Source organism: Pteropus medius, unplaced genomic scaffold (assembly GCF_902729225.1).
Source record: "Pteropus medius unplaced genomic scaffold, Ma_sr-lr_union100, whole genome shotgun sequence".
Classification (NCBI taxonomy): Eukaryota; Metazoa; Chordata; class Mammalia; order Chiroptera; family Pteropodidae; genus Pteropus; species Pteropus medius.
Genome location: NW_024356397.1, coordinates 1638434 through 1706501, shown reverse-complemented (window position 1 = coordinate 1706501; position 68068 = coordinate 1638434). Strand labels below are relative to the sequence as shown.

Sequence of the window (68068 nt, the reverse complement as noted above, 5' to 3'; positions counted from 1 at the left end):
AATATCATTGAAATTGTGGCTCTTGTGTGCTAGTTCTAATTTTTCTAACTCACATTCAGATAAAACCTAATTATTAAAATGTAAAATATTCATCCATTTTCCAATGGCTTACACAGCATCCTCTAAGAAACACAGGTCAGCCCGGCACTGTTCATTGCACCAAAGCTGGAAAGCTTGAAGCTGCCCCAAAACTAGTGAGGGCAAGAATAGAGCAGCACCCTTTACATGTAGCCAATTTCTATCAGCCTCATAACTGTACCTCTCTTGGGCTGTAGGGGCAGGACTGAGAAGGGAAGAAATTAAAGAGACAGCCCCCAACTCTGCCCCAGACCGGGAGAGCACACTCCCTCCAGCCCTGGCACCCTCGTGCCTGCGGGGCTGAGGGGCAGGTAGCCCCTACCCTCCTGACTGCACTGGCAATGAGTGTGGTGGTATAATCCAGATAACGGGCTAGTTGCAACAGGAAAGGGAGCTGAGCTGCCTCCACAGCCCCTCCATGCCCAGGTAATGAGACTACTGGACTCATAGGGAGCACATTTCCAAGACGGAGGCCTTGGAAAAAACGAGTTTGCAAAGCTTGCCTAGGAGTTCAGAATTTAAATGTATGTCTTCATGTTCTAGGTCGAGGGACAATGTCAAACTCTAACTCTGGAATTCAGTCATGTGTCACTTATCGGTGGGGATACATTCTGAGAAATACATGGTTAGGCGCTTTTGTCATTATGAGAACATCATGGAGTGCACTTACACAAACCTAGATGGTTTAGCCTACTACGCACCTAGGCTGTACAGTACAGCCCATTGCTCCTAGGCTACAAATCTGTACAGCGTGTTACTGTACTGAACACTGTAGGCAACTGTAACACAATGGTGTTCGTGTATCTAAACATATCTCAACATGGTAAAGATACAGTAAAAATACCGTATAAAGGATTTTTAAAATGGCACACCTATATAAGGCATTTACCGTGAATGGAGCTTGCAGGATTGGAAGTTGATCTGGTGAATCAGTGAGTGAGTGAATGTGAGGGCCTGGGACATTACTGTATACTACTGTACTTTATAAACACTGTACACTTAGGCTACATTAAATTTACTTTATAAACACTGTACACTTAGGCTACATTAAATTTACTTTTTTAATGGCATAGCATTTCACTACTACATTACAATAGCGACAACATCACTAAGCTATAAGAATTTTTCGGTTCCATTATCTCATGGGACCAATTCATATATGCGGTCTGTTTTTTGACTGAAACATCGTTATGTGACACATGACTGTAATAACCCACATACATAATCGTATTTTACAAAGCTCTTTTAAAATTTCGAAATACCGAGGACCCTCTGAGTGCCATCACTGAGCCAGAACTTTGCAGATCTTTCATCTCCTGTAACCCTCACCGCAATCTGAGAAGTTCATTCTAAAGGCACTGAAATAAAAGCAGATGCCCAAGATCTCGAAGACAGAGAGAGGCCAAGTCATGTAGTCTTGTGGGAACACCACAGCATCCTCCAAGACTCCATCATGCAATATGTATGTGTACGTGTTTCCTTATTCAACAGAGAACCGGAAGCTTCCCCCTTGCTGGAAGAGAACCCAGCTGGGTGGGGACTCACTGGGCTTCTGGGCTGAGCAAGGTCTGCTGTTGTGTAATAACTGACTCTCTGCTGGATTGGGAGAGCACATCTCAATTTTGTAGTGTTTGCCATTTTCTGGGGTGTAAACACACCTACCCTGGCTGATTTCGAGCTACCAGCGTGATGCCACTGACTGTGGTGGCTATCATTGACTACAATGATGTCACCAACTGCAGTTGGGAAGAAGTGAACACAGTCCGCTCTCCTGAGTTTGCATGAGCTGGCTCCAGCACACTATTGGTTCGTGGGGGAGGAGGGACAGGGAAGGAGGTGGAGGCCCTCCTGTGGAAGGAAGACTGTCCCAGATTGGGGGAGACAGAAACACACATTTGGGAGCAAAATGATGAGGCCTGGAAGAGGGAAGGCGGCTGAGCTGAGAGAGAAGAAGGAAGTGTTCAGACCAGAAAACTCGAATTGAGAGTCCAGACTTGCCCATCCAGGGCTCAGCACAGAGCCATTGCCACGCTCGCCCAATCAGGTTCAGCCAGTTCGGTGCCTTGCTCCTGGTTTGGCAAATATTTATGAGGCGTGTTACTAAGGACAGCCTCCCAACACCCCAGAGGGTGAAAGGCCCATGAGGCAAGTTCTAGGGCGAAGTTCCCAAGATTCCTACAACCTGAAAAAGTAAAGTCAAGGCCCCAGCAGGAACTTCGGGACTGGGCAATGAGGTAGGGGATCACCTGCTCCCTGCCCCTCAGCTCCTCTCACCATCATCCCTCCCATGGCCATCTGAAGAGCTGCAGCCTGGGCATGGGGCATGAAGGGTGAGGGTTAATCTTCTGCTCCCATCCCCAAGGAAGTTCAGTCTGAGAGAACGGTATTTTTAAAACTGCAAGTTACAGCTCCATAGTGGGTTATGAAGTCAATTTAATGTGTCTTGAATAACAAATCAGAGTGTATGAGAGGTAGTATGGGCAATATTGCACCATGAAATTGTATTCCATACGTATGTGCATGTCTGTGTAAACGTGTACAGAACTACGACATACAGTGAATTTCTTACTAGGAATCATTGCCCAAAAAAGTTTTGGAAGTTCTCTGATCGAGGCAGTGGTCCCACACCCAAACGTGCGTAAGCCCAAGACAATAAGACTGGAAGCAGAAGCATTATGTCAGGACTGGGAGATGGGAAGCTTTTCCAAAAGGGAGAAACACCGAAAGCAGGATTGGGACAGGGGAAAGCAGAGAGCAAGGACTTCTCCCAACCCATCCCAGGAGTTAGGAAATTCTCCTAATAGCAAATCTAATCCCTAAACCCACTGGTGTGTGCTCTGCCCTGCAGCCCACCCACTCCCCAAAAGAAAGAACCACGATTCCCTCCCTTCTGTAACTACTAAGGCACGAACAGTGACAAGGACAAGAACTATTGGTTGAGTCCAGGGAGGGTAAGGTCAGCTGGGTAGGGGAGAGCGGACAGCAGCAAACTGAGTTCAAACAAGGCAGGAGGTCCTGACTGTGAGCCTACTAAGGACCAGCCTATGTGTGCTGTGGCTACAAGGACCACGTCAGACCAGGCGTGCCCTTGGTGAAACAAGTTAAAACAATCACAATGATGCACAACTACAGAGCGATCCAACAGTAAAAATAGCCCACACATGCATAACACCTGCCAGTTGTTGTAGAATGTCAGAGTAGAGAGACATAACAGGTTATCTTGTCCAACACCTATGTTTCACAGCACAAGAAACCGAGGCCAAGAGAAGGAAAGCAACCTGCTCAGGGCACACAGCAAGGATGGGACTCTAACCCACAAGGTCAGGACTTATTTCACCCTGCACTATAGAGATCAATGAGACTAGGATAGAGACCCACAGACAAAGACCCCAGACCCCCTCCCACCCACCCTTGCCATCCTAGAAAGTGCATGAATGCTATTATCCGCCCGTCACATTTACTAGACACTTCTTAGCACCAAGCGCTATGCTGGGTGCTTCAGATACAACGAATGATCCCCTCCAGGTAAGAATGGAGTACATCTGCACCTGCTGCCCTCTAGGAAAGAAGAGTGGCTCTATGACCTCCCTGACCTTCTCCAGACACTTATTGCTAACAGGAAGTTTTTGGGTCTAACCTCACTCCTTCCTGCTACAACATCAGCCCAGTTCCTCTTGGCCCCAGAGGCGCCTTCTTGTCACTCTGGCCTGGTGGGTGGCGAAGGTGCTCGAGCTGCCCAGGGCCCTCTCCTGGCCCCTGAGTCAGCCCATCCATTGTTCCAATTCATTGTTCCAACACCTTTGCCTCTGGTGGTATGTAAGCCTGGGGAGCTGTGCCAACAGAGGATTGTAGGTGCGGAGGGGGCAGAGAGAGAAGACTGGCAGGAAGATGTTGAGTGGGGAGGAGAGGGAGAGGAAAACCACCCACTTCAAAACCACCCAAAGCTTCATCTGTATTTGCAGTCCAGCTTCTTAAAGTCTAGGCTATTGTTTTCAAGATGCGGAGGAAGAAGAACACCATAAGGTCCGTGGCGCTTCCTTTTCTTTATGCAAATAATACAAATTTATTGTTGAAAATTTTTAAACAACAGATAAGAAAATAAAATTAGAAAAACAAAACTCTTCCAAAATACTACCACCTAAAAGTAGTCACTAGTAACACTTTGGTGCATAATCTTTCAGATTTTTCCATATGTAAATATTTCATTATTCATTCAACCCATATTTATTGGACACTTTCCATGTGCCAGGTATTATGCTAGCCCTAGGAGTAAAGCCGTAAATGAAACAGATAAAAATCCATGCCCTTATGGAGTCTGCATTTCATGATTATGTATACGTGTATATGTAGTCAGTCCTCCATATTCACGGGTTCCACATGCACAGATTCAACCGACCTCAGATTGAAAATATTTAGGAAAAAAGGTTACATTGTTGCTGATATGTACTATGTAGTTAGGCCTATGATGGTTGCATCTATACTGAACATGTAGACTTTTTTCTCATCATGCCCTAAACAACACAGTATGACAACTATTTACATAGCATTTACATTGTATTAGATATTATAAGTAATCTAGAGATGATTTAAAATATACAGAAGGATGATTTAAAATACTTGCCATTTATATAAGGGACTTCTTGAGCATCCACAAATTTTGCTAACCAATCCCGCACAGATACTGAGAGACAACTGTATATTCATATGTCTAGTATAGCGCTATGCTGTACAGTAGTGTAAACACCATTTGTTCATATAAAATGTATTTTCCAGAGCAGGATATTACACATATGAATTTATAGCCAGTCCTCCCACCCCGTGTCAATAAATATACCTTAGATTATTGTGACTGGTTCAGAGTATTCCCTTGCGTGGATTCTCAGGACACTATCTGAGTTCTTTCCCAGAGGAGACATGATGAACCTTGCTCCAGAAGCTCTATCTGAATGTGCATGTACACATACACACACACACACACACACACACACACATGCATGAGCATGCATGCACACACTCCAGCCTGTGGGAGCCAGCTGCTGGCTCGCTGGACAAAGCAGTGAAATCCAGTCCTAATCCCAGACATCTTTACGGGATTTTCCAAGGCACCGGCACATTCCCTGCAATCTCTTCCAGGCTTCTCCCACTCTTGACTCCCCCTGCAGGTGGTCCAGGCTCTTGCAACTGGAGCGGGGCCTGGCAGCTGTCTGGCAGGAGCCAGCCCTGCAGCAAAAGCAGATGCAGATCATGGTCTCCCTGAAGTCCGCTCCTTGCCATTGCCTCCCTAGCTGCCTAGCTGATGGGGGTATAAGGCCTCCAAATGGGGACCTAAAGCGCCAGTGATTCCTAGGCTTTTTTCTGAATTTTAAGAAGTCCCAGCTGGCCCTGGGCCAAACTGGGAAATCCACAGTACACAAACTCTCTGGAAGCTAGGTCCTGGGGTTTTTGAGATGCCTTGGGCAGAGCACAAGAGTGAGGCTGAAGATCCGGCTGGTAGTTAAGAGCATGGGTCAGACTGCCTGGGTTCAGATGCCATCTCCACTACTGACTAGTTGTGTGGCCTCTGGCAAGTGACTTAACCTCTCTGTACCTCCACATTCCTGACTGTAATAAGAGGATAACAATTCTTATTTCATAGCATTGCTAAGAATGTCAAACATGATGATACACATAGTGCTCAGAACAGTGCTTATTGCACAGGGTGGTGTCCACCAACGATTAGCTTCTATCATTATTATTATCTTCTGAATCCCCACTCACCAACCAAGCCTGGCTTACTAAAGGCTGACTTTCCTGGGACTACTCTTGCTCTCACGGTCATCTGAGGACAATTGGACCTTCTCACGTTCTGGGACAAAATAGAGAAGAAGTAGGGACATGTCGTGTGTGAATACGTATGTGAATACTTGTGGAGAGTGTATTGTGAGGAGCTTATAAATAAATGTGGGAGAATGAGTGTGAATGTGCAATGTAGGATGATCGAGGGCTCACGTAAGACCTTATATGTGCACATACAAGTAAAAGTGTAGGAGCTGTGAAAGTATGGTTTGTATGTGAATGTGTAAGCTAGTTGTATAGTATAGGGTTGGAATGTGAATGTACAGTTTCTATGAATGTGTATCGGAGAAGACACTTGATACATCAATGCGTAAGAATGTATGTGTGGGTGAGAGGGTATAAAGTGTAAGGGTGTGTGTGTTATGAATATGTATGTATGAAGGTTGTGTGTGAATGCTCACATCCCTCACCCCCAGCCCCAGCACACATCTCTTGGAAAGGGGGCTCCGTTAGAGACAAAAATTCCCCACACTGAGAGAGACAGTGCCCCTGACATAATGTAGAACAGCCTTGATGTTTTTCTCTCTTCAAAGCTTTCCAGTTTCCTAGAGAAAAGCTGCTAGCTCAACAGAGCCCAACCTCAAACCCGCCCCAATGATCTGATCGAAACTCGAAACTCTCTCGGGAGAAGGAAACAACTCCAGCCATCCCAGCCTGCACCCCACCACCCCGCTCAGGAAGACACCCACACCTCACTCCCCACCTCTCACTTGATGCTCTGCCTGTTCTCCCCACTCTCTCCCTGCTCTCCCCAGCCCCCCGGGATGCCTGGGGCAGCTCCCAGCCACCGACAGAAAGCTTAAGCCCCTCTCCAGGCTTTGAGCCACTTTGCCTACCTGCCCAGGCAGGCCCATCCCAGGGGCAATGGCAACTGCCAGCCAGAGGGGAACCAAGGCTGTGAAAGTACAGTTTGTGTGTGGATGGGGTAGGGGGACCAGCTTCAGGGCCCACAATCAACGCCCCTCCCAGGAGACAGGCATGCCACCTCACCCTGCATCTCCTAAAAAGGCAAAATCACGATAGAGGACTGGGTTGGGAGGGTGCCTCAGAAATAAGGATCATTTGGAGGCAGGGGCTGGACATCAAGAAGGGTCCTTCTTTTCATTTAGGGGTTCTCTTTTCCAGGAAGTTGTCTCAATTGTTAATACTATTATATGTAGTAAGAATAATTATCACTAATGCACAACTACTACATGCCAGACGCTTTACATACTGTACCTCTAATTAACCCATTTGTAGATGGGGAAACCAAGGCTCAAGGTTAAATAACTTGCCTTAGATCATTCAATCAGTGGTGGCAAAGTCAGAATTTGAACCCAGGTCTGTCTGTAAAACCTAGACCCTTTCTCAGGTGTGTGCCCGCATTTGCTTGTCCATTCTCAGTTGGAATCAACACCTCGGTTCTTCCCCCTCCGTCACGGGGGCGGGGAACCCAAAGAAAGACAGACCTGTTCAAACCAGAGGGAACAACTAGGGGGATCACAGATTTCCAGGGGAGGGGAGCCTGGAGGGGTCTCAGTAAGCAAGGGGGAGTGATTGTTGAGTGGAAGGGATTGAAATTGATGAGAAAAGGGACCCAGGCCTCTGTGACACCTGGCCAGGGAGAGCAGGTGTATGGTTGCATGCAATAAGGCAGAGTGGGGAACAGAGATTGAAGGGGTATAAATTGAGGCCTGGTGGCTGAGCCCCCAAAATACCTATCCCTTGAGTCATCACTACCCCCAAAGAGGCCTGGACTGTCTTCCTCATAGCCCCTCTTGGGTTCCAGAGGTCTCAGACCCCAAGGAGCCCAGGTGCTGGGCAGCTGAGCACCTCCAAACTCTAGAATGTGCCAGGACCTCATTCCTCAAGTTGACTCATTCCCAGAACCAGGGAAGAGCATTCAAGCCCCTGGGCTTGCGGAAGGGAAAAGAAACTCAATGGAACTCCAGAATGACCAGCCAAGGTGTCGGGAGGGACAGGCCCCTGGCTGAAGATTCAGGAGAGGGGAGATGGGCTGGGGCTAGGGAGAATGAATGGGGAGGAAATGGGGTTAAAGATGCCGTGGGGCCCGTGGAGGGGGGTTCCTGGCTGAGGCTGGGGCAGAGCGCTGAGGGGAAGAGGAAGAGCAAACTTCACCTGGTCCCACCCCCAGCCCCCTCCCAGCTTCCCCAGTCCCAGCCAGGTCAGGGAGTACCAGTGTCAGAAACCCAAAGGAAGCTGAGCAAACTTCCTCTCAGGCCTCTCTCTCTGTAACTCTACGCTAGGAAAGTGACAAGTGTCACCCGCAGCCCCCAGGCCTCGTGAAGGCCTTTGGCAAGAGGGAGGTGCAGAAACTACATCAAAATCCCCTTTTAAAGTTCTTTGGAGAACCTAGCCCAGCACCAAAGTAATGGGCTAGTGCTGCTCAAGGAGGACTGAAGCCAAAGCGCTGAGCATTGAGGAAAAGACAAAGTAAATTAGCAGAGGGACCGGATCAAGGAAACCCAGGCCAGGCAGGAGAGCCCGACCCACAGGTGCAGGGGAAGCCTCGCCATGACTTCTCGTAATCCTCCCCGACGCTTGACCCCCAGGAGTCCTTTTGTGCCAAACCACAGACGAGGACCCCCATCTCAGGGACCTCTCGGGAGGGTCCTGCCCCCCCGGGGGTGGGGGGGTCCTTTCACATTCTGTTCAAACCCATCTGATACCCGGTGATCTATGAGGGAAAAGGGGAGAGAATGAGAAATATTAATGTAACCCCATGGGAGCCATATGTAAATGAGGATGATGGTCCCTGCCAATGGATTCCTGGAACAATTAAGTTCGTTATATAAAGCAGGGTCCCCAACGCCCAGGCCGTGAACCAGTACAGGTCCATGGCCTGTTAGGAACGGGACTGCACAGCAGGAGGCGAGCGGCGGGCGTGCAAGCAAAGCTTCATCTGTATTTGCCGCCGCTCCCCAACGCTAGCATTGCCACCTCAGCTTCATCTCAGATCATCAGGCATTAGATTCTCATAGGAGCACCAGCCCCTGGTGCCAAAAGGTTGGGGACCACTGACCTAAAGCATTTAATACATGCCTGGCAATTAGTTACTCAGAGGGAGCAGCAAAGATGGGACCCTAACACCCATAAATGGGGAGAAAACAGAAAGACAAGGTCTCTCAGTACCCCAGGGCCACAGAAGAGGGGCCTGGACCCAAACACCCTCTGGCTCTGGCCAGGGCTCTTCTGCATGTCATTCACATGTGCTCTGTCTGGCCACTGACAATTTTCACTCCTGTTGCTTCAGAGCCTCTGGGCCCTGCATCATCTTTGTCCCTTCCTAGTGGCCCTTCCTAGATTCTTGAGGGCTGGAGGACCCCAGAGGCAGAAGAGAGCCGGGGTTGGGGCAGAGGATCTGAAATAGGACCTGGGGTCTGCAGAGGGCCTGTATTGCATCTGCGGGCAGGAAACCTGGCTTAGGGCGACCCCTGCAGGTAGGGACAGGCAAGCACCGGCCCCTCCCAGTTCCACAGAAGGCACAGCTGCCCAGCCCCTTAGCCTCCGTTGCCCTTTGCTGCCCCTAGCACGGAGTCTGGGAGCAGCCCTCCAACCAGATCCTGACAGGATCTAGAAACTCACTACCCTTCCCCAATTAGCCAAGACCTAGGGGGTCAATGTATGTTGTAGCAAACACCAATGCAGCAATATTTGGGAGCTCTGCTCTGTCAGCAACACCCCTCCAGATACCTCCAGATCTTCATCAGTGCCCACCTCCACCACCACCCCACCATTCTGCAGCCTGGCAACGGATGGTTGCGGGGAGGGGGTCGAGGTTTTACTTTTGGAAGAATTTAGGCAACAGAAAGAATCACGAAGAAGTGGGGAGAACCTCACACAGCCTGTAGTGAGAGTGGACCCACCAAGATCTCTCCAGCTGGGGCCTCACCCCACAAGGCTACAGCTGGCTGGATTGAGGTCAAACCAGGGATGGATTTCCCCACAGGAGTGGGGCTACTTGGGGGCCCCTGGGAGATACCTAGCTCCCTTCCCATCTAATAGTTCTGCCCATCCAGTTCAGCTGGGAGGGGAACAATAGAGATGGCAACACTTGACGAGGGGGGAAAAAATGTCAAAAATGCTCTGAGCCTGCAGTTTGCTTGTTGACATCTACAGATGCTCACAAGCTATGCTTTCCCTTTGGGCTCCCTCCACCCGCCACCCCTGCCTTGGCTGGGCGTGTGAATGGGGGCAGAGGAGAGGGCAGGGCAGAAGGGTGTGTGTGTGAACAAGTGAAGTCATCCTCTCTGGGTGGCTCCTTTTAATTAACACTCTGAAAAACTCCCAGCCAGCAAAATTAGCTCTTGCCAACTGGGAGCCCAACCCTTCTGGCTCATCCAGGCCCTGGGGGCAGAAGGGAGCAGGAAATCTGAGAGCAGGAAAAAGAGTCTGTCAAAGCTTGGACGTTTGAGAAGCTTCCCCAGTCTTCTGAGGACCCAGTGGCAGAGCCAGATGGCCTCTGGGAAGCTTGGATTCTCTTTTTCCGGAGCAAAAGAGTAGAGGTTGGCGAGGCATTGGTGGAACCATCCCCTTGCCCCTGGCTTCTCCGGGAGACTAGCCGCTGAAAGTGTCCAGTGTCCCAGTCCTGGAGGTTACCTCCAAGTCCAGGCTGGAGTAAGACATTCAGGCCTTCCTCCGGCCATTCTAGTTGTACCCAACATTCAAAGCAAAGCGTCACCTGGCCCTTCATGGCTAGTATCTGGTCCCCAGGGTGAGAAGCAGCAAGTTTACTCCATGAAGGGAACAGAGTAAGCCTCATCCATCTTCCCTCAAGACCCCCAGCCCCATGGTCCAGAGGCCACCCCTTAGACTTATCCACGTCCCTCTTCTCCCTCAAACCCCTCTTCCAGGCAGCTGCCTAGTAAACCTCCCAGAGTCTGTGAGAACCTTCCCATCTGGTGTGTTCAGGTCTCATCTACAGCATGTGACTCTCTGTTCCCTGGACCTGACCCACTCGTCCCCCATCAGGGTGGAGCTCCAGAGGACAAGACCTGAGTCCCCCTCTTGCTCTAGTCTTCATCCCCAGCTCCTAGGACCAGAGGGCCATGGGAGGGACACAGACCTGCTCACTGTGAAAATAGACATGGGGGAAGGGGTAAAGGGGAGAACCGAGACTGGGCTTTTCTGGATGAGGAGGCAAGAGTCACAGGTTCCATCCCATTATTGCTTCTACAGAATCACTGTGGAACCTCAGACTTAGGGCCTCTCTCTCAGGTCTTGACTCAGTAACCTTGAGGGTCCCTTCCAGCTCTGACAACCTCTGGTACTAGGATTATCCAGTACCCTAATGTGCCCGGGACTCCAGGGCAGTGGGAGAATGCTAGAATGAAAGAGCGTGGAAGACCAGGCTGGTGTGACCATGGCTTCCTAGGAAAGGACGCTCACTCCCAGAGCTTTCCCTGAGACTAGAGAACCATTTTCAAATGTCTCCAGCTCTGGGTAGGGGTGGGAGCGTCAGCAAAGGTAGAGCTTGGCTCAGTTATGCCAGGTCCGTTCCAGAGAGCTGCTTCACAACACTATGCCTAGTTAACGATATTATACTGTACGTGCGAAATGTGTTAAGAGGGTAGATCTCATATCAGGTGTTCTTACTACAATGAAAATAAAATAAAAAGTAGAGAGCAGCTATCTGAAACCTCTTCAGAGCCCAGTGGGATCTGAGCCCAGAGGGGGTAGCCCCAGTTTCAGCTGTGCCCTCTCTGGCTGCTTCCGGGTCCCAGTGGCCAAATCCTCACAACCACTGCCCTCCAGAACCCACCAGTCCAGAGGAGTGGTGAGGAAAAGACCATCCCTACTGCCCCCAAGCCCCACGCAGAGAGCCAGGCCACCACGTCCCCCCACCAACCACAAGGGCCCCAAATCTTCTGGGGCTCTGGTTGTTGGGAGAGGGTGGGGCCTGATTGCAGGTGACAGTAGAGAAAAGATGGGGTGACTGCTCTCGGGGAACAGAGTGGGGCGTGTTGGAAGAATGAAAGCGTCCTCTCCCCGAGGCTGAGTGGGAGCCAGGGCAGAGCGGGCACCGCCCGACGCGGAGGCCTCCGCCCCCCTACCCAGCTGGGGCACTGTTCCCATCACACCCTGGGCAGTAAAACTTGCTTTTATGGTAGTTGCGAGGGTTGCTGTTTTCCTTGGGGGTGCTGTTTGTGTCTGTGTATCTATATGCAAACACACCTGGTCCTTACATGTGTATTGATATCTGAGATTTGGCATGTGCTTGTGTGTATCGGTGTGTGTCCGTGAGTGTTTGTGTGGATATATCCATGCGGGTCTGGGAGATTGCCATGGCTACCTGTTTATTGAGTTATTACGGTGTACCAGGCACTTTCCAGCTGTTATTTCCTTTAATCCTCACAACAACAGCTCAAGGAAGGTACTCTAGCTATCCCCATTTTAGACAGAGAAACAGAGAGATTCGATAATCCACCCAAAGTCAGATAACTAGTAAGAGACAGAGCTGGGACTCTTGCTTCTCATGCCGAAAATGTCTGTGCGTGTCTTCTCATAGACATGAGATTCTGGGCATCACATCTGCAAGCCTGTCTGTGAGTATCTGTGTGTCTACACGGTCTCTACCTGCTCAGTGAGTCTATGCACATCTGCATGTGTGTCTGTGCCAAGGCCCAGGCCCTGGCCAGGCCAGACTTAGTAGCTGGGGTCACGAAAGCCTTAGAAACAATGACCCTTTCAAGAATAGGAACTGTATTTTCTGAAGCAGAAAGCAGACTCGCAGCGTGTCTCACTCAACAGAGAACTTTTGCCATCCAGACAGTGGCAGGAAATGCCAGTGCGAAGCCAGCACAGTCCCTGAGCCTGGGAAGCAAGGGCAGTCTGTCCCTTTGGTGGAGCGGCTGAGGAGGAGAGAGAATCTGGGAAGAGCTCAGAGGGCAACAAAAAGGAGGCGATTTCCCCTGTCGCTGGCAGGGCCACCCCTGCCCCTAACCAGCAGAGAACAGGGCGGCAGGAGGCCTCGCTTCTGGAAGAGGAACCGATTGACTCCTCGGCTGGGAGCGCTCTTCCCTAAGATCCCCCCTTGCTCGCCTTCTACAGCCTCCCTACTGAGGCACCAACCATGGGATCTGGCTGGGTGCTGGGTGCTGGGTACGGGGTTAGGGGTCGCTCGGGCAGTGAGGGGCCCTGAGAACTGGGAGGCCAGCAACCCGCTGGCAGAGGCGGGGCCTAAACGGTAGTCTGGGTGGCAGCTGCCGATTGGCTGGACCCCTGCGCTCCCACGGCCGCTGGGGCAGGGTCCAGGGTGGCTTCGCTGAGCCCAGCTGGGTGACTCACCCTCCTCCCCACCCCGTAGCTGGACGGGTGCCAAGATGCTTCCACCCAGGCCCCGCCCGCTAAGCCGGGACAGCCTGACTCAGCAGGAGGAGCCGGGCCTGCCTGCCGCCCTGTCCTCCCCAGGGGCAGGGGGCAACAATGGAGAAGGTGTGTTTGTCCTTCCGAGAGAATTGGGTCCTCTGTAGAGGGGCAGTTGGTGTCTGTCCTTAGGGTGGTGGGGACTTTTGTCTCTCTGAAATGAGAAGCTGTGTGCCTGTCCTTCGGTGTGTGTCTATGTTCCCTCTCCTGAATCTTTGTGAGGCCAGCTGATGAACTCTGGGCTTTTGGAGTCTGTATATTGGTCCATTCGGGTGTCATTCCATGACCACCGTTTCAAGGTCATCTCTGTACACCCCTCACCACCCTTTGCAAACACACCCGGACAACTTCTCTATGCCTCTGTCTGAGATGGGTGCAAAGCCTGGGCCTCGGCCTGTCAGGGCCTACATTTGGAGAGTTCTCCAGCCCTAGCTCTGCCCACCTCCACACTGCCAGGCCCCTGAAGGTGGGAGACTATATACTACCCTGCAGGCAGGCTCAAGGCACCGCCTCGCCTCTAACTCCTGTGGCCCTTTCCTGCAAGAGTTCACAGTGATTTCAAAGTGATCCCTGAAAAAGAAAAAGACCCACATTTTTCCAGAGACTGCTGTGCACCAAGCCGTATGCTAGGTTCACCTCATCTATTGCTTCTAAGAGCAACTCCAACAATAAACAGGAGAAACTGAGGCATAGAAGAGTGACACAGGTACAGTATGTCAGAGTCTACATTTGAACCCAGGTCTGTCTGACTCTGAAACATATGCTCTTTCCACTGACTGTGACTGCTCTCTGAACTCCTAGCTGGCGGTGTTCAACTCCTAAACCTGGCCCCATTATACTAAAGCAAACTTGGGGAAACCACCGATTCCACAGGGAGGCCCAGTTCTCAGCTTCGCCCAGGGTTTCCCATCCCAGGGAGGGTCCCTGCTGGATGTGAGAAGGAGTAGGGTGGGGACTAGGGAGGGGAGCAGAAAGAAGCTGAGTGTCAGCACGTGTGGGCTTTGGAGAAGACAATAGGACATATGTGCCAGGTCCCCAGCGGGGAGAGGGCTGAAGAGGAACATTGCCAGCTCGACATACATTTCACAGGACACACAGATACATACACAGTGATCAGGGGACCCACTCACCCACCCACAAATGCACATACCCAGTAGTTTGTAGAGGTCGTTGCACACAGACACATACATAGGAGTGTGTGTCACACTTATATATGCATGTTTCGCATGCTGCACACATGGTTTTTAGGATTGCTGCAAGCACATGTATAAGGCATCAGTGGAATTGCATACAGACTCACTATGGTTTGTGGGTCATTACACACACACACACACACACACACACACACACACACACACACACACTGTCAGAACCACCAAAAAGAGGATGATGGAGAGTAGGAATAATATGTGAATTTGTTGCAGAAACAAATTGGTCCCAGGGCCTGGACAAGCCCCAACCCAGGAAGCCCAGGCTCCTCCTCCCTTTACCCACTCACCCTGGGCAGGCCACTACCAACCACTGCCCCTCTGCTCTCTGGGCCCAAGATCTGAACTACTCACATACACATGTAGACATGCACACATGCATGCAGGCCTTGGAGAAAGGTTGCCCTGACTCATGTAAATGACTTCCACGAACATGACATACAGAAGCCACACAGGCCTTTCTGACGAGGGCGCACACATAGCAGTCGTGTGAGCACACAGTCTTCTCACAAACATATCCATGTAAGACTCCTACATAAACATGCCCAGGTGCCAGTCACACACACACAGAACTACCATGGGCCCCACACAGACCCACGGATACATGCACGCAACAGAGGAGGAATACAAATGCATACAAAAGTCAAACACACATAAAATAATGAGAGTAAGTGTGCATGGATGCACCTCCCCCACCCCAAAGAAATCTCCCCCAGCACAGACCACTGCCCCTCAACCTTCTATCTTGGCAAGACAAAGCCCAGGCTTGCCCCATCAGCTCTATCCCCATCCTGGCCCGAGACAGGCCCTATCCTGCCTGCCCCGGCCTGCTTGGGTGGGGTTCCGCCTGCTCCCAGCTGCCAGCTGCCAGCTCAGCACAGGGCACGGTGCCCTGTGGTGCTGGCTATTGCTCCCGCACGTCGCCAGCCCCACCCCCTCCTCTTAGGCCTGCCACGTCAGCATCTGGGACCTAGCCTGGGCTCCACCTAGCCCATTTCTGCAGGCAGTGGGCAGGGTGCCTGATCCCCAGAGCTGGGGTCCAGGAGGAGGAGCCTGCTGACAAGACCCCAGGGGAAAGGGAGAGCCCAGCAAGAGCCTTTTACCACCACCCCGTTTCCTTCTCCTTTTTCAGATTGACCCCTCCTCACAATATTGGGCTTCCACAGTAACAGGTCACTCCCTGACTGCAGTGAGCAAACACCCAGAGCTACAACTCCATCCACACTGTCTCCTAACTCACAGATATCTGTCCACGCACGTGGGCCACGCAGCCTTGCACATACGACCACTCAGGCAAACCCTCCCAGCCCGTCACACCCAGTGTCCCAGCACCACCAGCCACACAAGTCTCCATCACAAACACATGGTTTCCTGTAATCTCCATAAAATAGACACGGTGGAAAACAGTGCCCCTACTATGTGCGTGTCTACTCACATAGACTCATACTGTGTCACTAAGCATTTGTAACTGTCCCAAACAGCCATTCAAGGGGGTCAGTCTCTGTACTCCCCTTGTGTTTGCAGTTCCAGGACATTGGTTTGGGCTTCATTTTAGCCCTGTTCGAGAGCTATGATAAGCCTGGCTGGAGCAGAGGTCTGGGAGATGTCACCCCAGAAGCCATGCTCTCTCACAGACCAGCCCTCTAGGCATGGGGAAGAAAAGCAAAACTGGTCAATGGCTGATGTAAGCACAGGTATGCAGGGACTCCATGGCACCTGAGGTGGACTGGGGAAGAGGAGGAGGCCCTGGGCCAGCTACCCAAGGAGGGAGCCTTGCAAGGGCTGGCAGCCGGGATTCAGGAGGAAGAGAAGCAAGGACAAAATGGTGACAGAGGTATCGAGGATAGAGCCTGGGGTCAAAAAGCAGTAGAGCTCCTAGAGCAAGGCTAGGGAGGCCCAGACCCTGGGATGAGACAGGAGGAGGTCTGAAGACCCCAGACTCTCCCCTCCCCATGCCTCTCTCTCTCTCCCTCTCCCAGCTTGAGAGTCAAGCAACAAGCATGTAAAAGCACGCCCTGTAGACTTCAGAGGCTAGCCCTGCTCTTTCTTGAGCTAGGTGCTGGTAACATGACGTGTTTGGTTTGTGAAAATTGTCAAATCGTACACTTATGATACGAGTATTTCTCTGCATGTATGTTATACATCGAGGAAAGTATTTTTTATGAAGTAAATCCCCCACTGTGTACAGGGCTTTGTCTTTTCAGGTAGATGTGAACAGTCTATCTGTACCTGTCTGTGCCTGTCTGTGCTTGTGCACAAACAGCCTCTCATGCAAATTATTCTTTGTCTCTGCTGCCTGAGGCCCCCCGTGTATGCACTTACCGCACATACATGTGCACACTTACACACAAAGACACATGCCCACACCCAGCTCCCCACCTGTCTTCCCTCTGTGATGGTGCAGCTGAAGCTGAGGGATGGGGGAGATGTAGTCAGGCCTGCCTTTCATTTAAACGACAGAAGTTTACAATCACCAGCTCTGTGGCAGGTTTGGGGACACAGGATGCGTTCCAGGCAGACTTGGCCTCACCAAGCTCACTGTCTGCTGGGGAGACCCAGCACAGTGTAAAGGGCCATATGTGGGAGGACAAGGGAAGGGGGGAGCCCAGCCTCTGAGGTGGAGGTGTCAAGGAGGACTTCCAGGTGGGCCACACAGGAGAAGTGCATTGCAAGCGGGGAGAGAACACACACAGACTGGGAGATGTGAGGGTATGTGGCTTCCCCCAGGAAACTGCAAGGAGCTCAGCTGCTAGAGCAGAAGGAGGAAGAGGCAGGGAGATAGTAGGGGTTGTGGCTGCAGAGGCCGGCTTAGGGCAGGTCCAGCAGGGCCTTGAGAGCCAAGCCCAGGGCATCTCCAAGAAAGGGATTTGGGCAGAGTGTGACATGATCTGAATCAACCCAAGGGAGTGCTATGGAGGCAGGAGCACTGACTGAGAACCAGGACACCCAGGTTCTCATCCTGGCTCTACCCAGACACTCACTGAGTTCTCTCTCTGTGCCTCCAAAACAACAGGTTACCGGGCCTCTGCGCTGCTGACCCATAGTGCCAGCTGTGCCCCCTCCTGCAGAGCCAGGAACCTCTCCTCCCATGCCTGCTGTGCACGCCCTCCTGGATCCCACCCACCCCTCCCCAGCTTCACCTGCCAGCCCTTTATGATAAAGAGAGGGCATTGCCCTCCCACCCTGGCTTCAGCCAGCCCTGCTAATGGAACCTGGAGCCCGCCGCCTGCTGGTAAGGCAGGAACCAGCAACTGACACGTGGCAGTGCGGTGCCCTCTAGTGGAGCGCCTGTCACCTCTCACCTGGAACTCAAACCTCCAGTGCAATGTAGCAGAAGGCACACACTGGCAGGAACACGGCTGCCCCCTGCACCTCTCTGTGCCCCCAGCTCTCAGCACCCCACCACAACAGTGTCTCCGGGTTTGCCAGGTGTGTAGGGAATGGAGACTAAAATCCACCCCAAGCTCCATTCACCAAGCCACACCCTGGCCCAGGGCTGCATCCCCCAGAAGGATGAGAGCCTCCTCTGACATGCACAAAAGCACCCGGCGGGCTTGCGATGGTCCTGCAACCAAGGGGCCTCCCAGGTCTGGCTTCTGGAGAAAGAATAAGCAATCTGGGCAGCTCTGCTCCAAGGAGCCTGTAGAGCTGCTGCTTCCCTGCTCCTCTGCTGCCCCCCAGTGGACACTTGATGTACCTCCTGTTTGTTCAAATCCTGCCTCCTCTCAGACTATATAGTCCAGTCTTAGTGCCCATTCTTCGGAGGTCCAGACATGCTGAGCGACAGGTTTCAGGCAAGATGAAAATCCAGGGCTTTCTGTGTCTCTCAGGTCCCCACCGCTACGCTGCCCCCTAATAACAATACTAGACTCCCAAAGTCTGGCTAATGAAGGCAGGAGCTGGTGTTGGAGATTTTGCAACCCCTTTTATCTGCTTCCCCTCAGTCCCTCCTATGCTGGTGTGAGCTTCTATGCTGTGGAAACCAAGTCAAGCTTTGTCTCTCTGACCTCAGTCTCTCTACTTTAAACCAGAGCCCAAAGATATGTTCTCAGTGGCTTGTGTGATCTTGCCCAGGACGGTGTTTTTTCTAAATATTTTAACTGGCTGCGTACATTTAAAAATCAAAATCTTTTATGTAAAAATCCAGATTTCTGATTTCAGTTGCAAAGTTGAAAGTTCTGGACACACTAGGACCACATCCCTGCATGTCTACAGTAAAGAAGCTGCCCCCGGCCTGACCCTGACGTTTGGGGGAGCCGAGGTGCAAAAGGAGGCTCACAGCCCCCAGCTCTTCGGACCCAGCTCCCTCCCACACCTCCTCCCACACTTGGAGGGGCCTCACACACCAGCCCATGTGTGTAGGGAATTCAGGAGGGCGTCCATAACAGACCAATAGAAATATAATATAGCTACAAGTGTGAGCCATATATGGAATTTTAAATTTTCTCGTAGCCACATCTATAAAGTAAAAAAATAGGTGGAATTAACTGTAACAGTATATTTATTTAATTCAATATATCCAAAACATTATTTCATGATGTAATCAATATTTAAAGTTATTATTTTACTTTTATTTTTTCTCATATTGTCTTCAAAATCTGATGTATTTTTTACTTACAGCACATCCCAGTTCAGACTAGCCACATGTCCAGTCCTCAGCAACCACATGTGGCTAGTGACTGCCTAATTGGGCAGGGCCGTTCTAGACTCTCCCCCACCCCTAAGTCAGTCATCCCTCAGCCACTGGCCACCGTAGGGACTACTGTGTGCTGGAGGTGGGGCCCTGGGAACACACCCAAGCAGTTTATGGAAGTGAACTCAGGGCCATTTGGACAGGGATGGGAAAACACAGGCTCTGTCTTCCTTTGGCCTCTCAGACTCCTCATTTGAGTGAAGGGGCACAGTCAGAGGGTCACGGAGCAGGGCTGATAAAACAAGAACCTCACTTCAGGGGTGCCTCTGGCCCAGGTATTATCAGTCATTCTAGTTTGCCATAGTCCCCACCATTCCGTTTTACCATCCCAACAAGGAAGCTGAATATCAGAAGCCATGTCTATATTTGGGCCATCTTATAACTGAGATAAAAAAAAAAAAAATTAAAGAAAATGAAACTGTCCCTGTGTCCATCTTTCAGTCCTCAGTTGGGGGGAAAAAAGGCTGGCAAGTTTCAAAAAAAAGACAGTGGAAGGCATAATTCTTTGCAGACAAAAAGAATAGTCCCACGTTTTTCACATGCAAACAGCATGTCTACGCATGTATGCATGGTTTCTTACCCCAGACCCACTTCCTCTTTTACCTTACCTGTCTGGACCTTATGAGCATTTGAATTTTAACCTTCTAAATTAAAAAAAATATATCTCCCAGTTGCCCCCATTCTCATTGTTCCAATAAGCCCCAAAGGTAGACCAGCAGCAGGAAGGAAGGGTAACATCAGGGGAAACATCCCAAAGCCAGGAGCAGGCTACAGAGGGGAAGGCAGGTGGCTGGGCATTCCCTACAACGTCCTCCAGGGGGCGCCTGGAGCCTGGGTAAAGTGACCCATGGGCATTAAGGTGATGAACTGCCCTCTTCTTCCCCACTCTGCAGTGTGCTCACCAGAGTGGTTCACTCCTTGGTCCTTTCTTCTAATCCCACATATTTTCCCTAGACTAACAGGTCTGGGAAGGTAAAATAATATTGGAAAAGCTTCAAGTTTAGAGACCCTCGTTCTGATACAAACTCTGCCACTAAATAGCCAGGCAATCCTGAGCAAGCGACTTCCCCTCAGGGCCTCATCCCTCACCTATAGAATGAGAACCGAACCGTCCTCAGAAAGAACAATATGAGAATCAAAGGAGGTGAAGCCTTCATAAGCACTTGGAAAACTGCGAAAGCCCAGTACAGAAAAGAGTAAGGAAAAACAGCAGAGGTGGGGCGGAGGGCAGAGGTCAGGCAGTGGCCTTCGGGCCCCTCTGCCTTCTTTCCAGACCCAGTGAGTCAGAGAGAGCACAGGAGAGAGTGGCCAGGAGGAGGCCTAGGAGGTGGGTGGAGGCCAAGCAGGCTCAGGCCATGGGCCAAGTCAGGACTTGGGGCTTTATTCTAGATTTCAAATAGGGGAGTAACCAAATCTGATTTGTATTTTTGAAATACAAATATACAGGGGGCCCAAGCAACTCTTCTGCAATGCAAGAAATGTTCTATATACTACAGGTGTGAACCTAAGTGGAAATCTATCAAGCACTTTCCTCATTTTATTGTATTTGTTATACTGCAGCAAGGGAAGAACAAAGGGGCCTGTGACTGGCCAAGGCTGGCTCCCACCATTCTTGCGGGAACAGAGGAGAGGTGATGTGACTGGCAGGCCCACCAGAACCACAGGGATAGAGCTAAGAACAGTTCTTGAAAAGCAGGGGGATGTGGAGGGAGGGAGGAATGGGAACAGTGTTCTGTTATCAGATGCGAAAGAGATGCTGGATAGACAGAGTAACTAATACCCACCAAGATATGCAATGAGGCGCACAGTGGCTCGCCCAGGGACATCTCAGCCATGCTGGTCCCTGTGCCAGCCTCCCCTTCCAGGATACTGCTCCCAGTAATACTGCTGCATTCCCACTCCCTTACATGTTCGTCTGGCCCTCATTCTTAGCCCTCTTTACAATCTTCCGGCTAAGGTGATCATGGACCATTTTCTCCCGGATCATCTTGGGCAGGGCAAAACCCTGAAATGACAATGTATGAAGTGTTGGAAGACTAATCATTTCATTCCTGGAGGGAAGAGGTAGGGAATAATGCCTGGTTCATCTGGCATGGTCAGACATGGGACTTCTACATATGTGGATTTTCTAGAAAGCTAAAATTTAGTCCCATAAGAAAACAAGCCCTTTATTTTTTAATGCCTGCCAAAAAATTGAATGTACATACACCTTGACTCAGCAATTACAAGAATTACTCTTATATCCTCGCTGTGAGTGACATAACATGAATCCAAGGTTATTAGCTGCAACATTATTGTCGTAGCATAAGGTTGAAAAGATCCACCAACCGGGGATCGGTTAAGTAAATTGTAACACAGCCTTACATGGAACATTATGCAGCTGTGAAAAGAATGGAGCAGCAACTTACATACTGATATGGAAGGAGCAGGACATATAACGCCACATATAGTATAGCACCCTTTGTGAAATGTGTATACACGTATGTATTTAGGAATTCTATATACATAAACTCTGCCTGAAATGAATTACAAAAAACAGATAACAGTTTCTAACTCAGAGAGAAACTGGGTGACTGATGAGGAAGGAGTCCCTTTTATAATACAAGGGATATTTATTACCTATTCAAAACGAGGTTTAAATTTTTGAGCTATGTATGACATGTGTGCAAATGATAAAAATCTAGTATTGTCAAAAAAGCACTAGCCCAAGCATCAGGATACTATTTCTATCACTTACAGTGTAACCTTACTCAAAGTTTGCACAAAATGGGGATTTTTAATATCTGCCTCCCAGAATCACTGGAGGGTTGGAATGTGCTGTAGCCCAAGATCTGCCGTCAAGTGGGTATTTTAGAAATGGTAGTGTCTATCCTACCTCAGTATCCTCATCTAAATGAGAATTAGATGTCCAGCTCTTATTTATATTTGTTTAAATACTGAAAGGTAAATCGAGGACAGTGTCTCCTGAACCCTAAGTGTCCTTGATCCCATAGTAGATACACAATAACCTGGGAGAAGGAAGGAAGGAGAGAAAGAGAATTCTCGCTGGAGCTTTCCTGCCTTTCCCTGAGCTAAGGCCTGGGGCGTGGGAACTCTGTGAGACTATCAGAAGGTCCCATGACTGTCCCCAGTATGTCTGCCTCCTGAGGGCAGGGCCTGGTGAGACAGGCGACCAGCTCCTGGAGGGATGAGTGGGGCATAGGTGAAAATATTGACTTGGGGCTTCAGGGAAAGAGGTTCCTCTCACCAAGTGCTACACCCGTCCTGGGCTCTAACCACCGTCCTGGCTCCCGGGATTTAGTGAAGAGGGCCAGTCGTACATCATCAGTGGGCGGAAGGTTGGTATTGTTTTATGAAATTTTTGTTTATTATGTAATTTGCAGATTGTGATAAAAATAAATTTCTTACCACAAGCTGCCAAAATAGTTAGAGAGCCACGGTTCTAAGTAATGGCGCTGTTAAGTTTTTATCATGAAGAAGTAGAGTCCCTTATGGTGGCATAGTCCAGAAGCCTGGACCTAGGCCTGGGGCTGGGGATGGGGCTGGGCTCAGTCTGGGAGCAGCTCCACTTAAGTGCTCAGCTCGAGGGGTAGCCCTCTGGTGGGGGCCCAGGGTCTCATAAGTCAAGGGTACAGGGACAAGAGAGTCCTGGAGACCTGAACCTGAGTGTCTTGAGCCAGGCTGTCCCTACTACTGTGAATGCTGCACGTGCTTGTCTATTCTCCCTTGGTGTTTTACAAAGTCTGAAAATGTCCCCATCTCAGTTCTATGGGCTTGTGCAATTTATATGTGCTGAGGGGCCGGCATGTCTGCCTAGAACTCTGTGGTGGTGGCAGTAGAGCCAAGTGCCATGGATGCACTGCTCCACTCAGCTGTACCCTATACCTGTGCGTGTCCTAAGGCTTAGAGACTGTTTCAACAAAGATAGGCAAATCTCTTTAAACATTTACGGAACGCATACATGCCCATGTACACAAGCACACCCTCCACATGCAAACAGAAGCACACACCCTTTACATACTCAGCAATATATATGAATAAAAACACTGCATGTAAGAGTAGAAAGAGGGTAGCAAGGAGCAATGCAGGGTAGATGTGACTGAGTGGAGTGGTAAAAACCCATTTATCAATGCCAAGTCCTATTGTATCTTGGTTTCTGAAAATTGTGGGTCTTATGAATGGACTCTGGGCCTCTGAAGGCATGGGAAAATGAGGATTCCTTAGTCCCCGGCTGCAAAAGAATGAAAATGGTAAAAAGACATCTCTGGCCATCAAGGAAGCACCATGGACCTAGCTGAGGAGTGCAACCTTGAGAACTAGACAGCCCTGGGTTCGAACCCTGTATCTGCCACATTCTAGTTAGGCCATTAATTGGTCTCTCCGGCCAGCCAGCTTTCCTTATCTGCAAATAGTCCTGATGTCAACTTCCTGTGGTCTGCGCGAAGGGAAACTAAACTCTCTCCAGACGACACCATCGGAAACCTGCTCTGCCTACCTCCGGGGCTTGCTGCACAGATAATGAGAAATGGGGTGCTTGAGAGCACGTTAATGACCAAGGTTTCATTCGGCCAGCTTTAGCAAACGAGTCTCTTTGGGAACAGCCTGGATGGAGGAGGCCAGACTTTCCTCCCAGTGCCACCCTTCCCCAGGCACCCCCCGCTTCCGATTCCAGGGATAAGCCTCCTGGTCACCTCTCTCCCACCCCATGGACAAAGGCTACACACACAGCAAGTAGGGTTGGCAGAGCCAGCTGAGACTTTATTTTGGAAAAAACACTTGATTTGGCTTTTAGTTAGGGGCGTGGGTAAGAGGCGGTCCCCCAGGCAGTAGATTCCCCACCCAGGGTTGGGCTGAGGACTGGGGCTGAGCTTCAGGTGGGTCTCCTGGGTTCAAGGCTCTCTGCACAGCAACTTTCCCACAGGCTTGAAAGGCCAAGAGGGACCACGGTAGCCATTTACTTAGGCAGGACATCAGATGACTCAGATACAAGCTTCCCATCACGAGTCTCAATCTTCTTCACCACCACGGTCTTGGTGGAGCTGGTGCGGCTGAAGGAGCCGGAACTCCCCCCAGAGCCGAAGTTGGACTGGAAGCTCACACCGTAGTTGAGGCCGGGACTTGTGAGGTTCCCATAGGCCGGGCTCAGCCCACCTGGTCAGGGATTGGCAACTACATTAGCTCAGGAGCCCTGCATACATCAGGCTCCAATGACCCCTTCTCTCTTCACTCCCTACACAGTCTCCAGGGATGGAGAACTGCCCTGGTTCACTACTCCAGGGAATACCAGGAGCACGGTGGGATAGAGCTTTGACATTAGCTATGTGATCTTGGACAAGATAGTTAATTGGGCCCCAGCTTCCTGAGCTGTACAAGACGGAAATGTATCAGGGTTATAATAAAGGCCCTGCCCTCCTGTCCTGCACCCCAGGGCCAGTACACTCACCTGAGTAGCCACTGGTAGTCTTGGTATGGATACTCATGTTCTGCATCCCAGACTCCAGCCTGTACCCAAAAGATACGTAGGATATCAGTACCAACTCCTGGCCCTATCCCAGACAACAGGACTCAAGTCCCACCTCTCCCCACCCCAGGTCCCAGGGATGGAGCACCAGGGCCAAAGCCCCCCATACCCACCGGCTCTCCTCGCCCTCCAGCAGTTTGCGGTAGGTGGCGATCTCCACATCCAGGGCCAGCTTGACGTTCATGAGCTCCTGGTACTCGCGCAGCTGCCGGGCCATGTCTTGCTTGGCATTTCTCAAAGCAGCCTCCAACTCAGCCACCTTGGCCTGAGCATCCTTGAGGGCCAGCTCCCCACGCTGCTCGGCATCAGCGATGGCGGCCTCCAGGGAAGCCCTCTGTTGGGGGAGGGGGAGAAGTTAGAATAGAACAGAGGGTGGTTCCCTCATGGCCCTGCACCCACCCTCCCTCTCCACTCCTCTAGAGACTTCCCTCCATGAGCTAGACCAACCAACTCTACCCCAGCTCAAAGACAATGCTACCAATAAGTTCCAGAAGCAAAAGGGGGAAATATGAGCAACTTTCAGGCACTTCCCCACAGAAACTTCTCCCCTAGAACACTAAAAGGTATTATCCCCACTCTAACTGAACTAGATCTCTGCTTTCTAGATTTCCTTAAAGCATCATTCTGACCCTGATATACAAGACGTAAAATAAAACAGGCTTGAGGACCCCATCCCAGACCCCAACCCTACTTGCCAAGCCCCCTCTGACCCCCATCACATCCCCAGGGACCTCCTCAGGAGCCCTCAGCTTCCCAGGAGCGGTCTGAGAAGCTGGACTGTAGCTGCCCCTTCAACTCCCACACACTCTGGGGTCTAGGATCCCTTCCCTGACCCCCAGACTCCTCACTCCTTCCTTCCTGCATTATCTCCTCTCACTGGGACGTGTCTGAGGATCCTCTCCTACCCCCAGTCCAGACCATACCTGGCCTTTGAGGGCCTCGATTTCAGCCTGGAGTCGGCTGATGTTCCGGTTCATCTCAGAAATCTCTGTCTTCGTGCGACGCAGGTCATCTCCATGCTTCCCAGCCAATGTCTGCAGCTCCTCATACTGCAGATGTGAGATGAGGAGTTAGGCTTGAGAGGTCCCCCTAGAACCCAAGGTGTCCTCCATCCGAGGGAGAGTGCCCTCTCAGCTAAGTCATCAGAGCCCAAGTCATTTCACCCACCCACCCCTACCCTCTCCACACACACACACTGAAGGCCTTCTTCCAGAGCACCAAGCCCAGGGACATCTCAATCTCCCAAGCACCCACATAGCAGGCAGAGTGGCATTTGAAATCCTGCTTCCTGCTCATGAACTAGGGCACAGAACTGGCCAGAAGGGGAGGGCCAGTCAAATGACCCTGCTCTTCACCTTGATCTGGTACATGGTCTCAGCCTCAGCCCGGCTACGGTTGGCGATGTCCTCGTACTGGGCCTTGACCTCGGCGATGATGCCATCCAGGTCCAGGGAGCGGTTGTTGTCCATGGACAGCACCACGGACGTGTCAGAGATCTGGGCCTGCAGCTCACGGATCTCCTACGGTGGAGAGGGGAGGTGGTGAGGCCTGGTCCTTGCACACAAGGAACCTTCTTTTGCAGAGAGCCTTCCTTAGGGGAACAAGTCAAGGAGGGCAGCAACGGAGGAGAGAATCAGGTGGAGAGGGCAAAGTTCCTGAGGAAAGAAGATGGGTCAAAGACTCATCTTGGTGGGATGCAAAAATGAAATAAGGCCAGTAAAAAAAAAAAAAAGAAAAACTCCTAACTTTGGGTGAGTAGCCAAAGGATAGGGCCCTTCCATCCTCTCAGCAACAAATTCTGAGCGCCCACAGAGGGCTCCCGCACGTGGCTCAAAAATTCAGAACAGATTCAGGACAGAGAGGGCCCAAGTTGCCCCTGGGTCACCACTCTGTGTATGACAATGTTGGACAGGCTATTTTAATTCTCTGAGTCCATTTTCTCATCTGTGAAATAGGATTATCAACTCTCCCTCAGGCAAGGGGACAAAAGACGTAGAATGTCCATGCTGGGTTATTAACATCGATAGCTGTAATTATTCAGTGCTGGGCCCTTGTCTGTTGGTGCACCAGGGGCCAGGAGGAGCCTTTGATGGTGTTAAAAGAACAAGAACATACCTCTTCATACAGCTGCCTATAGAAGTTGATCTCATCGGTTAGCCCTTCCAGGCGAGACTCCAGCTCTACCTTGTTCATGTAAGCTTCATCCACATCCTGGGGAGTGTGGGGAGAGGAGGAGCCTGAGATGAATGCCCACATGGGACCCCAAATCCAGGCACCCAATGGCCTGGACCTAGAAACTTCAAACTATTGCCTTGCCCACCTCACTTTGTAGCCTGATCCTCTAGTGAGGCCTCTGCCCCATCGCACCTGCACATTCCCAGCCCAAATACCTTTACTTGGCTTCCTGCAGCCCTCCTCCCTCTCCCCCTCTTTCCTCTTCCACCTCCTCCTCCCTCTCTTCTTCCTCCAGGAAGCCATCTATGGCCAGACCTCCAATTCTACTGCTCCATTTTTAACCATGTCCCATTATCGATGTCTAGAGTTCTGTCCAAAAACACTGCCTTAACTCTGTGTCCTTGCCTACCTTTCTATGCTGTATAACTAGGAAGCACCCAAATGTTACCAATTATTTCTTAGAAACATTTAGGGACCAAACCCAGAAAGCCTCTTAGTCCAAGTCTCTAAGACCCAGCCTCCAGGTGAGGGTTAAGGACTCCCTCACCTTCTTGATAAGGACAAATTCATTCTCCATCTCTGTGCGCTTGTTGATCTCATCCTCATACCTGGTAAAGAAAAGACTTAGAATCAAAGGATGAAGGCAAAGGGAGGTTGCCCTGAGTCTTTTAAGGGAGGCAAGAATATCTAGAAAATTCAGTTCATGGAAATGCAAGATATAAGAGGACTGGACTGGTGCTTCTGCTCATCAGCCAGTGGGGAGGCCTGGAGCAGGAAATCTCTCTCCAAATCCATGAATACACATTGGATTAGACATAGTAGACATATTGGAGGGTTAGCAACAGGGAGCGACATGAGGATTCAGACAGAACTTTCTGGGTTGTGCTGGAAATCAGGGGTAAGGAATAAAAAGGGGCCAGGGCTGCAATTATATAAGAGGCCTATGGGCTATCTGTCTCTCCCATTTGAGGTTTACTACATACACATTAACGTACAAATTTGTTATCCAAATCTGGACAATTCTGAGATTAAAAGGGGGTGGGTGCTACTAAAAATTATGCCAGCATAAACTAGAGCATAAACTAGACTGTCTTGAGAAAACTTGGTCACATGGTGACCCTAATTATATAAGAATGTATTGCCCTACAAGCTGAGGGCGATGGGGTATGAAGCCTCTAGCTCCCTGAGGTGGGATAGGAAGAGAAGACTTCAGTTGAGCAGATGGTAGTGAGAAGGAGGGCAGCTCACTTATTCTTCAAGTCTTCCACCAGCCCCTGCATGTTGCCACACTCTGCCTCTAGCCTCAGTTTCTCCTGGGCCAGCGTGTCCAGCTGCCGTCGAAGGTTGTTGATGTAGCTCTCAAACATGTTGTCCATGTTGCTGCGAATCGTCTTCTGCTGCTGCAGAAAGTTCCACTTGGTCTCCAGAATCTTGTTTTGCTGCTCCAGGCTCCGTACCTGAATGAGGGAAGACAGAGCAAAAAGATCTACATCAGGCCAGGGCTCAGTCTGGGGGGAAGCAAGCAGTGTTTTCCACTCCCAAACAGTGGGTCTCTCCAGAACCCAGTAACCTGGTTAGTTATAACCTGAGAGAGACAGTATGGTGAGTGGGCGGGGTAGGGAGCCACATCCTTCTAACTCTAGGGACGGGGACGACACAAGTGCGCATGGTCGGAAGGGGACAGCTAGGAGTCATGCTAAAGCTGTGGTTGCAGAACAAATAGGTCTTCTTGACTTAGGTTATATATTATAGATCAATAAAAATAGCCAAGTGTTATAAGACCGAAAAATAAAGTGTAGATTGTTCGTAACAAATGCTAACATCATTATCATCATTATTATCTGGAATGGCTTTGAAGAACTCGTACAGTTTAGAGGGAAACATTTGCCCTATGGCCTGAAGACCCAGGTTTTAACCAACATAGCTGCTAACCTGGGCTGCATAATGTTGGATTGCTTCACCTCTCAGAGCCTGGGGCTCCTCAGCCCTGCCATGGCCTAGAGGAACTCAGGCAAGTCCTTTCAGGAGCCCCATTTCTGTGCAGACCTCACTTGTGGTCAGGGAAGAGATAAGAGACTAGGGAGATCTATCTTCAGAGGAAGATTTTCTCCTACCCTATCCCCACCCTATTCCACCTGAAAACCACAACTCTCTCCGTCCTGCCCCAAACACAAAGGTCCTGGGTTCCTTGGGCTCAAGAAATCCAGATTTTAGGATAAAATTAAGGCATGTTAGAAGGGAAATGTTTAAAAAAGAAATAGACTGCTTTTAAGAAGAATAATTTATTTTTAATAATTAACCCAAAGTTGTATCTTTTTTTTAATTGGGGGGAGGACTTAGAAAAAAATAATTGACTTAAGGGTCCAGCCTAGATCCAACAAATCTTTCTCGGTAAATCCCTTTCTTCTCCAGGTCATTCTGTCCCAAAATTATGAAAATAAGTGATTATAACATATAGCTTTACTGGGCTGCTTAATACAGGCCAAGCACTGCCAAGCTATTTACCTACATTACATGCTTGAATAGGCAAAACCTCTGATTTAGGGCTGATCGTGCCCATTTTATAGATGAGGAAATCAGATTCGGCAACGGAGCCCATCAAAGGAAAGGGCAGAGCACTGAGAATCATGATTTGGGATTAGGAGCCTGTGCTTTACTACTACTCACGGGGAGGACTCCGGAGCTAGCAGAACGCAGTCAAGCAAAGTCAAGGGTGCTTAGAGCTAAGGAACTAGGAAGCCCTCCTCCCAGAACAGGGGAGAGAGGGCTTCCTGGGGGACTCCAATCCCTAAAGGCGCAAATCTGCCCCAGGATTTCCCACCTTCCGTTCCCACAATGCCTCCCAGGAGCCAGTCAGCGGAGAGGGGCCCAATCCTCCTGCACGCTGAGGCCCTCAGGGGCCCCTGCTGACTGGCTCCTGAGTACATCCCCAAGGCTGCAAAACGCGACCTGGTCTCTACTCTGCGAAAGTGGAGCCAGGCCATTGGGACGGAGCCAAGGAGGGAAGAGAGAGAGAGGGGACAAGGGCTGAGTGGGAATAGGGGCGTTGGCGGACAGACGCATTATCTAAAGCCATGAACTCTAAGGTTTAACAGGACATGAAACCTGGGCGCAGTGTCCAACGCCCTCAGACTTTGAATCCTAAATGCGCTTTTCTGAATTCAGGCCCTGGCGTCCCACCCCATTCCATCACGACGCAGATTGTCCCAACCCGACAGGATAAGAGCTGCCCAGGTAGAGCAGCGCGTCACCCAGACGGCTGGCCTCAGCCCCTCACCCCACGGTTGGGGTGGGTCTCTGGCCCTTCCGGTCCCGCCCACTGCAGGCTCCAGGGCGAGGGCCAAGTATGACTCATCTTGGTGTCCCCCACGCTCCGGCCTTGGGATGCAAGAGGCCTCAGCCTCAGTCGATATTTGCCTGTTTGAATCAAGACCTATCCCAGATCTATCAAGTCTCCATTTAAATAATTTTTTTTAAAAAAAAAAAAGCCCAGGAGCACCTCTGAGAAGCTGTTGGGGTAGTGCTAAGGGAGAAGGGTGAACCTGAAGGAGGGGCTCCCTTCCCACCCGACAGCAGAACAGCTGGGACTCTTCCAGGCTGAAAGCTTTATCCAAGGTCGGAACTCGGGTCGGGGTGAGATGGATGAGGGAGGGATTTAGAGTCAGAAGCCACCCAGACCCTCTTTCCATCCCTGCGCCAGCCCAAACCAAAAGTGCATGGGAAGAGTGAGCCATAGGTTGGGAGTATTGCCAGGGTGGGTTGGGCTCAGCAGGATGCCAGTGGAAGGCTGAAGATGTGCCCACCGACGGGGCAACCAAGAGATAGAGCATGGACCCTCGTTGGGCCCCAGGCACAGCCAGTTAGGCAGAAGGGACCCTCACCTTGTCGATGAAGTTAGCAAACTTGTTGTTGAGGGTCTTGATCTGCTCCTTCTCCTGGGTGCGCACGGCCTGGATGTTGGGGTCCACCTCCAGCTTCAGGGGGCTCAGCAAGCTCTGGTTCACTTGGACCGCTGTGATGTTCCCCGCACCTCCAGCTCCGCCGTAACCCCCAGCCAGGTTCATGTTGATGCCTAGGCCAGGCCGGTAGCTGCCCACCCGGGAAAAGGCCGAGGAGCTGATACGGGAACCGGGAGCACTCGAGTACGAGCGGCTGCTGAAGGCCCGAGGACCAGAGGTGGACACCTTGTAGGTCTTCTGGGTCACCCTCACGGACATGTTGGAGGCTGGAGTAAAGGCGAGGAGCCGAAACTGACAGACTCTGGAGGAGCCAAAAAGCTGCTTCCAAGTGGGGGGACAGCGTGGCCCTTTATAAAAGGGAGCCCAACCCAAAGGGAGGGGGATGGGCCTGGTACCTGAGTGGCTAAGCCTTGAGGGGGCCGGGCCTAACTCGATACCTGCCACCTACAGGCCCAAGTCAGGTGGGGGCAGCAGAGAGCTGCTCCCACCCTGAAGCCCATTAGGGCACCACCCCAGAAGCCCAGGAAAGAGCAATTCCGTGAATGTGAAAGTGGCAGGATCCAGTGGCTGCACAAGTAACAAAGAGACTGGGGGTGTCACCCAGCCACTGCAACCCTGACTCCTGGGTCTTGTCTCTTTCCCTCCTATGGGAAGCACAACAAGAAAGAGGTCCCTGGTGTTTCCATCTGAGCAGCTGACACCCCAAAGACACCACCCTTCTTCTCTCCATTTTGATTATGAAAGTCTGCCCAGGCTGGAGGACAAGGAACCTGAGTTCTGAATCCTTGAACCAGAAGTCAATCATTTGCCTAGTCTCTCTTCAGTTAGTGTGGTATCCTCAGCATCTAGTGCAGTGCCAAGAGGGGCAGGGTAAATACTTGTGGAATGAATGAATCAGTGAACAAACACACACATACACAGAAGCTATCTTCCCTCTGGGTCTGTAGGTACAGGATAATGTGAGATTCAACACAGCACTTTTCCTGGACACAACCAAGTGCACTCTCTCCTCCCAAGATTTCAGAATTCCCAGGGCCAGGCTGAAAACTGTAGGCCTGCTGAAGGGCAGAGAGAATGAAGAACAAGAGCAAGAGAGGTAGAGGAATGGGGGGAGCTCAGGAGAGAAGAAGCTGTGTTGTGGTCTTCACTGTTCTCACTGCTTCTTGAGGGAGTCCTTCCCCTAGTTCTCAATGGGTGATTTGGGAAGGGAGGCAGGATGGAGTGCAGAGGAGTGGAAGGCGGGGACACTGATCTGCAGCCACCTGGGCCCTCCTTCTCTTCCTAGTTCCCCAACCAGCCTGAGGAGATGCAAGAAGAGTCCCTGCACCTGTCTCCCTGAACCCATTATCGAAATGAGTCAAGAGGGCAGGCTGAGGCACAGCATGCACCTGCAGGTTGGAGACTGGGGAGCTGAACAAGACACCCCAGGCCTGGGTGAGGCTGGGTGGGGCAGACCCAGTGGGTGGAAGGCGGGAGGTTTGTTTGGGTCCCCGAGGCAGAGATTCCAGCTGTAATCACCTGATGGGGCTGGATTCTCTGAAAGATCCTGCGGGGCATGCAGTGGTACTGGATGGCTCTAACTAAAGAGACCAACAGATGCCGGTCACCCAGATACCCTGGGGAAAAGGGAGAGGTTGTCCATAGCCCCAAACCCAGGGAAGAGGCATGACACTGCCCACCTACCCCATTCTTCTCTAGAAGAGGCACCCGGGCTCCCAGAAGGACAGGCACAATAGACCCCTACAGAGGAACAGAGAGAACCAGAAGCCCCCGCCTCCTGGCGACACATAGACAGGCTTCCTCAGACTACACACACACACACACACACACACGCACACACACACACACACACACACACACCAAACAATTTCTTGAAGTCCCTTCCAGAAAAACAAATCCAGAGACTTTCAGAGGGGGACACGATGACTACATCCCTTTCTCCCTCCCCTCTTTCCCCTCTTTTCTCCTCCTCACCCTACCCAGGCTCTGGCCTCCTAATGCGCTCAACCAGTCAAGGGGAAATCCAGTTAGCACCTGTTTGCACCAGGCCCTCTCCCAGCACCTTTAAACAATGCTTAATTTTCCAAAGAGTGATTTGAATGCATGCCACCCCCTCCCCAACAAACACCCACACCTAGCAGAGCAGAGAGACTTCTTCCAGAGACCAAAGGGAGGGGTATGGGCCAGGTGCCAAACCCAGGACAGAGAAAGCAGAAGGAGAGAGGGAGCGGGCCGGTCAGACTGGTATAGCAGCCATGGGGAGAGAAGGCAACCAGCTCCCCAGTTCTTCCCCTCCCCCACAGTGTGTTGGCTGAACCTGGGCAGACTTGGATGAGAGGGACCATACCTGAAGTCCTGAGCACAAAACAGCAACCCAGAGCCCCCCTGAAATGTTAGCCCCTCCACTACCACCCCCCTGGTTCCCTGGTTCCAGCAGTGCCTTGTGTGTAAGACAAAGGAGACTACAAGGGACCCTGTGGTTGTCAAGCTGTAGGGCTTGCCCAGATCCCACCCAGGCGGAAGCCCCTCTTTGCTGGGGCAGCCCAAAACAATTCAGGACTAAAAGTGTCAACATGTCATTTGTCAGCTCCCTATTACCCAGAGACTCCAGCCAACCTATCCTCCATGTCCCAGGCCAGCCTCTAGAGAAGAGGCCAGCACTGCCCTCTCTAATGGCCCTGCCTGAGGTTCCTCAGTGAAGGCAAAAGGGGAAGGCCCCAGGACTAGGGCCAAGTGATGAGGGAAGAGAAAACCGGACTGGGGCAGCCTGCAGGTACAACTACTTGGAAGGCTGTCTCTGCCCACTGTGGTCTATGCGCCACACTGCTGCCTGCCCAACAAAAGGGAAAGTGTTTGTGGTGACTGTGCCTCATCCAGAAGACTCTGCCCCAAACTGCCTTTTCTGGAGAATCGAAAGGGGAAGGAAGAGATACTCAGCCATTCCCCCACCCCCAGTGGCAATAGTACAGAATGAGTCAGGGAGTCCTTGAGCCCTGGGCATCTGTGTCAAGGCTGAGAGCAGAGCTGGGTGGTCAGGGCAGCTGTTATCATTACATCATTCCCAATCATTGGAAAAGATGGTCTGAACAAGTTCTCAGTGCTCAGGACTGATGACACGAAGACGCCACATTCACAGCAGCACTATTCGTAACAGCCAGAACAGAAACTCCCCAAACATCCATCATTTGATGAATGGATAAATGAAATGTGGCATATCAATCCAATGCTGTATTATTCACAATAAAAGGATTGAAGTCCTGATACATGCTACAGTGTGGATGAACCTTGAAAACATTAAGCAAAGTAAAGAAAGTCAGGCACAGAAGGCCACGTATTGCATAATTCCATTTACATGAAATGTCCAGAATACGCAAATCTATAGAAACAGAAAACAGATTCATGGCTGCCCAGATTGGAAGGAATGGAGGTGATTGCTAAAGAATAAATAAGGTATGTTTTGGAGTGATGAAAATTTCTAAATTCAATTATAGTGATGATTGCACAAGTCTGTGAAAATGCGAAAAACCATGTCTGTACACTTTAAATGGTTGAATTGTGTGGTATATGAATTACAGCTTAATAAAACTCTTACCAAAAAAAAAAATATATATATATATATCACAAAAGCATATATTAGTCACTTACATAAAGCAAGGACTTTGTGAACCAGCATAGGGATCAAGGGATAGAAGAGAAGATTTCATTTAGATACTGAAGTTAAGGAAATTCTCCACCTCTAGGTTAATAACCAGAGTAGTGTCCTCAAAGCACTGAAATCATTTTAAAAGATGGACAATTTAAAATCTTATTGGTGGCATACAATAGCTGAACTTAGCACCAAGCAGTTAGCAAGAACAATTAGTTTAAGTAGGAAACTACAGATGGTGAGAACGCCCATGATAAGCCACAACATGAATAATAAAGTTGATGGTTGGTTTTTATGCTGTGTGCCTCAAGGCCAGCATTATTCATAGTAAATAATCAGTAAGTGGTGATTATTTTTCTTTTAACAGTGGCTCTAATGATTACAGCCAGCCAAATGGGCAGGGACTGCCTAGACAGGCAGCAAGCTCCTATCCCTAGAAGTCTTGAGACTGAGGCACCAGACCAGCTGTTCCCTGGGTTCACTGTTGCAGGATTCCTAGGTCAGGAGGCAGTTGGGACTATAATGTCCAAATCCTCCCCACTCTGAGAGCCTTCGATCCATGTCCCGCCACCATAGAGCTTTACACATAAGATATTAGACATCTACGAAAGTTCTTGGGCTAGAAATTTGGATTTTAATAGGAGATGTAATTAAAAGTTATTAGAACAAGGAACTTCTTACTTGGGGAGGAAAGTGGCAAGATAAGCCTTATTACAGAGGAAAGGAGACATAAGCCTGTGGGGGTGGGGAAGTCCCCTCCCTTCCTCTTTTGGTTCTTCTGGCTGGTTGAATAATTAAAATTACATAAGGCAGATTAACAGGAAAAAACTCAAGCTTTAATACATACACATGGAAAATTCACATAAGCGTGAAAAGACAATAAGGCAAAATGAGGTACACCTGTCATTCTGGACTGAGAGGGAGGCAGGGGTCTGAGACTTCAAAGGAAAAATAGACAATTCACAGGGAGATGAGAAAGAGCAAACGCTTGGTAAACAAATGTTTGGCAGGCCACCCAGAAGCAATGGAATGCAGGAGTCTAACAAACAGACTTCGCTTGATTCCTCCCTGTCTGCCACATTGAGTTCATATTATGTTATAGTGAGAGCTCCCTTCTTAGAACAGGTTTTTCTTTCTGAATTCCTTTAGGTATGTAAGGAGGAGGTAAAAAGCTCTTCTTGAGTTTGTTGGGCTTTAATTGTCATTGGCTCGAAATAATCCAAACGCCATGGTGGTAAGTTCTAGGGAGACTCGTTCTAAACTCCTACAAGCCCATTGGCCTGGAGATGATGAGGTCTCCCTCCCCGCTTCACATCCTCACACCCTCATCTCCATTGATACCAAACCAGAAGGGGCCATCTATTGATGGCAGTCAAGCCAAGTAGGAGGGATCCAGTTGTGGCTCATCCCTTGGAGACTTTCCCTATAACTCTGGTTCTCTCTCTGGAGCATGTGCATCAAAATCACTCAGACTATATTCCATCTGCATTTTTTGAAAGGTTCCTCCATGCTGCCAGGGTTGAACACCAGGCTTTGGCTCTGGTTCCACCTCCAAGACCTCCAGGAACACACTCTTCCTCTCCTCAAGCCCAAAGCACTGCAGAGTCCCCACTTAGAGAGGACAATATACCTGCCTCTCAGGAAGGAAAACAGAGAGTGGCCAGTCCCCAGAGCCAGGTACATAGACAGAGGCTGAGAAAAGATCAGGTCCCACTCATGGTGGTGAGGACAGCTGTGTGGAGGACCTGAATGATGGGAAGTGGAAGGCAGGGCATCACCAGAAAAGGCCACTCAGGGGATGAGTCTCTGGAGGAGCCCTCAGGAAGGAGTCACACAGCCCACTGCACCCCACCCCAGCTCCACTGCAGGAAAAAAATGCTTTCCTAAAGGTGTGTTCAGGTAACCAGACAGGAAGGAGTACAAGAGGGAGGAAAGAAAGGAAAGGACTTGGGGACCAGCCACAGCAGCTGCCCCCACCCTTACCCTGTCCCGCATCCTCCAGCTCCAAGCCTAGGCCCTTGGCAATGGAGCCATTGTCCAGAGGTCTACTGTTCTGAATTTCCTGCTGGGCACCCCAAAAACCAAGATAGGAATGGGGGCAGGGACTCGAGGCCTTTATTCCCTCCTGTTTTTATTCATTCATTCATCTACTCATTTGCTTATCAGATATTAGCCTAAAATTTTTGAGGAGAGAGCTGTTCGGTTCCTTTTCCACCAGTTAGGTATAAGTGAGATCCTCCTTTGGTCAGAGAAAGATATATCTTGAAGGTTCCTATTAAAAAGTGACCATTAGGAGTCCTTAGTTATTAATTAAGCATATTGGTAGCTGACTATATATGGGCACATGCTGGGAAGGCTCTGAGAGAACTGGGTCCTTAATGGTCTTCGCTGTATGTTGGAGGAGACAGACAGACACACAATGCCACTTATTCTAACATTATAATAATTATACTTAAGTGGCACGAAAATGACTTACGAATATTCATTCATTTAATCTTTATAAGAACCCTATAAAGTAGGTGCCGTAATCACCATTTTTACCAGGAGAGGTTAAGTATCATGCCCAAGGTCACACAGCAGTGGCTCTTTCTCCATGTCCTTAACCACTGTATCATACTTCTAGTTATAATGATGGGGAGCAAGAAAAGTGGGATGGTGGTTTAACAGCCCAGAGGCTGTCCTCAGATCAGCAAACTGGCATTAGCAGGGGCAGGGCCTGAGAAAGGGGACTGAGGACAGCACACTTTGATGGGCGGAGGAGCAGCGTCAGCACTGGGCCCAAGGATCCCTCAAGGCATGGGAGAACTGGTGGCATAGTGAAGAGTATGCTGAGGGGAGCTCCCTTACCTCCACATTGCCTAAAGGTGGTCTTGTTTGGGATGAAAACTTCTGAGTCTCCATTTTTTAGCCCCCTTCCTCTAGCCACAATTCTTCAGAGAAATCTATGGCTCTGCTTATAAAAGGGACCCCTTTATGGCCTGGAAAACATTCCCCAAACACCCCCTTAAAAACTCATAATGCGTGGAGCTGAACAAAAACCTTTGAATGCTCTGTACCCCGTACTTGCCAAGGAGCCCCAGGTTAGGGCCCGCTCTCATACACCCCAGATGCCCACCCCAGCCCCTGGGTAAAGAGAAGGGCCCCTTTCTTGTTTTCCCAATACACAAAACAGTGATTCTTCCATACCTGGAACAGAAGAGAAAGTCACACAACGTGTAGGGGGCGTGAAAAGTCATGAGCAAGGCACAGTCATCTGAGAGGTGTTCTCCTGGTCTCCATATCTCACCTCACTCAAGGATATGGCCAAACTTAGGGCATTCTCAACCTTTTCCACCATGATAGGTCATGGCCTACATGAAATAAGCATTTGTGTATGGCAGGCTGGGACAAATTAAAGGCTTTTTTGGGGACCAGATGTGGTCAGGCCAGAAGCTACGGCTGCCCCAGGCTTCACTCAGACACTCAGAGGGTTGATAGGCCCAATTTATTGCACAGTTAGTTATAGCCCACTCTTGGCACAGCCAAAGTCACCAGGAACCCTGGCTGGGAAGCTCTGGTGTGGGGAGACCAGGCTGTTTTGGACCGATAAGGAATGAGATGAAAACAGATAAAGCCCAGCCTGCCTTGGAGAAGATCAAGGGCATCCATCAGAGCTGGAAGCCATAAACTCCTAGGTATTCTACCCAGCCATAAATACTAGGCTGAGGTTAATCCCCCACCATAAAAATAGGTAGGGAGGAGGCAAGAGAACTAAAATGTGAAATCAAGCTATATTCAGAGACTGCAATAATATACTGATCAGCCCTACAGCCAGACCAGGAGGAAACCTGCAGAACAAAGGAAGATTTCTGTTGGCATTGCTAACAAAGCATTTCTCCACAAGGCGAACAGAAAACAGGAAAAACAGTCCTTAAGTGGCACCCTACACAAAATAAAATTCTTCATTCCCTATGGCTAAAATCATGGGGAACCTCTGGATCAAAGGCTAGGAATTACCAGCAGGTCTTTTATGCTGCTTATTCTTACCTTCTCTCTACGTACTCTTATCCTTTCACACTGTATGTCCATACCATCAAAGAAAAATGAGTAAACAAAGTTTTTAAACTCCAATTCACAGAAACTAAAGAATGATATATAAACTGAATTCCCTGAACTCTCTGAGTCTCTCTCAGAGTCTTTCCTCTGTCCCTCTCAGTGGAAGATAATGATGATAAGCTGGTGTTTTATGATCAGCCCCTGCCCTCAAGACAAGCAAGAGCCAAGTGCTCTGCCCAAACAAATAACTCTTCACATGCCCACCCCACCTGTGCCCACACAACCTCAGCCGATGCCACGTGTCCTCTCAGCCCCCAGATGCACCCTCACAGATAGTCAGTCACTTTCTCTCTCTCTCTCTCTGCCTCTCTCTCTTTCTCTCTCTCTCATCATCCTCACATGAATACGTACCACCTCTCACCTCTCCCACCCATCACAGCCATATACACACCACTCTTCAATGCACATCACACACGCACCCGTGCATACACAGCTATAACATTCGAGACCAACACACAGATACACATTATTGCTTGGGACTCTTGATTGCAAATGACTGAGACCCAACTCAAACAGGCTGAAGCACAAAAGATAATTAATTGCTCACATAGTTAGAAAGCATTGGGTTTTTAGCATAGCCAGATGAGGAGCTCAGTGATGGTACCAAGACCATCTTGACTCTGTTTTCCTCTGAGTTAACTACCTTCTCAGGCATAGAATCTCTATGCTGCAGCAAATGCCTCTTTCCCAATCCTTCACACTAAAGTTCCAAGGCTCAGTCTCATTAGACTAACAGGCCATATGCTCACCCCAGAACAAATCACTGTGGCCAGGGGATTAGAATATTATAATTTTGACTAGACTGGATCATGTGCCTGGCCCCTGGCGAGAGGTGGTCAGCCCACCCAAACTATATAGAAGGGAGCAAAAAAAGGTGATTTACCAAAAGAAGAGAAAGAGATGTTGGACAGGTGAAAACAACAGATGTTCACTACCTACACTGACCTGAATGTACACAAAGAAGATATGGAAATCCTGAAGGCTGCAGGGGTATAAAGATATCAGTGTACATACTGAGCCCTTGCATAAATATAAGTACTGACCAAAGTCCACCTTCTGTACCTTATCAACGAAATATAGATTTCAGATAAATGAGTGATTCAGACATATGCTATAGGACTTCAGAGGAAAGGAAAGAGTTGTTTAAATGGGTTCGGGCTTGATCAAGCTGAGCTTAGAAAAGAAGTAAGATATGGATAGAAAGATCCAGAAATGCAATGAGCCATTGACCAGGAACAAGTTCCTAAGGCCAGACAGAGTTTATCCTGTAGGTCACAGGGGCCAGTGAAAGTGTGGGGCAGGAGAGTGACATGGTTAAAGTAGTGTTTTGGGAAGATTAAGTAGACTGAGATATGCAAGTTAGAAGGTAGGGGCAAAAATTGAAGGCAGGAGACTAGACAAGGGGCTATTTCAGAATGCAATTTAGGAGGCATGTGGTGTGGTAGGAGCAGTAGGATGGACATACAGGGATGGAATAAAACACAACGGATGTTGTGAGGAAAAACCAAAGGATGTGGCATGGCTGAGTCCAAGGTTAAGAGAATCAAGAAGGTGATTCAGATGCACTTCTGGTAACTCCCTACTGAACCGTAGTGCCTTCTACTTTAGCCAAACTAGTGCACGCATTTACCATGAGCCACTGAATCCAGCCATGCCATCATGTTCATCTCATCATTGTCAGACCACAGCTCCTGGCAGACAGGATTGGGTCCTCTAGTGTCAGTGTCTTGTTCCTATCTCTGTGCCAGTGTCTATCTGGCAAGGCTCCTGCCCACAGTAGAGGCCTCAGAGTGAATATGCAGACCCTCCCGCCGAATACATGATTTACACTTGCCTCCTTACCTTTATCGCACACGCATGCACACACGCACATATGCCTTCACTTCACTAGCAGCATGATGAGGCCACCATAAACCCTCCATGGTACTCGGCAGTAGATGCAAATGTGAGCAGGCATATTTTCTCCCTTCTGACCATGCCATGCCTGTAGAACAGTGTTAGGATCTTGTCTGACTCTTAGGAGGCACTTGGACAAATGGGAGCCGATGCAAGATGTCTGAGATGGGAGATAGGGAACCATGTACCACAGAGACACTGCTATAGGACCTGGGAGTGCAAGCCCTGGAGAAAAAGAGGAGGCACGGACTGCCAGGAGGAAGAAGGGACATTCATCTACGTGGCCCAAGGGATATAACTAGAATGAATGGAAGAAGCCCCCAGAGAGACTTCTTCCACAGAGTTCCCAAAACTAAGCTTTGAGAACGTGGACTCTGCGGTGTGTTCTGGGAAGTTGTGGTTTCCCCTGCATAAAGAAAGGTTCGAGCAGAAGGTCAAGGGCACCGGAGCATCGATGGATTGTGGGAGCTCCAGAAACATGTCCTGAAGGCCTATCACGTGTGCTACACACCTCATTCAGACTCATAAAGACCCTGCCAGGCAGGAGTGGGAATGTGCCCAGGTTCACAGAGCTGTGAAGGGAAGAACTGGAATCCAAGGACTCCTCACTGGTGGACTGAAAGTCAAAGGAGAGTGAATGCGGTCAAAGGAATTCTGGAGCCACTTCTTTACTGGTCAAATTACTTAACCTCTCTGAAGTTCCTCTTCCTCACCTAAAAATGCGGGTAATAATTACCTAAAAGGACTGATATGAACATGAGATAAGGGGGCAGTGCCTGATCAGTAGATTTTCAGTCAATTTTAGCTTGACTCTCACCATCCCTCCCTGGCCTTCCTCCTGCCTTTCCTAAAGCCTGCCCCTGTGCAGCTTACCCCACCCCTTCACTGTCTTCAAGACCACCACCCCCACCGTGGAACTTGTGTTTGCACCAGCTCTGACACATTTGCCTTGTGAGAGTTAAGTCCTGGTGTTCTCCTTGAAGGATGGAACAGTGTCTCATGCATCTTTGTGTTCTCTGCAGTGTCTGCCTAGCCCAAGGCAGGTGCCCAGTTGGGAGAGAGGGCTGGCTCAGAAAGGTTGAGGTTAACTAGAGGGAGGTGGCAATTGGGGCTATAAGGAGGCATCTATAGGAGAGTAATAAAGGATAACATGCAAAAATCTGCCTCCATGTAAGGCAGAAGCTTGCAAATCCAATTCCTAGCTAGCCATGCAAACTGAGCCCTGCCTATTGACACCATCTTCCTTTCCCCAACTTTCAGCCCAAGTCTCTTCCTTGCTGACCCTGGTGGTGGTGGTGGTGGTAGTGGTGGTGGGAAATGATGGTGATAATGATGCAGCTCTTATTTATTGGATTCCCACTGTGTCAGAGTGTCAGATCTCTTATATATGTTATTGATAATCTTAAAATAATTCATGAGAAAGGCAACATTATCCTCATTTTACAGATGAGGAAACTAAAAGTCCTTCAAGACTTGATCTCAAGTCTGGGGTAAGTCCAAAGTCTGAGCATGCTCTTTCCAGTTATGTTCTCTTATAGTGGGTGTCCAATTATCTCCATCAAGGGAAGCAGAAATGTGGATAACCCAGAAGAAATGATTTTAAAACTTTTTTCTTATTTAGCTATATATATATAATATTCACTTAATTCATATTTGTGGAACACCTAAATTGCTTCTCTGGCTTTAGGGATTTAGATAGACTTCGGGAAACCTCTCCCCACCAAAAAGAAAGCTCCATAAAGGCAGGAACCCTGACTGTCTTGTTAACTACCATATCTACAGTGTTTGAAGGTGCCTAACAGGCACTCCACTCCATCATACATGAGGAATGAATTCACAAATCATTGACTCAGACCGTACCATCGTGTGTGTGTGTGTGTGTGTGTGTGTGTGTGTGTAGAGAAATAAGAGAGCGAGAGAGCAGCTCAGGTCAAGGAAAGCCCTGCTACCTTCCACTCAATTACCAACCTCCCTCTTGGATTCCGTGGTCTCTCAAGGGCTAAGATAACCCCAAAGTGGGACACAGTTCTTATGGCTAATCTTCTGACCTGGAAGGTGAAAATGGACTGGGCCTGGGCCAGCCAAGGCCAGTTTAGCCTCAGGGAAGTGTCAGGTAAGCTCCCATGGCAACACAATTCAGTGTGTGTTTATACATTTCCAGCAGAATTCCAGGCTAAGGCCATCTATTCCCCGAGGCGGCACCAGCCCTTCTTCCTTGTCTCCCCAGGTGACCATCTTAAGAAGCCAAGAGAAGCGCAAGCAGCAAAAGAAGCCTTCAAAACATGGAAGGCAGAGGAGTGAAAGCCCCACCAGGGAGAGGGCCCTTTCCCTCCTAGACCAGAACTTCTGGCTCACAAGTGTCAAGTTGTAGAAATCGAACACCCTGGGCTTCCTCCTAGACCCCTGGGCCCATGGCTCCCAGGTCCAGCCCACTAACCCTCCACCCACAACTGCCCCTCCTCACACATGGCCTAACCCTGCTCCACTTGGCAGACAGCTCCTACGCAGACTCTTTCTTCACCTATACAGTTCACCAGTCCAGGGATCCTCCTCCTCACTCTCTGTCCGTCCAGCCCGAACACCTTCTTCAGGGAGCCCTCCCAGACTTCTCCCTTCAGCTTTCCAGCGTGGACTCTGATTTGGCATCCCCAGCTCTGACCTGGTCTCCCAGAGTTGGGCATGGGTCCAGACACCCCTAATGGCCTAGGAGTTCCCTTAAGGAGGGAATGACAACGTTTAATCCCTACAGAAACTATGAAATAAGCATTATCTCCATTTTAGAGGTGAGGAAACAGCCTTAAGATTAAGAATAGCTTGTGCTCTAGCAGTTAGCAAATGGGAGAGGCAGAGCTGGACCCTGTCTGCCTTCAACGCCATGCCTCACCTCCCTGCCTTACGCCTTCCTCTAGCCCTAGTCCTCCAAGACAGTACTATATGCCAGGCACTTCCTGTACCATAGACTTTTTATAACCCCATTTAATCCTCACAATTAAACTATAAGGAAAGTACAAATAGCCTCATTACAGATTGAGATGCAGAAGCTCAGAAACTTTCAATATATTTCCTAAGGTTATAGAGCACGCGAGTGCCAGGATCAGAATTTAATCCAACTCTTTTAGTTTCTTAGGTTTCCCAAGCCCCTGAGTTTAGCCAGAAACAGGGTGAGAGATACAAGAGTGAGGAATGCAGACTCTCCAGGCCAACATGAAGGCTTTGACTCTGATCAGCCAGCAATTCTGATAAAGGAGGATGCCTTCCAGAAGGCTGGCAGAAGTTGCCCCACTGATCTGGGAGGCCTAGGAATCCCAGGACAGCTGGGTGCTGGCTGGCTCAGTTGCCGACATCCCACCCTTCCCACTCATCCTGTGAGCTGACACAACCTCAAGTCCTTTCACTTCTGCAAATTCCTCCACTACCTCCAAAGTACTCTAGGATTTGTGATGAAAATGAAATGAAATTAAAATTAATTTTCATCTCGAGAATTGTTCTAAACAATTCTTGAAACAATGTGAGATAGCGAGAAAACATAAATTTGGAAATCAAATAACCTGTGTTTTAGTCTCAACTCAGTTTCTAACTTGCTATGTGACCTTGGACAAGTCACTTCCTCCTCTCTAAGCTCATCTGTCTAATGAAGGAGAAGTACCATTTATTTCTAAAATTCCTTGAAATTATGTTTGATTATTAATTGCATTTAAATTAATTTGGTTTTTTAGAATTTCAAACTTCTCACAGTGATTAAGAAGTAGTGGGGAACACATTAAACTTGAAATCATACTTGATTTGGGCTCTCGGCTTTTATTCTCGCATATATAAAATAAATTACATGATGATAATGTTTATAAGATTTTTGATGCCCCCTGTAAAGTTCTGATATAGGACCCCTACTGGAATGGAAGAAAACTATAAATCTCCAAGAATTCACCATTCCTGCTGTCTTTCCTCTCCCCCTCACCCTGACCTTCCCCCCAGGCAAGATCAAGGGATCTTTTAAGAAAACACACCCTCAGCTGCACTCCAGTCTGCCTTAGTCCTGACCACTGCAGAAACAACCAGTGAACATACCACATTCTCCTTTACTAAAGTATTGAAAGGGAACAAAAAGATAGGCCAAAGGAAGGACTGAGTAATTGGAGGAGGAGGAGGAGGAGTGGAAATGAGTGACTAGAGAAGTGAGATCTCCTTTGAAAAGGGATCTGTGCTGGGTCTCTTTTCTCTCAGACCTAGACTGAGTCAGGCCTGCCCAGAAGCCAAGAAACATAAGAGTGGGAGCAGCGGGCCTCAATGGGGCAGGAGTAGAGCAAGGCTGGGAGGATGGGAAGATAGCCTTCAGGGGAGCAGGTGCCGAGCAGTTTTCTGAAAATTATGCTCTCAGATGGTCTGCAATTCTTGGAAGAGACAGAGTAAGGTAGGATAAGGCCTGGGAGGAATGCAATTGGTTGTATGTGTACATAACAGACCACAGAGAATGAGTCTGTCCAGGGCCATAAACCTTATCTCTCCACCACAGGAGAGCTAGGATAGCTATCTCTGCATTCCTAAGAGCTCAGGCTGAGTCAGGGCTGGGGGTATTGGGGTGGGGGTGGGGGGTCCTAGGCAGCATACCTGAGTCACTCCAGGGTGTGTGGTTTAACTGGAAATGAGAAGGAGCAAAGGGAGAGAAGAGATGAATCAAGCCGACTAGTGCCAACAAAGGCTAAAGGTCTCAGATTCCTAACAGTCAGTCCCAGACCAGAAATTTCTTCCCAGAAAAGTTAGGTCCTGGGGATGGACAACATCTGTTATTGAGCTCTAGGGTTCATCATGCACAGCTCTTCCTGGGGCCTAATGGGTTCTTACTCTCTGCCACCATTAACTACTACTTCTCTAGCTTTAAAAACCACAGTTGACTTATCTTATCTCTTGGAAGAATGAAGCAAGACTGAGAAAACCAAGGGACCCAGGTCCTAGCTCCAGTCCTGTCCTCCTCTCTCTTTTCCACCCCATTACTCTGAGCTGGGCCCTTTGTCCCATGGTGGGAGGAGGAGAAAGCAAGCAATGTTTCCCTGCTCTCTGTGTCCCTGAGAAATTCTTTACCTCCCTTCAATGTTCCCTCCTCCTTTTTGCAGGCAAATGAGACAGAGGCCCTGGAGACATGCTGGAAGGGAAAATGACATCATCACCTGCCCTCAGGCTCCTAGACTTATACACTCTCTCCCTCTGCCCCTCTGTCCCTGTCCCCGCTACTCATTTGGCTCCAAGATGTCTTCTCCCAGTGCTCAGCCAGACTGGTCTGTAAACACCACTTTGATCCTGGAACTCCCATGCTCAGAGCTTTCCGTTGCCTTCAGAATAAAGGTCAAATTCATCTGGCAGCAGAACTGAGCCTTTCCCACCTGGCACTACCCTGCCCTAGCCCCAGGGCTGTGCCCTTCCTTCCCACAGTACCTCCCTGTCAGCTACACCTGCTGAAACCTTACCCTTCCTGGCTCCAGCACACCCCATTCATTCTGCAAACATTTACTGAATGAAAATCACACACTAGGCACCTCCCCACACAACCGCCCCAGTCGCCAGTGCCAGAAGTGGCCACACCCATAGAGACCCCAAAAATGGGCCTCTGTTACACCCCTGGGCTGGGTTACAGTTGCCTCAGCACCCCTCCCTGATTGTAAACCTGATCTTCATATAACATACATTGAACATCGGCTAATATCTCCTGTGATCCTCACAATGACCTTGAGAGCTTAGTATCATTATCTTTACTTACTGATGAGGAACCCAAGGCTTAGGGAAGTAATTTGTCCAGAAAGTGGTAGTTGGACTCAAACCAGAATCCCTAGATTCCAAGTCCAGGGCTCTCACACCAGCACCAAGTCACCTCCCTTAAAAGCAGGGTCATGTCTTATACATGTTTCTGTTTCCCTCAGCACCCAACACAGAAACTTGTTTGATTCACTGAATGAATGAATGAATGAATGAATGATTCTATGATTCTGTTCTATCCAGATGAGTCCTCTTCTCCCCTCAAATCTCTATTTCTTCTCCCTCACATTCCTTTTTTCTTATCTTCTCCTCTCCTTCACCTCGGGCCCCAAGAATCCAGAAGATAAGGGAAGAAAGAAGCTGTGATTGCTCTCACTGATACCAGGGAGTAGATAGGCCTCAGGAGGGCCTCCACTGACTAGAAAGAGACCAAAGGAGGTAATCTGGGACAGAAAGGCTCCTCCCTACACCCTACAACCCAAGTTGATAGACCACAAGAATCCCAGCCCTGTTCTCCATCGCTCCCCAATTCCAGCAGGACATAGGTTGGGCAGGAGGGAGCAGCAGAGTCATTCAGAGAACAGTGAGGGGGTGGAAAGAGGCCTAATTTGATGACTCACCATCCTTGTGCTTCCCCTGGGGTCGGGGAGAGGGAGGCACCTGGACACTTAAAATTCCAGCCCTGGGGAGACACTTGGATGTCAGCAAGCTGGAAATGAAGAGAACAGGCTCTGTTTATACCAAACTAAGGAGCAGCCATGGCAACGGAGGCCAGGGCCATCAGGGCAGGGAGCAAAGGTCCCGGGCCAGAGTGAGGGCCCTGTTGTCAGCCTGCCAACTGGGCAGGTTGCCCAGACCATGCCAGCCAGACCTTCTCTGGTGGAGCACCACCTTGTGGGCAGAGCCTATCCTGAGAGCTGGGGAAGGGCAGTCCTGAGGAAGAAGCCACCTGGTTTACTACACATGTCTTCCCATCCCCTCCCCACCCCATTCTGTGAGCTTTCTTTCCTGAGACCAGACACACACAGACAGACACTGAACCAGAGAAATGGAGAACTGAGCCAACTGCTAGAAAGGGCCAGTGTGGGCGTGTCAGTCAAGGAAGGCTTCCTGGAGGAGGACAAGGCAGAACATAAGGAATATGATGTCCCAGGCTAAAGAAAACACAGTGACGTCTTCAGAGCGGGAGTCTCTTCAGCCAGTATGAGAGACCAGAGACACACTGTCACGCTTTCCTGTCTTTTAGTCACCAGAATCATATACTCTTGGTGCCCGAAGGGGCCCCCATGGCTGCCATTACCATCTTTAACAATGCCTCCCTCACCTGCTATCTATATCCATTCCCTCCCTTAGCTCGTTCTTGGAGGTAGAGGTGGATGTCCTGTGCTCAGGGGCAGGCTTTCCACCTGCACTGTGAAATCCACCCCTCAGAACCTTACTCCATCAAATAGCTTCTTTCTCTCATTCTGCTACCCCCACCCTTATTTCAGGAGGGATTTTTGCCCTCTATCTGTATTCATGCGCAAGCCCCTTTCTCCTTAAAAGAAGAAAGGAAGGAAGGAGGGAGGGAGGAAAATCATCCTTGACCCCTGACTCTTCACTCTCCTTGCCTCTGTATCTAAACTTCCCAAAAGAGGAGGTCATGTTCATTGTCATTTCTCACCTCATTCTACCTACCCCCACCCCAGCCACCATCCACAAAAATTATTAAATCCACTATTGATCAACTAAGAGCCGAATTTTGTGGGCTCTTTTCAAGCTATCTCTTATCCAACCTCTCTGAATATTGCAATGGACACCAATGACTACTCCCTCTTTTTAGAAAGACTATACATACTGTATATGTACAAAACAAGACAAGATATCTTGGCTTCCTGACATCTCCTTCTGAATTTCTAACTATCTCACTGGCTACTCTTTTTCAACCTTCATTCCTGAAACCTCTTTAACTACCCATTACTTGCTCCTGCAGTCCTTTATCTTTTTGGTGGGCCATGCATCTCTTTGAGACTCTGAGACACAATCATAACTCAAGAGGCTCATGTGCTCAGGAAATCCATACACAGAGGCCAGATTAAGAATCTCTTCTCAACCTCTTTTCTTGGGCCAATCCCATTCACTCACAGAGTGATAGCTCCTGGATTGCCATCTCCAGACTCTCAGGAGAGCTGCGGACCCCTGTTTCCAATCAGCACATGGATGTCTCACCCAAGTCTCAAAGTCAGTAGGTTCTAAACTGAAATAATTATTTAATGTCATTCTCCTGGCCTCACTTTCTCTTGTCATTCTTATCTGGTGAGCAGCATCTTTCCCTTCAAAGGAGAAAAACTGGGAATTACCTAAAGTCCCAGGGATAGTATTATAACCTTCCTCATATGGTTGTTATGGGGCTAAATAAATTTGATGGGTGTAAAGCTTATAGAATGGTGCCTGGCACCTCACAGATGCTCAACAATTGTTAGTTATTATTGTTGCTATTCTTACTTCTCTTTTCCCCATATTAGCCAACTCTAACTTCTACATTTCCCTTAAATCTATTCTCTTCCCTGTATTTCCATCAATTCTCCCTTAGTTCAAGGCATTCATTGTCACTTGTGGACATGATTGCTGTAATCTCATCTTGATCCCTTCATATCTTTCCAGGACATCCAGCTAGAACAGTCTTGCCAAAATGCAACTCTGATCATGACACTTCCCTGCTTCAAGTTTCAATGTCTCCCCAGTTCCTAAAACAGTAACCCTCAGCTTTCAATATATCTCTAGGGAACTTGTTATAAAGAGAGGCCGAGACCCTAACCCCAAAGAGTATTATTGTGCAAAAAGAGGTGGTACCTAAGCACTTGCATTTATAACATGTTCCCCAATGTATCCGGTACAAAATAAAGTTGAAAACCAAGGAAGTGCAAACTCTTCATGGCCAACAATGCCTTCTTGACCCAATTCTTACCGCCAATCTTTTCCACTTAATCTTCTGCCTCTTCTTTTTCTCTGCTATCTGTTGGCTTTCCCTATATTCAACAAATATTTATTGAGCAACTAGTAAATTCAGGCACTAAGAACACAATGGTGAGCAAAATAGACACGGTCCCTGGAGCTTATAATGTAGTTAGAGAAAAAGAGACATAATATAAATTGCTATAAATTATTTAAATGATAGAAACATGATACTGTGAAAGTATATTACAAAGGAACCTGGCATAAATTTAAAGGAGTTAGAAAACTTCCCTGAGAAAGTAATACTTGAACTGAGATAGGAAGGATAAGTTAACAGAAAAAACTATAGTAAGGGGAAAAAATGATCTAGATACAGGGAATTGTACGTGCAAAGGCCCTGGGTAAGCAAGAGCATGACATGTTCCAGAAACAGAATAAAAGGCAGTATAGCCATCTTAAAAGGGAGAAAAGATGCAGGAGAAGACTGGAGAGGGAGGGAAGGCCAGACCATGCAGGGCCTTGTCAGCCATCTTAAGATGTAGGGACTTTGCTTTAAGAATAATAGGACCTGGTAGGCAAGGAAAAGAAAAATTAATTAAAATCATTTCTTCAATAAAAAAAAATTTTAAAGAATAATAGGACCTAATTAGATCTAATTAGATTAGAGGGGTGACTTCATTTGTGTGTTTTAACAAATTCTGCCTGCTTATAGTGTGGCGAATCAATTAGGCCACAGCAAATTCAAAGAGATCAATTAGTAAACAAATAGAGTAATCCAAGCAAGAGATAATACAATGATAACTTGGACTAGGGTGGTGATTGTGGTGCTGGAGAGAAGTAGAAAGAGTCAAGAGTCATTTAAGAGGTAAAATGGACAGGTTTTGATAATGGGTTAATATGGTAGTGAAGGGTAGGAGGTGTCAAGAATGACAACTCAGCTTCTGCCCTTGACGCCTCATTGGATGGTGATGTTATTCCCTGAGAAGGAAAAATTAGAAGAAAGTCACATAAATATCAGATAAAATGAAGTGCAAAATAAGGAATATATCTAGGATAAAGAGAGATATTACATATATACTAAAGGGGCTAATTCACCAGGAAGATATAACAATCCTAAATGCATATGCTCCCAACAACAAAATTTTTAAAAACATAAAACAGAAATGGATAGGACTAAAGGAGAAATAAACAAATCCATAATTATACTTGAAGATTTCAACACTCTTTTCTCATTAATTAATATATCAAATAGACAGAAAATCAGTAAAGGTATAGAAGACCTGAACAATACCATCGTCCAATGTGATCTAATGAATATATATAAAATTTTACTCGAGAACAGCATATTACATATTTTTTCAAGTGTGCATGGAACATTCATCAAGATAGACCATATTCTGGATCAAAAAACAATTCTCAACCAATTTAAAAGAAATGAAATCATATGATCGATGTTTTCTGATAATAAGAGGCTTAAACTAGAAATTAATGACGGAATGATATCTGGAAAATCTCCCACCTATTTGGAGATTAAACCACATTCTTCTAAATAACCCATGGATAAAAGAAGAAATCACAAGGGAATTTTAAAAATATTTTTTATTAATTAAACATTTTGAAACACAGATAAAGCTGTGCATAGAGATAAATTTATAACATTAAACACTTATATTAAAAAAAAAAACAAGAAAGCTTTGAAATAAAAATCTAAGCTTCCAAGTTAAGAAACCGAAAAAAAAAGCAAATTAAAACCAAAGCAAGAAGCAAGCAGAAGGTAGGATAAACATAAGAGCAGAAATTAATGACCTTAAAAACAAAATCAGTAAAGGAACCCAATGAAACCAAAAGCTGATTCTTGAAAAAGATAAAAATTTATAATAAACCTCAATCCAGGAAGGAGACAGACAGACAGACAGACAGACAGTCAGACAGACAAATTACCAGTATCAGCAATGAAAAAGGGTATCATTACAGATCCTATAGACATTAAAAGGATCATAAATGAATATTATGAACAACTTGATGCCTATAAATTAGACAACTTAGACAAAATGGACAAATTCTTTTAAAAACACGAACTACCAGAGCTCATGTAAAAATAATTAGATAACCTGAGTAGTTATATATCTGTTAAAGAAATTTAACTTTTTTTTTCCCCCTCTTTAACCCCTCCCCCCGCTTCTACTCCTGACCTATGGAGGTTGCCATTTCCCCTGAAGAACTGGATCTCTGAAGGCGGGGCGTCTCCTCTGCTCGTGGTGTGCACCTGGGACCTGGTGCACCCGGGGTATGGTCAGTGGCTCCACCTGGGGAGCGAACCCAGGACCTTCTGCGTGTAAAACAGACGTGCTAACCACTACACTATGGAGCCACCCCCAAGAAATTTAATTCTTAGTTAAAAACCTCTCAAAAAAAAAATTTCTAAACCCAGATTGCTTCATTGGTGAAGCAATAATTTAAGGAAGGAATAACACCAATTCTACATAAATTCTTCCAGAAAATAGAAGAGAAGGAAATAATTTTTAACTCACTTTATAAGATCAGCATTACCCTGATATCAATGCAAGACAAAAAATAGTACGAGAAAAGAAACCTGTAGGCCAATATCCTCTATGAGTTTCAATGCGAAATCCTTAGTCAGCTCTAGCAATGAATAAGAACAATACATCATAATCAAGTGAGGTTTCTCTCAGGAATACAAGTTGGTTCAATATTTGAAATCAATCAATGTAATTCATTTTATTAACAGACTAAAAAAGAAAAATCATGTTCATCTCAACTGATGCAGAAAAACCATTTGACAAAATTCAACAACTATTCATGATTAAGAACTTTCAGAAAACTATGAATATTTCCTCAACTTGATGAAAAGCATCTACAAAAACCTATAACTGACATTGTTTATAATAGTAATAGAATGAATGCTTTCCCCACAAGATCAGGAACAAAGCAAAGATATTTGCTTACACCACTTCGATTCAACATTGTACTGGTGGCGTTAGCCAGCACAAGTCAAGAAAAAGAAATAAAAGGCATATCAATTAGAAAAGAAGAAATAAAGCTTTTATTCACAAATGAAATAATATTCTATGTAAAAAATCCCAAAGAATCTAAAGTTTCAAGATAAATTCTCAATATACAAAAATCAATTGTATTTCTATATACTAGCAATGAAGAATCAGAAATTGAAATTGAATACGCAATATCATTTACAATCAGATTTAAAACATAAAACATCTTCTAATCAAACAAAATATGTGCAAGATTTATGTGCTGAAAATTTTTTAAAAAACATTAATGAGAAAAATTAAAGAAGATCTATATGAATGGAGAGATATATCCAGTTCATGGAAATGAAGGACTCAATATTGTTAGAATGCTAATTCTCTCTCTGAGTTGATCTACAAATTTAATGCAGTCCCAATGAAAATCTCAGTAAGCTTTTACTTAGAAATTGAGAAACTGATTCTAAAAATTTATACAGAAAAGCAAAAAGCCTGGAACAGCCAAAACAATTTTAAATAAGAAGAAAGTTGACTCACACTATCTCGTTTCATAAAGCTACAGTAATAAAGACAGCGAAGTATCAGCATAACAATATATATACATTATTGGAACATAATAAATTCCAAAAAGAGACTCACACAATGGTGTCAAACTAGATCATTAGAAGAGGAATAGTCCTTTCAACATATGGTGCCGCAACATTTGGGCATCCTCATGAAAAGAAAAAAGTTAACCTCACATCATAGACAAGAATCAACTCAAAATATAAAACCTAAAACTATACATTTTTATAAGAAAACACAAGAAAAAATCTTGGTGATCTTGGGTTTGATAAAGATTTCTTAGATTGAATACAAAAACACAAAACTTAGGAGAAAAAATTGATAATGGAATTATATCAGAATTTAAAACTTCATCTCTTCTAATGATATTGTTAAGAAAATACAAAGATAAGTACTGTTATAACTATATATGGTATCAGATGGGTGCTAATCAGGGTGATCACTTCGTAAGTTACATAAATATCTAATCATTGTGTTGTACACCTGAAACTAAAATAATATTGTATGTCAATTATAATTGAAAAAATAAAAATATTTTTTTAAATTTAGATACATGTTTTAAGTACTATAGTATAATCAACCATCTGTATAAAATTTAAAGCTTCATGACTGTTGAAAAATCTGTAAGAAAGCACAATATGGTCAATTAAAAGAAAATGATATGAATGTAGTTTTGGTATACTGGGCAAGATTAATTGCAGTCAAACTTAGAAGATTTAATTGATATTTTTGTGTCATGCATTCCTTGCAACCCTTGTTACCTCTGTGAAAATTCTAACCCACCTTTTACTCTAAAATTATTTTCCCTTTAATGCATTTAATTCTCACTTTAAATTGTTGACTTGAGCTGATGAAAAATAACATAAAATTTTATATTAAAAAATACAAAGATAAGCCACAGATGGGGAGAAATATCTGCCAACATATTAACACAATAAATCATAAGCCAAAATATAAAACCTAAAACCATAAAACTTCTAGAAGAAAACAGAAAAAAATCTATGTGACTCTCAGATAAGCAAAGATTTCTTAAATTCAGCACTAAAGCATGATCCATAAAATAACTTGATAAATTGGACTTCTTCAGAATTAAGAACCTCTCCTCAAAAGACACTGTTAAGAGACTGGAAAGACAACCACAGACTGGGAGAAAATAATTATAAATCACATATGTGATGAAATTAAACCCACATTTATTTTTGAAAAACTCTCAAATTCTAATAATGATTTTTAAAAATCAATATTTTTAAATAGACAAAAGATTTGAACAGACACTTTATTAAAGAAGAGATACAGATGGCAACAAAAGCACATGAAAAGATGCTCAACATCATTAGTCACTAGGAAAAAACAAATTAAAACCACAATGAAATACTACTATGCACCCATCAGAAAAGCTATAGTTAAAAAAAAAAAAGACAATACAAAGTGCTGGTGAGGATGCAGAGCAACTGGCAACTGGAACTCCCTCATACATTATTGGTGAGAATGCAAAATGATACAGCTACTTTAGAAAACAATTTCGCAGTTTATCATGAAGTTAAACATACGCTTTAATAAATATGTAAGGGAGAAGAGGAGTACTAGATTTAGTGGGGTGATCACTTTGTGAGTCGTATAGATCTCTAATCACTCTGCTGTACAACTAAAACTAATATATTATTGTATGCCAACTATAATTTTAAAAAATCATTGAATTGTACGATGAATCCAGAAAAATAAATAAATAAAATGTGCTAAAATGTAAACCAAAATAAAATAAAATAAAACAAAACAAAACAAAAAAAACATATACTTATATAACTCAGCATCCCATCCCTGGGTAGTTTATCCAAGAGAAATGAAAATATTTATTTACATAAAGACCTGTACACAAATGTTTATAAAAATAGCTTTATTCATAATTACTAAAAACTGGAAACAACTCAAATATCTATGTACTAGTGAATGGATAAACAAATTGTTTTACCTCCATCCAATGGAATGCTTTACAGCAATAAAAAGGAGCAAACTACTGATATGTGCAATAACATGGATGAATCACAAAAGCATTATGCTAAATGAAAGAAGCCAAAGACATAAGACTACATACTGTATGATTTAATTTATATGACATTCTGAAAAAGGAAAAACTATAGAGACAGATCAGTGGTTGCCAGAGCTGGGGTGGGTGAGAGAGATTGACTATAAAGGAACACAATGGGACTTTTGAGGTGATTAAAATGTTTTATATATTGATTTATGGTAGCAGTTCTACAACTGTATTTATTTGTCAAAACTTATTGAACTGTATACTTAAAAAGGGTAAATGTTACTATATGCAAATTGTACCACAAAATCTGAATTTTTTAAAGGCAAGTAAAAAAAAAAGCAGATGCAGGAAGATTATCCATTCGGCCTTAGATCTGATAAGTTTATGATTTCTTTGAATCCTCCAGTTGGGGATAATATCTAGTGACTAGCAAGAGATACAGTTCTGAAACTTGGTGGTGGAGACTCTGATGGATGCTATAATAGGTCACAGTGCTGGTGGTTCTATGCAGAAAGCCTTTTCCTTGCCTCATTAGCAAGTTCTTATTCATTTTTTGAAGCTCTATCCAAGCATTTCCTCCCCCATAAGGTTCTCCATGACCCCAATCCTTCAACACCTAGAATGTGAGTTGTGTCAAAGCAAGCTAACCTATTTGATTTTTCTTGGCTACATCTCCAGAGCCTAGAACACGTCTGGCATATGGTAAATCCCTTACAAATAGTGAATGAATGGATGAATTATTCCCTCCTTTGATAGAGATTTTCATATTTTGTTTGCCAAATTATCTGTGCCCTGTAATTATCATCTATTTGATTATTATTTTTTTATTTATCTTTCTATTTCCAGCTCATTGTGAAACTGAACCAAACAGAGAGACTTGAACCTTCATGCTGATGATTCTTCCAGAAAGAGGCAAGGCGGCACCCTTGAAAAGCACATGCTATGTTCCAGATCCTATTATGTACCTTTAATTCCTGCAACAAGAGAATTTAAAAAAAAAAACTGAACATCAGGGATATAAACTCAGATCTAACTCCAAAATCTATGCTCTTTTCTCATCATCTCTTTTCCTTGAATCCTTAACTCCATGATTTTCAGCACCTTCGGCCACTCTCGAATGACATCAACTGCTCTCATCCTAAACTCTGATAATCCCCTCCCTGACATGCCACATCTCATGTTCCCTATATAGCTCTCATTCGTCATGTCATCCGTCATGTCAGCTCCCAGCTCCCGGACTCTTCCTTTTCCACGGAGGTCTTCCAGTTGCCTTTGCTTCCCCATTCAACCCTCCCCAAGAGTCTGTCATTTCATCAATGTTTTAAGCCTATAGACTCCTTTGCTCCTGAGTTTCCACCACTCCCACCTTCTCATTTCTCAGTGAGAGATGCCCCAGAATACAGATCGTTTCTTGGTGATTGCTCGTCATTGAGCCATGCTGCGTAACCTCCACTGGGACCTCAAAATCATTCACGTATCCTTTCACGCTTTGTGGATAGACCATGTTTCTCAGCACCTGTGCGGCAGTCTCCTCCTTCCTCTGTCCCACTCTTCCCATCGATAGAGATGCAAGAGCACATAGAGTTACACATGTCAAATCCCAGCTGTGCCACCTACTAGTACTATCACCTTGCAGGTTTCAGCTTAAATGTCAATTCCCCCAGGATCTTAGGCTAGGTTAGCGGTTGTTGCAATGGCCTCCCCTTTGTCCCTGGACTTGCCCTGGCATAACACCAACTACAATTTATCATTATCTCTTGTTTAATTGTCAAACAGCTTGGCTAAACTGTACCATCCTAAAGAAATCTTCCATCAACCTTGCTCCCTGCAAGATATTATCCTATTTTTTTCCTTTCCTTCCCTGACAAACTTCTTAAAAGAGAAGTCTACGCTCTGCTTCCATTTTGTCACTAACCACTCACTCCTCAGCCTTGCAGCTCCCAGCTTTAGTGTCCATAACTTTACTGGAAGTGCTCTTGTCCTCAGCCTCCTTGATCTGTCTGTGTATCTGGCCTCTGGACTGCCCCTCCTGGAAACTCCTTCTCCTGGGCTTCCATGATACCTCTCTCCTGACAGCCGGCAGGAACCTGGGCCTCCTCCTCTTTCTCCATCTTTTCCCATGTTTTCCTCCTCTTCTTGCCTTAGCCCCTAACCCCAACCCCTCCCCTTGCAGATTCTGCCCACTTCTTTTGTCTCACCCTTTTCCTTAGGTCATCTCATTCACATCAGGGTTTCCCCCAAATCTCTAGGTGGGTGACTCCAGACAGGGCCACCATATCTGGCCATACAGATTGGTCAGGGCACAAAGGCACTAGGCCAAGGAGCCAAGGAAGAGGCCACCTTTGTCAAGTTTGTGCAAAAGCCCTAAGGGCAGGCCTTGGCCTTGAAAGCTGTATCCCCTACCACACGCTTCAGCCAAGTCTAAAACCAAGGGAGAGAGATCGATAGAGAGATGGCCATGGGCAGGAGAACTTTCAGATAGGTTCTCAGCCACTCTGTTGTTCAATTTCACCCCCTTTTCCATAGACTCAGTCTTAGCTGCCCTTACCCTGTGCCCAGTTTGAAAGGAAAGGAATAGTGATGAACCGGGAGCAGAAGTCTAGAGAGTAGTGAGGGTAAAATAAGGGAGCTGGGAAGAAAAGGAGTAGGTGAGGGTGAACCAGACAAGAGAGAAAATCAGCTGGCTTTTCAATTGTCAAACTCCTCTGAATAGATTCTCATTTGATCTTTATGAAAACTCTTGGAGTAAATATACCTATTATCCTTACTCTACAGCCAGGGAGACCAAGGCAAGTAAATTTGCCCAAGATCATCTAGCCAGCAGTGGGACCTTGAAACCAGGTCTTATGACACCAAATGCCATGCTCATCCTGCATGCCACCCACCTCTCCATAGATTGGGAAAAGATTATAGGCTGGAGGGATGACACTGAGGTATAGGAGTTGTACCTGAAGAGAGACCAGGAGGACCGGGTCAGAAGAAGAGGTCATAAGACTAGGAGAGGCCCCTTCTGGCAGGTAAGAGCTAGTTTTGCCAGAAGAGGTTGCAGGGGGGCCCAGGGAGTAGAAGGAGCTCATAGAAGAGTCAGATTCCTAGGAATCCTCTCTGAGTTTCAGCACTAAAGATCCCTGGACAGTCAGTCATGTGCTCCTCAGCACTGATCTTTCCTTTCTTTATTCCTGGGGAATGACCCCTTGGGTGCAAACCCAACTGAAGCAACGACATAAAAGTGTCAGAGTATTCTTTGACCCTCTCAGCCTGAGCTCTCAGAACCCCTCCCCCACTGCACACTGGACAGGTCAAGCCAGGGCCTACAAACGTGGCAGGAGCACCCCCCCAGAGAAATTCTCAAAGTCTTGAGAGATTCAGACTGGGTCCTACACCTAACCCAGCTACAACTCACATCATCCCACCAGCCTCCACAGCCCACCTAACCACACTTGCTGGTCCCCCAGCCACCCCCAACCCGGCACCCCCTTTTCATTAATTGTTTAAATCAAAATCATTTCCAGTAGCCCTTGGAATCCTCCTGTGAGGGGCCCGCTGGCATGCTCTGGGCCCTCCAGTGAGGAGAGTTGGAGTGAGTCTCCCAAGGCCATCCTCTCACCCATCTGGTTGCCTCCAACCTTCCCCAACACAGGGACCTGTCATTCTCTCCAACACACAATCACACCTTTGGAAAAGAGGATGGGAATCAGTTACTTACTATTTGGGCTCTACGCACCCCACCCCCACCACACACCCAAACCTCAGTTGCTATTCTAAAGTATTCTCCCTTCTCAATTGCTATTCTCGCCCCCCCACACACACACACCGCTCCCGTCAGAGATGAGCAAGAAATTTTCAGCAAAACCTGAAGGACTCCAGGCCTCACGATCCTGCCTAATCCTCTAATCTTCCACCATCTAGTTTCCCCAGGGCCTTTGGCTCCAGCCCTCAGAGGGAGAATGTGGGGAGGGGGAAGAATGAACTGACCCACCTTTACCGGGATCATCTCGGAGTTTACTCAAAAGTTAAACCTGCCCCTCAGCTTTCCCACTGTCCCTCAGCAGGACATCGGAATGCAGAGCAGGATGATGGTGGGGAACCATTTCCCCCCTTTCAGGACTCCATTCTGCTGGATCTCTTTATTCTAAGTGCCTTTTCACTTTGTTCCGGGAACCTCTCACCAGGGCCCCTCCTTCTCCCAGGACCAGCCTCCCAATCACCCCTCCCCCCTTCCCCTTGCCTCCTATCCCCACACTGTCTGAGAGCCCCAGGGCTAGAAATCTGGGGACCGAAACTTCTCCCTCACGTCCCCTTCCCCAGCTCTTCCAGAGCTTCTCAGGCAGTGTGGGGGGCGGGAGTGAAAAGGCCTTGAACCACAGAGGAATCTGGAAGTGGTGGAAAAGCGCAGGCTGGTGCTGGAAACCTGAGGTCGGTATTTGCCCCGATGCCGCAAGAGGTCAGGAATGTGGCCACTGACGAGCTATGGGAAGGAGATAAGACTCAACTGGCAGCTTTCCCCACTCCTGCCCCTGGACTAAACCTCCACAGACCCCCAAAACGTCCTGAGAAGCTGGAGTGGGGGAGGATGGATCAGAGAAGGATGTGGGAAAGAGCTTGGATAAGATCTGGAATTTGGGCCAGATCCCCAGCGGAATTCAAAGTCTCCCAGGCATCTTAAGTGACTTTACATCCTTGAGCCATTTTTAGAATTAAATTGATGACACTCCCCTCTTCCCCCCTCCCCACCCACCTATGCTCTCCTGGATGTTTTAGAGACTTACTCTGCATTAGGTAATTGGTATTTGTTTAATAAATGAGTGAGTGATAATTAATATTTACATCCACTGCCACCCCAGGAGATAGATTGGACAGGTTTTATTAGTGCCCCTTTATAAGTGAAGAAACTGAAGTTCAGAAGTGACTTCCCCAAGGTCACACGGCTAGCAAAGTACCCAAACTGGCTTACTTCAAGCTTAGTAGAAACAGCAAAGACAATTATCACATGTTCAATCTATACACCTTATTGTGCAATTCTGCACAACATGTCAATTCTAGAACCCAGGGGCACATCAAGAGAAGTGAGGGGGACATCAAGAGAAACCCCTTTGACTGGCTGGTACCTCTAATCTCCCAGAAACCTCCCATGCAAAATGAGCGGGCATTTGCTTGTATGCTATTTTGCATTTCATTTGCCTTTTGGCCTTCGGCAAGCCCTGACCCTCCCTTGGCCAGCTTCCACTTTGACCTTCTCTTGGCCAATTCCCATTGAGTACTATGGGGTTTTGCCCACTGGAAAGTAGCAGTCCTGGGCCAAGCCTCCCTGGGTGGTCCCATGGCCCAGCCTCTCCCAGGCCCTCTTTCCTTCCCAGGCCTAGTCTTCTGCCTATTTCCACCTCTGCAGTTCAGCAGGCAGCTCGATAAGAATCAATAGGTCCACTCCAGAGCAAAGAGCACAGACAAATGTGTAATGCCAGACCCTGCTGGACAAAGAAGCTGCTGGTGATGACAGACTTGAAGGCCCAGTTCCTCTGGATTCCTCCAGTTCATTTAGCAGGGGGTGGTCATCCAGCTTCAGGGGCACAGGGAACAGTCAGAACTTCTCTACCTCCATTCTTTTGACCTGAGCTTCCTGGAGGAGGCAGCCCCCTGGGGACAGGCTCGGGATCCAGAGAGCCTTTTGAGGAAAGGAGGGGGCCTGCAGAAAAGTCCTAGTAAGGGGGGCTGGCCAAAAGGGCTAAGTCGCAGCTGGACTGTTTCTAGATGTGCCTGTCTGTCCTCTGAGGCCGCCCCCCCAATACCATGTGGGACATATTACAATCTCCATGAGGGAGTTTGGTCTCAGTTACTCACTCCTGTTCCCCCAACAACTAGAACAGGGCCTGACATACAGTAGTTACCCCAAAACTATTTGTTGAACTGTAAGCTCCTGGTAGATTTCTTTACCCAAGGGTGTGGGCAAGGCTGATTCATAGGTGTGTAGAAGCGAGGACGTGCCCCTTGTTCAAATTAGAAAGTATCCCACTGAGTCCAGACCTCCATGAGAGTGAGTTGGAGAGGGGTGAGTGTGTCTTCAGGAGTCTGAACATACTTGGTGAGTGAATGTGTTTGACAGACACATCTATATGATACCCGCAGGACTTTGTGCCAGTGAACGCGTTCAGGTGATTTGAGGCTCAGGATTAAGTTTTTTTTTCTCTTCTCCAGCCCCCAAGTTTTCTTACCCGGACTCCTGGGGCTCTAGGATTCCCCCTCCCCCCAAGATCCCCATAGCAGGAAAGAACTTGGGCTTCAGGCTGAGGACAGCTACGGAGACTCACACCGGACTTCACTTCTCAGCCCCCAAAACCCAAAATTCTCAACTGGCCAGCACCTCCTCTACCTGGGGAGGGGTATAATAACGTCATTTCCTGCCCAGAGCTGCCAGAGCCAACATCACCTGCTTGCTGCCCGGTCCGTAACGGTAAGTCACACCCTTTCTGAAGAATTGAGGGGCGGGGGAAGAATGGGGAGGGTTTGGAATCGAGGACACGTTGTCTCCACTGCGGTCTACCTGTGCCTGTGGCCCAGGCTTGCGTGGCGACTCAGGGGCAGAGGCGGAGCCTAGCCCAGCCAGACCCCACCTCCTCCCTCTGTGATATAACTTGAGTTGCAGATCTGGCACTCTCCGCGGCTCGAACCTGAGTCTTGGCCTCTCACCTTCCTCCGTGGACAACATGAGCTTCAGCACCCGCTCCAGCTTCTCCACCAGCTACCGGACCCTGGGCTCCGTGCAGACGCCCAGCCACCGGGTCCGGCCGGCCAGCAGCGCGGCCAGCGTGTATGCAGGTGCAGGGGGCTCCGGCTCCCGAATCTCTGTATCCCACTCCACCAGCGTCCGCGGTGGTTGGGGGTCCGGGGGCCTGGCCGCGGGAATGGCGGGAGGTCTAGCGGGCATAGGGGGCATCCAGACCGAGAAGGAGACTATGCAAGGCTTGAATGACCGCCTGGCCTCCTACCTGGAGAGGGTGAGGAGCCTGGAGGCTGATAATCGGAGACTGGAGAGCAAAATCCGGGAACACCTGGAGAAGAAGGGACCCCAGGTCAGAGACTGGGGACGTTACTTTAAGACCATCGAGGACCTGAGGGCTCAGGTAAGGGGGCATGGAGTGAGAAGCCCAACTCCCAGCCCTGTTTGCCTCCCCCTCCCCCCAGGACAGGAATTTTAACAGGGTGGGGTGAATCGACTCCTTCCCCCTTTCTATCTCCACCCAACCTCCTATTGTCCATGGAGGGTGTTAGGAAAGCCCTGCATTTCCACACACACCCCTGGCCACAGGGACCCCAAGGGTGGTGACCGAGCGTGGGAAGGTCCTTTCCTTGGAGGTAATGGGAAAGGGGAGACAGGAGCTTCGCCTGGGAAGCGGACATTATGGAGGGAAGTGAGACAAGGCCCATAAAAAGGACCCAGACCCTGGCTTCTGGGCAAGTGAGGACAGTCGGAGGGTTAAGAGGATGTGTAGTTAAGGCTGAGTCTAAGAATAAACTGGGAGGCCTGGGGGGGCGGGGCGGGGAGCAGGTGCATTAGGAAAAAATTCTCAGGAGAGGGCCGGAGAGAGGACTTGTTAGGTGCTTACTGCAAGCAGGCTATCCGGCAGAGGCCCTGAGGGAGGGGTAGCGGGAGACCAGTGGGACCTCTGAGATTTGGGACTCCAGGAAAGGAGGGAACAGGGTGAGGGGCACAGGTGGAAGGTGGCTATTCCTGGGACCAGGAAGTTTTCACTGAGACATTTAACGCCTCCGACACACTCAGCCCATCTCATCATTGACTTCCCATTCATGGAGCAACATCTCTCACCAATCTCCCTAGATCTTTGCAAGTTCTGTGGACAATGCCCACATCGTTCTACAGATTGACAATGCCCGCCTTGCTGCTGATGACTTCAGAGTCAAGTAAGGCTGGAGGGGCTAGGGAGCTGGGGGTGGAGCTAAGAATGTTCTGCTCCTGGGGCTGGGTCACCTAAGGGCTCACAGTGGGATCTTGTTCAACTGTGGGTGGAGCTGGGTGGATGAGAGTTAGGCTCCATCGGTTTATTTATTATGTAACCCAGCTTGAGGAGACTGGCCCCCAACTGCCAGGAATGGTGCTCAGAGGATTATTATCTGATTCCTGACTCGGTTGCCAGTTTGTAGTGGGTACGGTGCTGCTCTTAGGAGGTGATATAGGTTGAGAAGGTTCTGGATTAGAGATGGGTGCCCATCTGATCGCCTCCACTCCCACAGGTATGAGACAGAGCTGGCCATGCGCCAGTCTGTGGAGAGTGACATCAATGGGCTCCGAAAGGTCATCGATGACACCAATATCACTCGACTGCAGCTGGAGACAGAGATTGAGGCTCTCAAGGAGGAGCTGCTTTTCATGAAGAAGAACCATGAGGAGGCAAGGAGGGGCCACTGGCCAGGCCAGGAACCAGGGGCCAAGACAAGTCTGGGTGGGCAAATAGATGGAGCAGGCCACCTACAAGTAGTCTTACAGGGAAGTTCAGAACTACCAGCCTGGGCCGTACTTAGTGTGTCACCTGAGTTAGTGTGATGAAATCAAGAGGCCATGGGTGAGAGAACAAGATGAAGACAAAGATAGAAGCACTAGGAGTGAGGGGTGATGGAGGAGTGAGAGTAGGTGGAGCTGGCGGGGCTTGCTGAAAGAAGGTAAAGAGCAGGCTTATGGAAGGAGGCTAGAGGGAGGGACAGGGTGAAGTGAGGAGAGAGAAATCGCCTGTGAGTTACAGGCATGGGCAGTGAGTGAGTGATATTTTACCCATCTGGAGTAGAAAGCCCAGAGTTTAAAGCTGAGAGTTTCCTCTGTTCTCCAACTGATCCTGCAGGCCTGGAAGAGGCAGTCGCAGCTGAAGAGCCTTACTGGAACCCTACCGTGACCCCCTCCTCATTTTTTTGTCCCTCCCTCCATTAGGAAGTAAATGGTCTACAAAACCAGATCGCCAACTCTGGGTTGACCGTGGAGTTGGATGCCCCCAAATCTCAGGACCTCAGCAAGATCATGGCGGACATCCGGGCCCAGTATGATGAGCTGGCTCGGAAGAACAGAGAAGAGCTAGACAAGTACTGGTCCCAACAGGTACAAGAGGGGAAGGCGGACGGATACCTGCTCAGCACAGAGGCCCAAGGGGTTGGGAGGGAGACAGGCAGACAGAGAAGGAGGGACCTGAGGATCACACCCCTCCTGCAGATTGAGGAGAGCACCACGGTAGTCACCTCGCAGACCGCTGAGATAGGAGCTGCTGAGATGACACTCACGGAGCTGAGACGTACAGTCCAGTCTTTGGAAATCGACCTGAATTCGATGAAAAATCTGGTAAGAGCCCTCGCTTCACTTGCCCCAACTTTCCCTGGCCACTGGAGTCTGTCGCCCTCAGGCGCAATCCCATCTTAACCCAAATCCTACCCCTGCCATCATAAATTCCTTTTGCTCAGAAAGAGTTTTTTCTCTTTGCATTTCCTACTGCTCCTACCCGCTACCCTAGTACCTGGCACAAAGTAGGTGTTCAAAAAAGTTGCAAAGCATGAAGACCTGAGCTCTGAACAGCTCTGCTAAAAGTTTCAGACTCTCCCTCCACTGTATGTCGAGGCTCACCCAACCCTTCACCCCCGCAGAAGGCCAGCTTGGAAAACAGCCTGACAGAAGTGGAGGCACGCTATGCTATGCAGATGGAACAGCTCAACGGGATCCTGCTGCACCTGGAGTCAGAGCTGGCCCAGACCCGGGCAGAGGGGCAGCGCCAGGCCCAGGAGTATGAGGCCTTGCTAAACATCAAGGTCAAGCTGGAGGCTGAGATCGCCACCTACCGCCGCCTGCTGGAAGAGGGGGAGGACTTCGAGTAAGTGTGGCTCTCCTCCCACCCACACAAACTAATGTCCAAGTATCACTTCTCCCCAAATCTTGAGCTTTTGGTAAGCCCCACTGAGCACTGAGCTGATGCTCAGGGAGTGCCCCTGTGTCTCCAAGGGAGTAGTGGTTATGGAGGTTCAAGATAAAAGTGGGGATCCAGAGGATTTTTCCCTCCACTTTCTTCATCTCTTTTCTCTGTGGGGCTGTTTATAACTGAGATTTTGTCTTCTGTTACAGTCTTAGTGACGCCCTGGACAGCAACTCCATGCAATCCATACAAAAGACCACCACTCGCAAGATTGTGGATGGCAAAGTTGTGTCTGAAGTCAATGACACCAAAATTCTGAGGCATTAAGGCAGAAGAAGTGGGGCATCCCTTGGGAGAGGGACAAGAGGCCAATAAAAAGTTCAGAGATCATTGAACATCACTTTCCCTCTTCCTTGACTGTCTTCATACTGTGTGCAAATCCCCTTATCCAATAGTCCTATATCTGATCAGGCAGGAATCCCCTCTGACCCCAGGCATTTCATTGTGTGAGGGAGTGAACAGAGGAAGGGTCTGGGTTCTTGGAAACACCTCAGAGAAAGAGGGGAGAATGGGCCAAGGGCAGTGAGGAAAACTACAATAGAATTGTGAAGCCTTAGCCGTGAAGATCATAAGGGCCCTGTGTGACAGGTGCTCCTTAGAAATCTGAGCCCAAGAAGGAAGTGGACCCAAGGACAAGGAAAAAGAAAGAGAAATGCAGGACACACAGCTGGCCCTCCCCACCCTTGCCACTTTGCATCCTTGACCCACTGCCGAGTGCTTCCCAACCCCAGCTTCTCCCCCAAACCCTCCCACATTCAGCCCCCAAACCTGTGGTCCCTTAGGTTCTGTTCCTTCACTCAATTGAGATATGACTTTGAGCACACTACAGGTCTAGCTAGTAAAGGCGATCATTGCAGGTGAAAGAATAATCCATTCTAGTGGTCCCCATCTTGGTAGGTGGTTAGGTGGTTAGGTCGTGCCCCGAAGGAAGCATCCACTTAGGTAATGAAAAGCACCTTAAAACTGACTGAAATGTCACAGCTCTGTGCTTTCAATTGGAAGTGTCATCTAGGAGTGAAAATGGATGTCTCGAATTAATCATATGCTTCGATTGGAATGATAATTTATCTTTTTAAATTAAAAAATATATAAAAGTACAAAATCCAAAAGGAAATAGATTAAATACTTCCCACCCCACTCCCCAGAGGTAACCATTGTAAAATAGTTTCTTAAACTAGACATACACATTTCATTTTATTTGTAGGGTCATACTCTTCTGCGTCTTGATTTTTAAACTCTGCTTTCTTTCACAATGTATTCTTAGACACCTTTCTGAAACAGTAGCTGTAGACCCACCTTTTTTCTAAACCCAGATGATATTCATGTTCCATTTGGAATCTATATGATATGCATATTCCATTTACCAGAAGGAAATTATTAGTCTAATTTGGGGGGAGGGGAAGCATAAAATTGTGATTATGCATTCTGTCACATCTCCTGTTTTGGTGACATTTTTGATGACTTTTCATACCCATTGTCCAGTTGAATGTCAATATCACATAAATCTGTTCTCAATCTACAATAAATACTATATTCCAAACATTTTCCAAAAATCAGAACCTTGATTGTTAATGTCTGATAGTAACCAGACCAATTTGACAAACAATATCTAGGTCTTTCTTGACCCTTGACTTAGTAATTTGTCACCCATCTAGTTTGAGAGACATCATACAAAATGTATCATTTTACATAAAACTTCTTGTTGCATCTGTATAGAAATGGTGTTGGGATCGTTATTGTAGAAGGACCCCCAGAACAATTTTCTCTCAGGTCTCAGCAACCAAAATCCAGTGGGACGGGCCTATTATATTTAATCTCCTGTACATCACACACCTCATTCTTTTTTAATCGCTGCCTATACTCCAATGTTTGGAGTATAAACGTACTTAACCCAGGTCTTCTAGAAATGGATGTCTTAGTCTTCAGTAGTTTCAGTTTTTGCAAAAATGCTGTTATTGATGTTAATTAATATGCATAGTGATAAAAATGCGCTCTGTGAGCATATCTATAGAGTAAATTCCTAGAAATGGTAGGCCAGGCTACCATATTAACAAATATTTATGAAGTACCTACTTTGTGCCAGGCTGCTAGGCATTGAGCATACATGTGGTAAACAAAAGAGTTATTGCCCCTACCTCATGGAGTTCACAGCCTAATGGTCAAAAGTATGTGCATTTTTATTCAGTCTTTCAACAAATATTGAGCACCTACTATGTAAAAGCCACTCTTCTAGGCACTCAGGATACATCAGTGAACAAAGCAGACAAAATTCCTCTCCTCATGGAGTTTATATTCTTATGACAGGAGACAGATAATAAGCAATAAGCATAACACAGCATGCTAACAGTGATAAATGTTACAGGACTGGATAGAGCAGGCAAAAAGAGTTGTAGTGGAAAGAGGTAGGGAAGTTAAAGTGATGCATGATGATCCTAGGTAATGAAGCTTCGACTAAAATGGAAACCAGGTTTTACTAAGAAATATAGAATGTTTACTCTGCAATCTCTAAAAATATGGGGATCCTGGGTGGAAAAAAGCTAGACTGTTCAAGGCCCTTTGTCCCTGGGAAGCCCGGAGAACAATGCCAGGAGAGGCAGCCCCTGAGGGTGGTGGGGAAGCCACCAGTGAGATGGGGTGGAAGTCTTCATCACTGTAGGGCCCTGAGAGAAGATGGGTCAGGAGAGGCCACAAAGTGAACAGAACAAGGGCCGCTCTTCATGAGTGAGAGCTGAGCGTGAGTGACATAAGAGGTTACATGGGAGCTTCTATGGGCAGGGACCCCTGCAGCTTCTGGGTGCCTGGGTTCTAGCTGGAGGAAAACAGCCTACCTGAAAACAAGATGTCCTGGTGTTCACCCTTCTGAAACCTGCCCTCTCTTAATTAACAATCACCTGCCCCATTTCCTTCCATTCTCTCTCCAACCTCTGCTTTGTCCACCCCGCCCCTCAGTCTTTGCAGGAGTCTACATGAGATGAATCTTTGGAGAAGATGGTTGAACTTTAGTTTCTGAGATTTGTATTAGGAAGACAATCAGTAATTTCCCTGCCCTGTCCACACCTCCATTTTCCAAAAGTATAAGTATAATACAAAATGTGCTCGCTCAGACCCACAGGTAACCCAGAGGTCTGATGAGCACCCCTAAAAGGTTGCACTAGCCTGGCTGGCCATCACTGTAATTTAGTCAGGAGGAATCTAGCCTTCCTTGAGTCCCTAAAAAGGAGAGACTGGTGGCTCAACCACCAGATGTGAGACAGGGAGTGGACAGGCTTGAGAACAGACTGACTCCAGCAAAGGTGATGGGATGGGGACTTGCCTGAGGGTGAAGCAGAAAGTCCCTGACAAAGCCTGAGCAGGGCTT

At 47.8% G+C, this 68068-nt stretch overlaps 2 protein-coding genes and 4 long non-coding RNA genes across 6 annotated transcripts; 4 read left to right on the top strand and 2 right to left on the bottom strand.

Moving 5' to 3' along the window:
* Window positions 1–23911: 23911 nt before the first annotated feature.
* Window positions 23912–31178, bottom strand: KRT8 (keratin 8). The gene is made up of 9 exons (XM_039862257.1): window positions 30757–31178; window positions 28124–28332; window positions 27423–27483; window positions 26816–26911; window positions 26056–26220; window positions 25624–25749; window positions 24814–25034; window positions 24623–24681; window positions 23912–24330 (listed from the first exon to the last, which is right to left on the bottom strand). Exons 1-9 carry the CDS (start codon window positions 31090–31092, stop codon window positions 24134–24136), a joined length of 1470 nt encoding a protein of 489 aa, XP_039718191.1. The 5' UTR covers window positions 31093–31178; the 3' UTR covers window positions 23912–24133.
* Window positions 31179–31426: 248 nt separating this feature from the next.
* On the top strand, window positions 31427–32909 carry LOC120602231 (uncharacterized). Its single transcript, XR_005652665.1, has 2 exons — window positions 31427–32268; window positions 32818–32909. It is a non-coding gene; the product is annotated as an uncharacterized LOC120602231 (long non-coding RNA).
* An 8125-nt stretch (window positions 32910–41034) lies between these two features.
* LOC120602232 (uncharacterized) lies at window positions 41035–55633 on the top strand. Its single transcript, XR_005652666.1, has 3 exons — window positions 41035–41196; window positions 41918–41961; window positions 55598–55633. It is a non-coding gene; the product is annotated as an uncharacterized LOC120602232 (long non-coding RNA).
* Window positions 44538–45947, top strand: LOC120602230 (uncharacterized). The gene is made up of 2 exons (XR_005652664.1): window positions 44538–45414; window positions 45580–45947. It is a non-coding gene; the product is annotated as an uncharacterized LOC120602230 (long non-coding RNA).
* On the bottom strand, window positions 54926–58957 carry LOC120602229 (uncharacterized). The gene is made up of 3 exons (XR_005652663.1): window positions 58731–58957; window positions 58359–58424; window positions 54926–55725 (listed from the first exon to the last, which is right to left on the bottom strand). It is a non-coding gene; the product is annotated as an uncharacterized LOC120602229 (long non-coding RNA).
* Window positions 58958–61357: 2400 nt separating this feature from the next.
* Window positions 61358–65050, top strand: KRT18 (keratin 18). The gene is made up of 7 exons (XM_039862259.1): window positions 61358–61869; window positions 62586–62668; window positions 62999–63155; window positions 63687–63851; window positions 63963–64088; window positions 64388–64611; window positions 64860–65050. The coding sequence occupies exons 1-7, from the start codon at window positions 61453–61455 to the stop codon at window positions 64975–64977; spliced, it is 1290 nt and encodes a 429-aa protein (XP_039718193.1). The 5' UTR covers window positions 61358–61452; the 3' UTR covers window positions 64978–65050.
* Window positions 65051–68068: the final 3018 nt, after the last annotated feature.

What these genes read in the sequence shown, in the direction of transcription:
- KRT18 (XM_039862259.1), top strand. Translation starts at nt 61,453, where the DNA reads ATGAGCTTCAGCACCCGCTCCAGCTTCTCCACCAGCTACCGGACCCTG. An exon ending in TGAAGAAGAACCATGAGGAG is followed by an intron (nt 63,156 to 63,686) that starts GCAAGGAGGGGC and finishes TCCCTCCATTAG; the next exon opens with GAAGTAAATGGTCTACAAAA. An exon ending in TGAATTCGATGAAAAATCTG is followed by an intron (nt 64,089 to 64,387) that starts GTAAGAGCCCTC and finishes TCACCCCCGCAG; the next exon opens with AAGGCCAGCTTGGAAAACAG.
- KRT8 (XM_039862257.1), bottom strand. Translation starts at nt 31,092, where the DNA reads ATGTCCGTGAGGGTGACCCAGAAGACCTACAAGGTGTCCACCTCTGGT. An exon ending in ATAGGCAGCTGTATGAAGAG is followed by an intron (nt 26,221 to 26,815) that starts GTATGTTCTTGT and finishes TCTCCACCGTAG; the next exon opens with GAGATCCGTGAGCTGCAGGC. An exon ending in AGACCATGTACCAGATCAAG is followed by an intron (nt 25,750 to 26,055) that starts GTGAAGAGCAGG and finishes TCACATCTGCAG; the next exon opens with TATGAGGAGCTGCAGACATT.